General features: G+C 32.6%; 7 protein-coding genes, 1 long non-coding RNA gene and 1 other non-coding gene across 15 annotated transcripts in view; 5 read left to right on the forward strand and 4 right to left on the reverse strand.

Moving 5' to 3' along the window:
- The first annotated feature begins 1,946 nt into the window (after positions 1-1,946).
- On the forward strand, positions 1,947-6,143 carry LOC101268364 (sulfite exporter TauE/SafE family protein 3). Of its 7 annotated transcripts, none has more exons than XM_010315980.4 (14): positions 2,009-2,131; positions 2,370-2,440; positions 2,529-2,769; positions 2,890-3,049; positions 3,366-3,566; positions 3,640-3,704; positions 3,796-3,823; positions 3,917-3,996; positions 4,181-4,267; positions 4,383-4,433; positions 4,899-5,120; positions 5,261-5,354; positions 5,502-5,642; positions 5,778-6,143. In XM_010315980.4, exons 3-14 carry the CDS (start codon positions 2,578-2,580, stop codon positions 5,861-5,863), a joined length of 1,407 nt encoding a protein of 468 aa, XP_010314282.2. In that variant the 5' UTR covers positions 2,009-2,131; positions 2,370-2,440; positions 2,529-2,577; the 3' UTR covers positions 5,864-6,143. The 7 variants fall into 7 exon arrangements, with proteins under 7 accessions (XP_010314287.2, XP_010314285.2, XP_010314286.2 ...); XM_010315982.4 differs by having other exon boundaries at positions 2,010-2,131; positions 2,532-2,769; XM_069292298.1 differs by having other exon boundaries at positions 2,120-2,182.
- A 542-nt stretch (positions 6,144-6,685) lies between these two features.
- Positions 6,686-6,766, forward strand: TRNAL-AAG (transfer RNA leucine (anticodon AAG)). Its single transcript has one exon. It is a non-coding gene; the product is annotated as a tRNA-Leu (tRNA).
- A 7,108-nt stretch (positions 6,767-13,874) lies between these two features.
- LOC101244463 (uncharacterized) lies at positions 13,875-14,586 on the forward strand. The gene is made up of 2 exons (XM_004252298.5): positions 13,875-14,159; positions 14,276-14,586. The coding sequence occupies exons 1-2, from the start codon at positions 14,022-14,024 to the stop codon at positions 14,420-14,422; spliced, it is 285 nt and encodes a 94-aa protein (XP_004252346.1). The 5' UTR covers positions 13,875-14,021; the 3' UTR covers positions 14,423-14,586.
- A 746-nt stretch (positions 14,587-15,332) lies between these two features.
- LOC138340578 (hydroxyphenylpyruvate reductase-like) lies at positions 15,333-17,679 on the reverse strand. The gene is made up of 2 exons (XM_069292452.1): positions 17,175-17,679; positions 15,333-16,017 (listed from the first exon to the last, which is right to left on the reverse strand). The coding sequence occupies exons 1-2, from the start codon at positions 17,601-17,603 to the stop codon at positions 15,499-15,501; spliced, it is 948 nt and encodes a 315-aa protein (XP_069148553.1). The 5' UTR covers positions 17,604-17,679; the 3' UTR covers positions 15,333-15,498.
- Positions 17,680-33,395: 15,716 nt separating this feature from the next.
- Positions 33,396-34,923, reverse strand: LOC101244164 (hydroxyphenylpyruvate reductase). The gene is made up of 2 exons (XM_004252297.5): positions 34,390-34,923; positions 33,396-34,148 (listed from the first exon to the last, which is right to left on the reverse strand). Exons 1-2 carry the CDS (start codon positions 34,810-34,812, stop codon positions 33,630-33,632), a joined length of 942 nt encoding a protein of 313 aa, XP_004252345.4. The 5' UTR covers positions 34,813-34,923; the 3' UTR covers positions 33,396-33,629.
- A 3,668-nt stretch (positions 34,924-38,591) lies between these two features.
- On the forward strand, positions 38,592-41,617 carry LOC101268846 (pollen-specific kinase partner protein-like protein). The gene is made up of 7 exons (XM_004252295.5): positions 38,592-38,993; positions 39,130-39,246; positions 39,355-39,509; positions 39,593-39,667; positions 39,744-40,004; positions 40,120-40,440; positions 40,860-41,617. Exons 1-7 carry the CDS (start codon positions 38,756-38,758, stop codon positions 41,268-41,270), a joined length of 1,578 nt encoding a protein of 525 aa, XP_004252343.1. The 5' UTR covers positions 38,592-38,755; the 3' UTR covers positions 41,271-41,617.
- Positions 41,618-41,755: 138 nt separating this feature from the next.
- On the reverse strand, positions 41,756-43,622 carry LOC101244751 (photosystem I reaction center subunit VI, chloroplastic-like). The gene is made up of 3 exons (NM_001321212.1): positions 43,445-43,622; positions 42,395-42,521; positions 41,756-42,135 (listed from the first exon to the last, which is right to left on the reverse strand). The coding sequence occupies exons 1-3, from the start codon at positions 43,564-43,566 to the stop codon at positions 41,956-41,958; spliced, it is 429 nt and encodes a 142-aa protein (NP_001308141.1). The 5' UTR covers positions 43,567-43,622; the 3' UTR covers positions 41,756-41,955.
- A 17,711-nt stretch (positions 43,623-61,333) lies between these two features.
- Positions 61,334-62,612, reverse strand: LOC138340635 (uncharacterized). Its single transcript, XR_011213330.1, has 2 exons — positions 62,404-62,612; positions 61,334-61,699 (listed from the first exon to the last, which is right to left on the reverse strand). It is a non-coding gene; the product is annotated as an uncharacterized lncRNA (long non-coding RNA).
- A 2,812-nt stretch (positions 62,613-65,424) lies between these two features.
- The window catches only part of LOC101245036 (probable CoA ligase CCL8), a 6,816-nt gene continuing 1,030 nt past the window's right edge, over positions 65,425-71,210 (forward strand). Inside the window, exons 1-15 of the mRNA XM_010315987.4 lie at positions 65,425-65,836; positions 66,205-66,374; positions 66,641-66,814; positions 67,110-67,293; positions 67,407-67,495; positions 68,026-68,095; positions 68,228-68,280; positions 68,375-68,482; positions 69,078-69,176; positions 69,367-69,459; positions 69,548-69,625; positions 69,787-69,891; positions 70,189-70,279; positions 70,972-71,045; positions 71,184-71,210. The exon at positions 71,184-71,210 is cut by the window's right edge and continues 153 nt beyond it. Coding sequence (XP_010314289.1) covers positions 65,701-65,836; positions 66,205-66,374; positions 66,641-66,814; positions 67,110-67,293; positions 67,407-67,495; positions 68,026-68,095; positions 68,228-68,280; positions 68,375-68,482; positions 69,078-69,176; positions 69,367-69,459; positions 69,548-69,625; positions 69,787-69,891; positions 70,189-70,279; positions 70,972-71,045; positions 71,184-71,210 — 1,551 coding nt within the window. The 5' untranslated portion in view covers positions 65,425-65,700. The remainder of the gene's footprint in view (positions 65,837-66,204; positions 66,375-66,640; positions 66,815-67,109; positions 67,294-67,406; positions 67,496-68,025; positions 68,096-68,227; positions 68,281-68,374; positions 68,483-69,077; positions 69,177-69,366; positions 69,460-69,547; positions 69,626-69,786; positions 69,892-70,188; positions 70,280-70,971; positions 71,046-71,183) is intronic.

Genomic DNA, 71,210 nt, shown 5'->3' on the forward strand with positions numbered 1-71,210 from the left:
TTTTAATAAACAATTATTCAAATAGATTTGAGTGACCATCTCAAATTTTTATTTTTAATTTTTTTGGTTGAAATGAATATGAAAGGAAAAAAGCTAGCAACCTACCGCAGAGTTCGGATATTGTCTAGTCTTTATTTTATCTATATTTTATTATCACGTTTGGCGCATTTATTAGTAAAATAACTTTTTTATTTATTTTAAGTGATGATATTATATGTTTGAATTAATTTAGATTGGCATGTATAATGTTCTTACAAGGGAAAATTATCCTTGACGATATCTTTTCTATTTCGAATTTGAATTCAAAAAAGTTATGATTTATGCTATGCTTGGGCATGATTTGTGAAATTATTTGGATATATATTTTAGATTTTTTAAATTTATCTAAATCGTAAATATAAAAACTTTGCAAGTTTTGAAAATTATCAAAATTTCTCTTGTCTTACCAAATGAATCAATCATAGTTCATAAACAAGATACTGAAATATCATAAGTTGTTGTATTGATAAATCAATATCTCTATATTCCTTTCAGAAGTAAATGTTTAGAATTATAAATTTCTAAATATACGTAATTTTATAAAGATACACTAGTCAATAATAACATTAACTAACTATTCTTTCATATAATTTATTTATATTGGACGAACAATCTCTTTACATTAAATATGAATCTTTTTTCTATACTATTTAAAATGATAAATATCTTTTCTATAAAATATAAATTTATAAATCAAATTTTATATCTTAGAGAAATAACGACTCGGTGTTACGAATTCTACGCTTCAAAATCACATGTTCACAAGTGTTATTGTCGATACTCTGAGGAATTGTTTGATGTGAACACAATTTTAATTATTGCTAGTACTCTGAGGAATTGTTTGATGTGAACACAATTTTAATTATTGTCGGTACTCTGAGAAATTGTTTAATGTGAACACAATTTTAATTATTATCGGTACTCTGAAGAATTGTTTGATGTGAACACAATTTTTAAAATTGTTTGCTTATGAAAAGAACACATTACAAGTATAAAAAATGTGAAAATGATATTAAAAATTGTTTGCTTATGAAAAGAACACTTTACAAGTATAAAAAAAAATATGAAAATGATATAATAAAAAGGATTTGAGGCATATTTGTTTTTTTAAGTATTTTATTTTAAAATAAATTATTTCGCGATTGTTATCATAATTACATCCAAAAGATAGAATCAATTTATACACTTCTCATTGTTAATTCTAAAATTAGTTATCTTAAATTTTAATTAAATTACAATCGTTCATCAAATCAAATAAGCAAGACAGAGTTGAATAAAAATTTAAACAAACTCAATAACTTTTCATAAATTCTACATTATATTGAAGAAATTATATATATATATATATATATATATATATATATATATATATATGAATTGCTTAATAAAATTAATTGATGGATCAATTATAATATAACTTTATGATGACACCATTTAAGAAAAGGAAAAAAAAATTAAAGATGTCACTGGTTAGTCATTTAATTTAGCATTGAAAAATATAAATAGGAGATATTTAAAAACAAATTAAAGTGTATATATATATATATATGAATTGCTTAATAAAATTAATTGATGGATCAATTATAATATAACTTTATGATAACACCATTTAAGAAAAGGAAAAATAAAAATAAAGATGTCACTGATTAGTTATTTAATTAGCATTGAAAAATATAAATAGGAGATATTTAAAAACAAATTAAAAATAGGAGATAATTTTATTGTATCACTTCTTAAATATAATATTGTTTTGAAAATATAATAAATTTACTGTATCACTTGTTAAATATAATATTGTTTTGAAAAATATAATAAGAATATTAGGACAATTAATAATAAATAAATTAAAAACTAAGTATAAAGCAAATAAATATATAATTAAGAATCTCAAAATAATATAGTGTACGACAATTGTTAGAGGAGGAGTAAATAAATAAAACGTCAAAATAAAAAAATACACCATTAAAGAGCTTTGAAAAGGGTAGCTTTAAACATGTCTAATCAGCCTCAGTTTTTAAATATTGCTGTAAAGTTGCTTGCTTCCTTTTCATATTTACACCAAAAGTTGTTGCCTTTACACATTTTACTTGGGGTAGGTACAATAATCTTGATTTCTTGCCTCAAGTTTTAACTTCATTTACAGGTTTTTTGACTTTGTCAAATGTATTTGTATGATATGACAAAACATTGATTGTATAAGTTGCTTCTTCTAGTGTATAATATATAGTCCAATCAGTTGTTGCCATTTAAATATTTACAAGGATCTTGATTTTTTGCTTCAAGAAAACACTTTTAGAAGTTTCTTACTTAGTCAATGTACTCTATATCAGGTTGGAGGAGTTGATGCTTATATATAATATATATTGTTTAAAAAGATTGCAGCTTTATAATAGTTAGTTGGGTAAGTGTAATGATCTATCATTTCTTGTTTTCAACTTGCTTTTAGATGATACTGACTTGGTCAAAGTTTTAATTTTGATTGTCTTAAGAAGGGTATTGGTTATTTGGAGCAAAAATAGAGTGGGGATATACCAATTGATGGCTAAAATTGGGAAGACTTTGACAGGATATGTAGTTGGGGTTATTGTTTTAGCTTTTGCCCTTTTTGTTTGTGCTGAGGAAATTGTTGCAAATGGAGGAACAAATGATGACTTTGAATCAAGCTACTTTTTTAAGATATTCAAGATTTTGCTTCATAAGGCTAAATTGCATTACCAACATTTTTGGCCTGTAAGTACACTTCAACATCAATGTTTTTGTAAGGATTGTGCGGTTTGATTGACGACTTGAAAGCGTAGCCGTTTGTGCCTTGTGGTGGATGTGCTTAATCAAGTGTGTTATGTATTTCAGGAATTGGAATTTGGGTGGAGAGTGATCGTTGGTTCTGTGATTGGATTCTTTGCTGCTGCTTTTGGGAGTGTAGGAGGTGTTGGGGGAGGTGGTATCTTTGTTCCCATGCTGACTTTGATCATTGGGTTTGATCCAAAAACATCAACTGCAATATCAAAATGTAAGAAACAAATATTTATAATAATCCTGCTTATCTTGTTTGTATGCTTATTTGTGATTCAAGTGTGATTTTTCTAAAGTTGAGGGAGTTCTCTTATGATATAACTCCCAACTTCCAAGTTTATGCTAGATGGTTTCTTGTGCTAATACTTCTCGTCTCACTCAAGCTGGCACGAGGCTTAGTTGTGTCTCTGTAGAGAAGGGGTCTAAAATGGCGAAAAAATGGGAAAAATCTTTTGGAACTATGTGATACTGAAGAAAATTTACCATCATGTTTTGGTCCACACGCTTTTTGAGCATTCTATTTTCCTTGCCAGGTATGATAACTGGTGCAGCAGGGGCAACTGTCTATTACAACCTCAAGCTTAGGCATCCAATACTTGACCTGCCCATCATTGATTATGATCTAGCACTTCTTTTACAACCAATGCTGTTGCTAGGGATCAGTATTGGAGTTGTTCTTAATATTCTTTTTGCTGAGTGGATGGTTACAGTCTTATTGATCATTCTTTTCATAGGTAATGATGATTCAGCTGTGGTTCTAGTCATATAGTCGATAGTAGTTTTTCTGATTGGTTAAGGGACTTGCAGTTACATCAACTAGGTCATTCTTCAAGGGTGTTGAGACATGGAAAAAAGAAACCATAATAAAAAAGGTTAGTCTCTTGGACCTTCTTCATGATTGTAATGTGCATTAGAAATGTGTTTTTCTAATAAATTGTTCACTCATGCTTCTTTTACGTCCAGGAGGTCTCCAGACGCTTGACATCTAATAGTGAGTTGCTTAAATTCTCTACTCTTATCATGTAAGTATCAACAGAGATATCTGACCAGTTAGTAATAATGTGGCATTGTGAAACTGCAACAGATGCTGGTGCTGAAGTTGCTGCTTACAAACTCCTACCCGGAGGTCCAAGAGTTAGAAATGAAGGGTACAAGACACCAGAGGTGATTTATAACCCCGTGGCTCTATTCGCTCGACTACTTTCTATTTGTCACTATCAATTTACTGGACTACCTACATGGCCAATGTTCAATTTTCATTTACATGTATTACCTCATGTTATTTTGAGCATTGAAATACCTTTTGGTAAATGCTATACTCTAATGCTGACTTCTGGAGCTTCTCCAGGTCTCAATTGTTGACAACGTGTATTGGAAGGATTTCACCGTACTTATTGCTGTGTGGATCATTCTCCTTGTATTGCACATCTTCAAGGTTTATGCTTTAAATTTCTTGCCTGTTTGAAATGCCTTCACATTTTCAGTACCACCTTCTGCATATTCCTACAGTATTAACTTTCTAACCAGAAGCTAGCGTTTTTTGGGTACAGACTTATACATCAACTTGTTCAACGACATATTGGATTTTAAACGTCTTACAGGTACTTATTGCTTGAGATGTAAAAGAAACTGTCTCTGTTTTTTTTCTGCATAACCATCTAAACCTTATTATCAGCAAGGTTATTCTAATTTTTTCGCAAGTTTCCACTCTTATGATATTGATTTGTGTAGCTTAGCGCGTGTTATATCTGACATTATACTATTTCTGTAGCTAAACATACTGAATGAGATTTTATAGATGCATATCTCTCTTCCTTTTTCCTATTCAATAGATAGTCGACTGTGAAAGTCATGAGGAAAATTTGCAAAAACAGTATTTACTGCTTAGAGGTGCCAAATGTGTTATTGAGGACAGTATCTGATGAGAAAATGATTCAATGAGAAGATCATTATTATCACCTTCCCTTGTTATGGTTATTACTACACCGACTCGAGCTGCTGCTTTCTGTCATGTAGGAGGTATTAGCTACTTCTTATTTAAGAATATTTCTTTTTCTAATTTTCAGGTCCCTGTTGCTGTAGGAGCTTCTGCATATGAAGCAGTTTTCTTGTATAAGGGAACGAGGGTGGTCATGTCAAGTGGGGAAGCAGTAATAACCTGGAAAGTCCATCAATTGATTCTTTACTGTTGCTGTGGCATTTTGGCTGGTATTGTTGGTGGGCTTCTAGGTCTTGGTGGAGGATTCATTTTAGGTCCGTTGTTTCTAGAACTAGGGATTCCTCCTCAGGTTCGTCTTTCGTTTCTCCTGATAGCTCTTGTTTAAGTAACATAACTTTCTTATTTAGCATTTGAGTTTTGCTCGAAAACTTAATATGTCAGGGAGAACAAATATTACGACTGAAGCTATTGAGAAATTTGTAAATGCAGGTTTCTAGTGCAACTGCTACCTTTGTGATGATATTCTCGTCCTCCATGTCCGTAATACAATATTACCTGATAGGACGGTTTCCAGTACCATATGGTAAGGAAAACTTGAAAATCTTTATTGGTTTTTATTGTTGAGAGTTGAGCAATTATATATCGAGCTCCTCATTGGAAGACAAAACTTGAAGTCTTGGTGTTTTTTCTTTTCTTTTCTTAACCACTCTATTTTATCACTATCTTGCAGCCCTGTATTTTGTTGCTGTGGCTACTGTTGCTGCCTTGGTAGGACAACATGTCGTACGAAAAATAATTAGCATAGTTGGTAGAGCATCTGTGATCATCTTTATTTTGGCCTTCACAATCTTTGTTAGCGCACTCTCATTAGGCAAGTTCCTTCTCTTTTCATTTCCATTACATATATTGAGCTATTCGAAACTGTCTCTATCAATTACCTATGATTCATTCCCGCACTAGTTGTTGTCACTGTTTTGATCTTGTTTACTACACGTATTGGTTACAGGTGGTGTTGGCATAGCAGACACAATTAGAATGATCAAGGAAGGGCAATATATGGGGTTTGATAACATCTGTGCATATAATCCTTAAGTTCTGTATAACTAGTGTCTTTCTGAACTTGTTGCAACAGATTTTGACTTTAGGTGATTCGATTCACATATGTTTAGTTGGATGATAAACACTTTGGCGATTTTGAGGCTGCTAGTTAGAAGAGTTTTGTTTTCAAACTCACACATAATAGAGCTTCATTATTCCTTCTACTTTCATCACTAGTTCATGAAAATGTTGAACAATCCTCTAATATTCGTGTAAAAGTTTCTATACCGATGACAGGATGTATATAGCTCTGCATTCCTTCAACTTTCAGGAACTCGTGATCTTGTGCTTTCTAATTCTTGTTGATGAGTAGTGTCAACTCTTTTCGCACTAGTCTGGAATTTTTGGTGTGTGATGGATCCGTCTGTTATTAATCACTAAATCATACCCTTGGATGCAATGATACCGACTTTGAGGGTTCATATGCCAAGTAGTAGTGTGTGGGATAATCATCAATCTGAGCATAGACAGCTTTACTGTGTGTATTACTTTCCAATTGCTCTTTCTAGCAGTGCTGCTTATGGGCACATGCATTTGCATAAAATATGAGAAACTTTTTAGGCAGTTAATAATGACTGAAATCATTGTAAATGGGGAATGCTATATTCAGCCTGCATATCAAGATTTGACAATAAGTTGATGCAATTTATGTACTATGGTGTAATATATGAAACAACAACAGAGAAAAAATCAAATTTAGTGCAGTAATAAAGAAAATTATTGTATTAAGTTTATGTCAATAAAATATCACTCTAATGAATTTGTTCCAATTGAAAACTTAATATTTATAAAAATGTGGCAGAGAAGACCACAGATGTTGAGATGGCCGAGTTGGTCTAAGGCGCCAGATTAAGGTTCTGGTCCGAAAGGGCGTGGGTTCAAATCCCACTCTCAACATTGTTAAATTTTTTAGCATCTAAAACGGTATATAAAATTTTAATAAAATCAAAACGGCAGCGACTTATCTCACCTGAAAAAGCAAAATCGCTGCTGAGGCAGAGATTTTGCAAAAGTTATTTTTTTTAATAAAAAATGAAATCGCTGCTTAGGCAGCGATTTCAAAATTTTGTTTCTTAGAGATCGCTGTCTTGGCAGCGATTTCATTTTTTTTTAATTATATTTTTTTTTGAAAAAAATAATGTATATCGCTGCCCAGGCAGCGACTTTATGAAAAACAATTTGTTTTTTATAAAACGCTGCACAGGCAGCGACTTTATGAAAAACAACTTTTTTTTATTTTATGAAATGCTGCCCAGGCAGCGACTTTATGAAGGAATTTCTTTTTTCATAAAGTGGTTCATAAGTATGCTGCAGGAGACAATTTATTTTATAAAAGAAAAAAAAATCATTAAGTCGCTGCATGGGCAGCGTTTTATAAAAAAAAAAAATTATAAATCGCTGCCTTGGCATGAAATCGCTGCCAAGGCAGCGATTTGTAAGAAACAAAATTTTGAAATCGCTGCTTAGGCAGCGATTTCATTTTTTTATTAAAAAAAAAGCAGCGATTTTGCTTTTTTAGGTGATGTAAGTCGCTGCATCTGCAACGGTTTTACCGTTTTGATTTTATTAAAATTTTATATACCGTTTTAGAATTTTTGTTAATATTTTATACCCTTTAAGTTTCGAACTCAATGATTATTCCTATAGCTTGTATCAACGATACAAATGCACTCATATGCTCTTTATGAGTGCAATGTTAATTATATACATAATTTTTTTCGAAGTCGAGTTAAACATAAAATGTATTTTTGACTTTTCAATCAAATATTTAGTGATGCAATTTATTTGGCCCCAACATGTCAAATTCATGCCTTCCCTAATCTTGTCATCATTCAATCTTTGCTTGAGCTCTCAAATCAAACCCATTCATGCCTTGTATCATTTTCTTTGCTTGCAAGTTGCAAGTTGCAAGTTCAAGAAATAAATAAGATTATTAGGGTCTAAATGGACCACATGATCTCAAGTCAACATCAATTTTATTTCACTTTCTGGTTTCCAAATAAATGATATTTATACTTTTTCTTTGTTTTGTTCAATGGATCTTAAAATATGATTTATTTAATATCACGTATACTAAAATATTAGTCAATAACAATCATTTGAGATGAATAGAGATGGAAAAGAGGTAAGCTTATTGAATTTAGTTACTAAAAATATACAAGAGAAGGTCCTTGAATCTTGTTACCCTTTGAAAATATAAAGATGTTTCAATTTAATTTCAATTTACAATTGATATTTTAATTTTGAGAATGCACAATTACACTCTTTAATTCGTTCTTAACATGTCTTATGGATATTAAATTGACGTGATACATAAATATTGAAAGCTTTTAAAAGATCATTTTATAAATTATAACATTTAACTAACGAGATAATTCAAGTAATTTGTTACCAATTAAATTCAAACTAAGATATTTATCTATATCACATAATTATTGAGTTCGGAGCTTAAAGGGTATAAAATATTAATAAAAATTCTAAAACGATATATAAAATTTTATATTAATTAAAAGACAAAATCGCTGGAACAACAGCGATTTACTACACCGGAAAAAACAAAATCGCTGCACTGTAGCAATTTTGCAAAATGTGATTTTTTTTTTAAAAAAATTCAAATCGCTACCTAGGCAGCGATTTTCAATTTTTTATAAAAAAAAATTGGTTTTAGAAAATCGCTGCCCTAGGCATCGATTTTCAATTATTATTTTTTAAAATATGGAAATCGCTGCCTAGGCAGCGATTTAAAAAAAATAAATTAAAATATGGAAATTGATGCCTAGGCAGTGATTTTATAAAAAAAAATTAATCGTTACCTAGGCAGTAATTTTAAAAAATAATTTTTTTAAAAAAAATGAAAATCGCTTCCTAAGCAGCTATTTTCTTCAAAAAAAATTCATTTTTATAAGAAAATCGTAGGAAAAACAAATTTAATTGATTTTCAAATATTTTTTTGAAATTCAAATATATAGCTTATTTTAAAAAAATTAAGAATAAGTAAGGTAACAAAAATATTTTCTTTCTAAAAAAAATATTATATTGAATTTAAATTTAAATGATGTTTAAGTTCAAATATAATTCTAAATTCAAATAATAAAAAAAATTAAAAGAATTTTTTTTTAAAAAAAATGAAAATCGTTGCCTAGGTAGCGATTTGATTTATTTTTTTTTAAAAAAAATCACATTTTGTAAAATCGCTGCAGTAGCAACGATTGTACTTTTTCCGGTGGAGTAAATCGCTGTTGTTCCAGCGATTTTACCGTTTTGATTAATATAAAATTTTATGTACCGTTTTAAAATTTTTGTTAATATTTTATACCCTTTAAGCTCCGAACTCCATAATTATTCATACAATTAAGTACAAAATATTGCTAAAATATCCTATTAAAAATATTCTCCTATTCTAGTTCATTGATTCTCGACATATTGAGTGTGTTTGGTATGAAGGAAAACATTTTCTCGAAAATATTTTCCAATTTTCCCATGTTTGGTTGGGATAAAAGTTTTGGAAAATGTTTTTCAAATCAACTCATTTTCCTCAAAATTAAGGAAAAATGACTTCCCTTAAAAAATTAAGGAAAACATTTTCCATAACTCTCCTCCAATTTCAAATTATATTTTTTTTTTGGAAAAACATCAATTTAAATAAATATTTTCAATTTCAAAAATTTATTTTTTCACCTGATCCTTGACCCTCCCCCCACCGGCCAGCCCCCCCTAACCCCAACCCCTCCCTAAAAAAATAATTTTGCTTTTTAAAAATATTTTCAACTTCAAATTTTTATTTTTAAACTCCTACCCCTCCCCCCTCCACGCCAGCCCCCCTACCAGTCCCCAGCCACCCCAATTCCCCAAAAAATTAATTTTGTTTTTTAAAAATACTATCAACTTCAATTTTTTATTTTTTCACTCCTATCCCCTCCCCTCCCCCTCCCCCCTCCCCCACCCCCCACCACCCCACAAAAAGATAATAATTTTGATTTTGAAAAATATTTTCATGTCATAAATTATTTTTTACTCTAGTAAAATTAAAAGATGTCTCTCAAAAACATTTTTCATTCATAAATCAAACACTAAAAATCATTTCCAAAAAATATTTTCTACTCACCAACCAAACATGAGAAAATAAGTCAAAAATTCACTTGTTTTCCAGGAATACATTTTCTAGAAAAACATTTTCCATGGAAAACAATTTCCTCCATACCAAACACACCCATTATTTTCAATGCTTTGATTTCCTTCTTTCGAGGAAAGAAAAAGAATCAAGACATATTATGATTTATAGTAGGGTTAAATAAAAGGATAAACTACACATTTAAGTTATTTAAATTATGAGGAATGTTAGTTTTTCGCGTGAATTATATCTCGATAGTTGTCGACATACACCTTTATTAATTTTTGATAATGTGTGTACACTCTTTTGTCTAAAAATTTTGTTAAATGAAGCTTTATATTGAATTTTTTTTATTGTGAAATTCCAACTAAATTAGTATTAGATTAAAAGTTAAGGTTAAAGATTAAAATAATCACCATATAATTTAATTGAAAGCTATATAGGCAACAACGAACGTGCTTTGACCCCGGGCTTCCAGCTCATGCTGGAGGGAGCATTCCCACTTAGTGATCGGTCCGCTAGTTCACCCAAATCCAAAGAAATTATCATTATTCTAACAGTGACATCTACCATCTTCTTCTCCACTTTTTTAGTTGTAGTCTCGTCTATGCCGTGACATCGATATATTTGACTTGAAAGGGGAAAGTTTAGAAATTTTAAAAAGTCAATTAAAAATATATTTAAAACATAATATGTCAATAAATAAAAATGTTATATATATCGCGTGGATAAATATTTCATGAATATAAGAACTTCTAGACAAATATTAGGCCTTATATTTGGATATATTTCGTTAATTTTTGGATCATAATTTAAATAGAAAACTCGGACTCTTAATAATTCACATATGAAATTATTCAATCGAGTGAAATAATTTATGTGTATATTTGATCTTTTAATTCTTTAAAGTGTATATATATATATATATATATATATATATATATATATATATATATATATATATATAAGTTTATGATTAGTGTTTTTTTTAAAGTGTGAATAAGTTTATAACATCTTCACCAATAAATTAATAAAATTGATTTTTTATTTATAATTTCTTTTTAAAAATATTTAAAAAGAAAGTAAATGATAAATATAAGACGAAGAAGTATTATTTTATATTATATTATATATATATTTCTTTTTTCTCTTATATAGAAGATGCAGTTTTTCAACTTTCAACATGACTGTTTTTTGCCATATTAAGAAAAGGTTAAGGGCAATTTGGTCCAACTGTTAAAACTTTCTCAGTAACAAATATTGTACTATCAGTGCTATATAAATTGGGGCAGTAGAAGTTACACATATGATCTGAAAATTATGTTAAATATTTAAAAGACACATAAAAAATGATTAATTTTTGATATTTTTGATATGTCACGTAAATTGAAACAAAGAGAATAATATCTATTATTTTTAAAATTATATAAAAAGTGCTAAAAACTTAAAATCTTTTTTAATCATATAAAAATTTGGCTAACTTTTTCAAGTTTTATGACCTTCGTCCATATTAGTTGATCATCTTACTAAATCAACAATATTATTTAAAAAGTTCTATATTACAATTGCCGTTAATTCCTTTTGAAAGTGTCACATATGTTTGTAAAATTCTCACAGTTTTTTAAAGATTGAATTAGTAAAATTATTTTCTTATTTATATTCAGTATCGTGCAAAATAAAAATAATTAATTAATATAAGACAAACGAATATTTGACCCGTGCTAGCACGGAGTCGTATATCTAAGTATAATATATCTATATATATTGGAGTTAATACATGGATTTACATTTATGCACCATAAATGGGCGTAATAAATTGTATTTTTTTCTTTCTTTCTAAGTTATCGATGATATAATTAGTTGACCTTTTCGGTATGAATTCACTTGCCTTTTTTGATTATTTTTTTTAAAAAAGAAGATGCTAAATAATCATAGGGCGTAGTAATAAATTGTTTTTTTTTTCTTCCTAAGTTATCAACGATATAATTAGTTGACCTTTTCAGTATGGATTTGATTGTCTTTTTAATCACTTTTTTTTTTAAAAAAAATGCTAAATATTATAATATTAATATATTTTGTCGGTACTTATAAATATTATCAGTTTTTCCTATTGACACATATAATTATTAAATGATTATAACATTGTTACGCTAAAAAAAGGAAATAATTTCTCCTAATGTAGCCTGAACGATCGATATCATAAGAGAGCTATGAGCCATCGATATGTTTTTTTTCTCCTTACTCTGAGCATGAAGTTGTAAGCAACCTGTCGATACAAATATCACATATAACGATAGTAAATTTAAAATTGTTATTAAAAATGTCAATAATTATAATAAAAATATTAATAATTATTACGCTTGTAGGATAAATATTTTTAATAGAGTAATCAATAGCGAATTCAAGAAAATTATTCTTTGACGTAAGGTCTTCTTTCTCCTCTCTGAAAATAAAGTTGTAAACGTCTATTGGCACAAATATCATAATTAATGTGTGTGAATTACTTACTTATCAATATTATAAATAATACCAAGTCAAAGAAATAATAAATATAAAAGTAAAAACTCTTTTTTTCTTTTAGGAAAAAAAACTAGAAAATCAATAAATGGATAATTTGAGGCCTCAAAAAGTTTATCTAAACATCGTTATCGAATTGGATATGACGTATGATGAAAATAATAACAATAATAATGTTAAAAAAGATGTCCTTAAAGTGAGGAGGAACAGAACACTCAACTTGGACTCATGTGCCACCCACCACATGTCTCGTTTCACAATGTCTCCTTTATATTTGGAAATAAATTATTTATTTTTATCATAACGTTCTTTCGATCGATTTGTGTATATTTCGATTAATTTTACAATGTGTTTTTGTTGCAGTATATATATTCCACTGCCATAAGTATTAATAATTCATTAGAATTCAAATTTTTGAATTTAATAATAGTTATTTATTATTAATTTGATATATTTCTTATGAAATGATAAATAATAGGAGTGATGTTACTATATTATTTTTTGAAGTTATTAAATTTAGTACTTTAAAGATATATTAGATAATAAATAATATTTAATAGCAGAAATAATATAGACAATAAAAAAATAAATTATCTTTTAATTTTTTAAATTAAATAAATATTTTTATACAACTTTTTAATATAATACACAATTATAATTAAAGGGAGTGATTATCATAATTTACTATATATAAAACTAGTACCGGATATGGTAACACAGAAACTTAAATTTGCAGCCAAACTTTATCGTATTATCATTTGGTATCTATACTATTTTTGTACAATCTTATCTCATTAGTCCTATATCCAATATTTAAAATTTTTATTTTTCTCCTTTTTAAATTTAAAGCCTCGTGATTTTTTTATTAAATAATATATACATATGTCTTTTGATTTTGAATAACTTTTTATTTTCTCTCATATTTAAATTTAAAGTCTCATGATTTTTTAAAAATAATATATAAATGTGTTTTTTATGTCTTTCAATTTCGAATAAATATAAATATATATTTAAATCTATACATGATATAATATACCTTAAACATCACATAAGACTTAAACAAGTTTACGATATCCCAGAACGTGTGTTACATCTATTTATTCAATTTTAAATAAGTTTAAATACAAACTTATATACTTCTTTCTTTTAGAAAAAAATTTATTTGAAAAAGAATGACTTTTTTCTTTTTTTCGGCAAGACTTTAACTTTAATTCTCCATGTGACATATTTAAAATCGCAAAATTAAAAGTTATTTTAATACATTTGACATAACTTTAATTTAAAACGATAAAATTAAAAAAATTTATTTATTTTTCTTAAAATTTTGTATCAAGTCAAACTAAATCATTATTTTTTAACGACCGTGTCATTTGGATGCATTTAAAAACTTGCACTCAGAAAGAGATTGAGCAATTTCTATATAGTCACTCTTTGGGAAAGAGCCAAAAAGAAAAAAGTAAAGTGCAGAGAGCTTCTTTAATTTCCTTTCACACTAACATCTTCATCTTCTTCTCAATTCACAGTATGTTAGAAGGCAAAGCACTGATTGAAGACACAGACATGCCTGTAAAGATGCAGATCCAAGCTATGTCATACGCTTCTCAAGCTCTTGATCTGTATGATGTTTTAGACTGCAAATCTATTGCTGCTCACATCAAGAAGGTCTCACCCTTTCTCTACATTTTTTCATACCAAAGTTTGTTAACTTTTAAGCTTTTGGTACGATTGATGAAAGTTTAGATAGTCGATCAACTGAATTACTATTTTTTTTTTATTAGGAATTTGACAAGAAGTATGGAGGTGGATGGCAATGTGTGGTGGGATCAAACTTTGGGTGTTTCTTTACTCATACTAAAGGAACATTTATCTATTTCACTTTAGAGACTCTAAATTTTCTCATTTTCAAAGGAGCCTCTTCTCCTTGACAAGATATTATAGGCCCTTTCGAATAATAGCAGGAGATTTAGTGCATCGTGCTGTTAAGTCATTCCTCTTGTTTTTAAAAGCAAGATCTGGTCATTTGTATGTTTTCAAAAGAGAATGTTTTAACTTTTAGTTATGTATATATCCATGAGTAGATTAAATTTAATTATGTTCACTCACTTTACTTATCAAGAGGATTATGATGCCTTTGATCATGAGAATGACACTTTCTAGGTTTGCCTTAATTAAGTCTCAGATTTGGTGAAAAGGGAGTGTTGAATTTGCCATTTTAGAATCTCATTGCATATATTCCATAGTCAATCATAAGCTCTGTAGGCCATGTCTATACTAGAGGTGGTCACTATGTCTAGGACTTTACAGCTTGTTACCTATTGTATTATATTAATATTATAATAACATATTCAACAATTATTATTTAACAGAGTGAAATTTGAAAAGGGTAAAACACTTACTTCTATTTAGAGGTAGAGAAATTGTTTCAAGGGAAAAATAGTTCAAAGCAGTTCGAAGAAGCAATAGAAGTAAAAAAGAAATAGTAGATAGTAACAAAAATAATACCACTAATAATAGGACAGTGACTACGACAAATAATTGCATAACTTGACATTTAAGTAGTTACAAGAGCAACATTATAACTACTACCTATTAACCTTCTATCTAATTATCTCTTCTCAATACTTATTCGATTTACCTCTACATGAAACTTTTATAGGTTACAATGTATGTATTAATTTGAGTAGTATTTGTGACCTCTTTAGAGTGATTTCTCATCCTATATTCGCCTTTGAAAGACGAAAAATTATTTCCCCTTTCTATATCTCGTCTATAATATCTTAGTTTGTAGTGTTCCACTTACTATTAATTTACAACACTAAATAAGTTCTTGGAAGATAGCAGAATAAAACTCATTCTTCAAGGTTTTGGTTTTGAATAGTTAAATGCACAATTTGATTTCATCATCAAAGAAAAAAGATTACAATTCCAGAATATTGGAAATGTTCAATGAGTTCAAAGAATTGTTGCTGATTGCCCAGCAAGCACTGATGAATGAACATGTTCAGAGCACAGGAGTCAACAATGGTTTGTGAAGAAAATGAGCTTCCAAGTTTGCAATAACAAGGTCTGCCATGGCTGTGCAAGTTTCTACTGTATCACTTGCAACATGGGACAATAGAACAACATTCTCAAGTCCGAACAATTGTTCAGGAACCTCTGGTTCTCTCTGATAAACATCAAGACCAGCTCCACCAATACGACCTTCAATCAGTGCAGCTACAAGTTCAGATTCATCTACATGTGCACCTCGTCCTATGTTGATTATGATGCCCTTTGGACCTAATGCATCAAGCACTATGCGATTGACTATGTTTCGAGTTTCTTCAGTCAAAGCGCATGCAACAACAAGGATTTCAGAGTTTGCAGCCAAATCGACCACAGTAGAGTAGAATTTGTAGTTGATGTTTGGTTTCTTGGATCTGGAGTGGTAGCTAATGGGGCATCCAAAAGCTTCAGCTCTCTTTGCTATTGCTGAACCAATTCTGCCCAATCCAATTATGCCAACTGATTTACCGCTGAACTGAAACAAGGCGCAGTCATCATTTGTTAAAAATGAAAACAAAAGACCAAACAATAGAAGAATTCAGCATTTGAATTTTTGTTATGAAAAAAGAAAGATCCAGGTCTAACGTAAGTTCACTATGTTTACTGTTTTACATACTCACTATGTTTACTGTTTTACATACTTTGAGGCCTTGAGACGATATATCCATACTATTTCAAGACTCAACAGGCATTCTGCTAAGGAACGCCTATAAGTACCTACTACTCGTTTTCTAAATAAAGTTTCCCAGTATGCTCTGGGGTGTGTTACTGCAGAATGGGATAATGGAGGGGGGTTTGGCCTGACTCCCAAAAAGCTGTGTGATACAAAAACCAAAAATCCACACCGATGAGTATAATTACTACTTCGTTCAGAAAGAAAATTGTATTATCATGCTTGATCCTTATAATAGGCTTTTGCCACCTATCTACTTGGCAAGGCCCCTAGCATCCCTAGGTAGAGCTTGAAACCTAGTCATATATGTCGCATCTCAAAGAGTAGTTGCATATTTAGCTAAGCTATCTGCTACTTGATTAGCTTCTCTAAAACAGTGTTAAGACCTCCACTTCTGCTTGAGATAAAACCTTTATAATGTCGTCTATGATAGCTCTTAATTTGCAATTCTCAGAGCTCGTTTCTTTCAGCATGTTCGCCACTAGAAGAGAGTCTTATTCCAGAACAATATTAGGATCAAAGATTGAAATTATATTATGATAAAGTGTAAATATTAATAGTTTAGTACCACCTCTTCAAAAGATACTAATTAGCACGGAAAAGTATCTCTTAGTGCCTTGATGAATACATTAAGACGGTGAAGTGCTCAACACACTCTGAGTCTCCCTTTAGGGCTTTAGCAATCCATTTGATAATATTCCCAAAGGAGCTACAAAAAAATCACTATCCTAGAAGCATCATCAATGTTCGATTTTCGAGAGTCAAATACATTTACTAGACAAACAATTTGCCACAAATGCAAAAATGTGAATATGTTGAGTTGTATAGACGTACTTTTGGATTGAAATGTAAACATTTTCTGAGTTTTATTATTCCTAATCAGGATGATCAAAAATTGTGGATTTCTCTTCAAATATATTTAAAGGAAGTACGAAAAGCATAGAATAATAACAACGAACCTTCGATGTCAACTCGAAATCGCCATTTTTCCATAACCCGCTTCTAACAAACCCATCAGCAACACAAATTCTCCTCAAAGTTGCTAATATCAGTCCAATAGCTGCATCAGCTACATCATCAGTGAGCACATCAGGAGTATTAGTAACTCTAATCCCTCTCTCTTTACACTTAACCAAATCAATCTTATCCAAACCCACACAAAAAGATGATACAATTTCCAAGTTTGGTAATGCATCAATGAGCTCTGAGTCAGCACCAAAAGATGCGCTACCCACAACAGCTCGGATTGAGTCACTGTTCTGAGTCAAAAACTCAGACTTAGAAGGAGCTTCCCACAATCTGAACAGATTGAAACGCTTGTCGAGCTCTTCTTCTAGGTAAGATAGCATTGGGCATATCACCAATACTCCTATTTTCGCCATCGCCATTATAAACTCGAGCTTTTTGCAAGTAAAATGTTAAATTTAGGTTTCACTTTATTTTTCGAGTGAAATACTAGAAAGGTCGATGACAAAAATGTAATTGCATTTAGAAACATATTTTTATATTAATAAAATTATATTTAATATCATGGAATTTGAGATTATTAAAATTAAAACACTGTATTATATTACATATAAGATAATGTAGTAATAAACATTAAGAATATAAGGAAAAATGGAAAATTGCAATATCTTATCATTTATTATAAATAATATAAGTATAAATTAATGACGATAAAATAGTTATTATGATTTGTAACATATGCAATGGTGTCAGCGAGCCGTTCAACAGGAGAAAAGCGTACGAACTTTTAATTGTATAGAAGTAGAAGAAGAAGATGTTCATATTTTATTTTATTTTTTAAAATGAGAGACAATCCTTTTATTTATAAATAGAGGGTAGTGTCAACAAATGTTTATTGTGTCTTATCAAAAATGTTATAACTATTTGGAAAAGTTGCAATCCTTCGGAAAGTTCACAACTTTCACAAAGTCGCAACACTTCATTAAAGTCATAATTTTTCATAAAAGTTGTAATGTTTGATAAAATCGCAATTCTTCATTAAAATCGCATTTTTTCATAAAAGTCAAAATTTTTCATGGAAAGGGAGATTAGTTTTGAGAATAAGCAAATTAAAAGGGATTCTGGCTTGTATTGGCGCTACATAGGTGAGCCTTGAGTTCTCTTTTTTATATATATGTATGATGCATGATATGAAGGGAATAATGATCAAGGTTAAAAATATATGTTTACGCCAACAAAAATCTACTAGAATGATAATATGCAAGAAAATTTAAATAGTTCTAGAAACATCTTTAGTTATTGTTATTACTATTAATTTCTTTTTAACCAAAAAAATTATTACTATTAACTTATTTTGTTAGTACTTTACATTTTTTTTTGTGAGTCATTGTAATGTCTATTCATTACTCTATATTACTATTTACTTCAATTTAATTCTTAATATTTTTTATATTCATTATGCTTATCAAAAATATCTATTTTAATATGAAAAATACATTTATCAATTAATTATTTTCACCTTTATTTTGACTCTAATTAATATGCTTAAAAATCAATAAGTGTGATAAAATTAATAATATATATTTAACTAAAATAAAGAAAAAGATGTTAAAAAGTAATTCTACAAATAAAAATGAATAGGATGATGTACTTACATTTAAGACGAACAAGAATTAGATGTAATTTTATTCTAACAAAAATCTGCAAAGAAAAATAGCAAGAAAAATGAATAATTCTAGAATCATCTTTCTATATATGAAGTGAATGATGATCAAAGGTAAAAATATAGCTTCACGCAAACAAAAATCTATCAAGAATGATAACAAGAAAACTAAATAGTTCTAGAAATATTTTTAGTTATTATTATTACCATTAGGCTTAAGTCATCTACAGCCCCTTAAAATTGTCCTCATAATTCACTTAGACACTTCAACTAAGATTTTTATCTATTGAACACCTTTACCCTCCCAATTTGAACCATCTGAACATTTTTTGCTTACCTGGCACACTGTTTGTGTTTCACCCCAAAGAGGCGCGTGAGAGGCCTTTAGGCAGGCCTTTTTTAGGAAAAAACTGTTCTTCTTCTTCCTCCCTCTTTACCCATCACTTCCTCCACCACACTAGTCATTGCCGCCATTATACATCCATCTTTTTCCTCATTTTTTCTCCGGATACTTCACTTCTATCTCCATCATTGTTTTTTGTTTCTCCATTGCCTTCTACCTCCATCAATTTTTTTGTTTTTTGTTTTTCTATTACCATCGTACTAGGAGAGGATTGGTGGTACCTTCATTGCCGCCATGGCAGCCACCATCATTAGAGAGCTTGAAATTTGAAATTTTTTTCTTTGTTGTTAATGTAGTATTTTGGTGTTAAACTGATGGAGATTTGTGCGAATTTTGTTAAAGGACTTTTCTATTTATTTTTTATTTTGCTCACATTTTTGTAGGGTGTTCTTCAATCGAAAAATATAATCACCTCTGGAACTCAAAAAGAAATTCACTATTCATCGAAAACTGATTAATTTTCTGACGAAGTTCATCTTTTCGTCAAAAATGAAACGAGGAAGACAAGTTAAATTTTATTTTATTTTTTACCTATGGCCAACTCTTCCGTAACTCATCAAAAATAGCAATAAATCTTAATCCTTTTGCTTGAACTCTATGATGCAGATGAACTAAGAAGATTAAAAAATAATAGAATATTTACAGAGAGGGTTGTCGTGGGGGCTGGGGCACTGTAGAAGGAGAAGTGTTTTGGACTCCATGGAATAGAAGGGTAGGTAAGCTATAGGATTTATATGATTTTTTTTAAAATTTTTAACATAAAAATAATTTTTTTTTTTTTTACTTTATAATATATTTTATATTAAATTTTTTGGACTCTAAAATACCAAATGTCAGTATTTAATTCGTCAAATTGCCATGTCATCGCGAGTGTATTTCACACACATTATACTTTTAGCTTATTGTCAAAAAAATGTTTAAATGATTCAAATTTGGGAGGGTAAAGGTGTTCAATTGGTACAAGTCTTAGTTGAGGTGTCTAAATGAATTATGCGGACAACTTTGAGGGGCTATAGTTTTGAGAATAAGCAAATTAAAAGGGATTCTGGCTTGTATTGGCGCTACGTAGGTGAGCCTTGGGTTCTCTTTTTTATATATATGTATGATGCATGATATGAAGGGAATAATGATCAAGGTTAAAAATATATGTTTACGCCAACAAAAATCTACTAGAATGATAATATGCAAAAAAATTTAAATAGTTCTAGAAACATCATTAGTTATTGTTATTACTATTAATTTCTTTTTAACCAAAAAAAAATATTACTATTAACTTATTTTGTTAGTACTTTACATTTTTTTTTGTGAGTCATTATAATGTCTATTCATTACTCTATATTACTGTTTACTTCAATTTAATTCTTAATATTTTTTATATTCATTATGCTTATCAAAAATATCTATTTTAATATAAAAAATACATTTATCAATTAATTATTTTCACCTTTATTTTGATTCTAATTAATATGCTTAAAAATCAATAAGTGTGATAAAATTAATAATATATATTTAACTAAAATAAACAAAAAGATGTTAAAAAGTAATTCTACAAATAAAAATGAATAGGATGATGTACTTACATTTAAGACGAACAAGAATTAAATGTAATTTTATTCTAACAAAAATCTGCAAAGAAAAATAGCAAGAAAAATGAATAATTCTAGAATCATCTTTCCATATATGAAGTGAATGATGATCAAAGGTAAAAATATAGCTTCACGCAAACAAAAATCTATCAAGAATGATAACAAGAAAACTAAATAGTTCTAGAAATATTTTTAGTTATTATTATTACCATTAACTCATTTTTTTTATTACTTCACTTTTTTTTGATGAGTTATTGTGATATCACTCATTACTCTATTTTACTATTACTTTAATTTAATTCTTAATATTTTTTCTATTCATTATACTTACTAAAAATGTTTACTTTAATATAAAAATTTATTATTTAAAAAATATATAATTACTTTTACTTTTATATTGGTTCTAATTAATAAATTTGAAAATAAATAAGTGTGATAAACTAATAATGTCATGACTCAAAACGAGTTGTGAGTGGCACCCACACTTGCCCTCCTATGTGAGCGAACCAACCAATCTAAACCCCAACATTTCAACCATAATAAACAGAAAATAATGCGGAAGACTTAAAACTCATCAACAAAATCAATTAATAACTTCTAAAATTCAAAACTTATTATTATCCCCAAAATCTGGAAGTCATCATCACAAGAACATCTATCCTCAAATTACTAAATCTAAGAGTATCTAAGAAGCTAAAATAAGTAAAAGAGATGGTCCATGTCCAAACTTCAAGACATCAAGACGCGAAGGAAAGAATCCAGTCCGAGCTAGGAACAATAGCTCACCCTAAAGTCTGATTATGTTGAGATCTGGCTAGAGTTGCGGTTGAGTTGAAGTCGACGGTATGTTTGCTGCACTCCACAAATAACAAAGAAAGAAACATACAAGTAGGGGTCAGTACAAGACACAAGTACTGAGTAGCTATCATCGGCCAACTCAAAATAGAAAGCAATATATATCAGATAATAACATAAAATCGACTACCATACTCAACAGATAACAACAACAAGTACCATAACCATTGGCCACAACTCAAGCGCATCTATGAGGACTCACGCCTCCACACTATACTCGTTTGGGAAATAGGTTCTTTAATTTGAGCATATTAACATAATTCAAGATTCATTCTTTTTACTATCCTGGTGTCGGAACGTGACACTCCGATCCTCCACTACTATCCTGGTGTCGGAACATGACACCCGATCCACTACTACTATCCTGGTGTCGGAACGTGACACCCGATCCACTATACTATCCTGGTTTCGGAACGTGACACCCGATCCACTATACTATCCTGGTGTCGGAACGTGACACCCGATCCACTATACTATCCTGGTATCGGAACGTGACACCCGATCCACTATACTATCCTGGTGTCAGAACGTGACACCCGATCCATTACTACTATCCTGGTGTCGGAACGTGACACCCGATCCATTAACCTAATTCTTTTAGTTCATCAAGCCTTCTTTTATACCAAGGCATCATCATTAACAGAGAGGGTTTTAGGTTTAAGCTTCACAACCTCATCTTTCCAACCCATTACAATTACATAATCACATCATGCAAGCATACAATTAAGCATATAGAAGACTTTACAATATTACCAATACATATCATTCGCTATTAAGAGTTTACTATGAAATAGCATAAACCATAACCTACCTCCACCGAAGAATCGTGATCAAGAAATCTACTTCCCCAATGCCCTTGCTTTCTCTTCGTTCTTCCCTCTCTCGTTCGTTCGTTCTCCCCTCTTCTTTCTGTTCTTTCTATTTTTCCTTATTCAAACTCTTTTTTTCTTTTATCCTAATTACCATATAACTAAGTATAAAAGATGGTAAAAGTAACCCACTATTTATTCCAAGGTTGTCTTTTAACCCCCAAGTAATTGAATTATTAACATTAAACCACTAACTTTATAATTATAAGCAGGAATAGTCCAAAACGCCCCTTAAAACATTTAACAGAAATCCGACCCAGTCAGAGTTACGCAGCCTGTGACGGCCCGTCGTGCCTGCGACGGTGCGTCCTGCTGCTTCCGTCACAAAGTTCAGAGACTCAATTCATTGAAGAGCCTGTGGCGGTCCGTCCTGCTCTTCCGTTGCGAAGTTCAGAGAGTTGTTCTCAGTACCTAATTTTTTTCAGAGTCTAAGTGTTTTCGAACGAGACACCCTCGATGGTCCGTCGTGGGATCCGTCGACTTGGACAGTTATTACTAGAAATAAACTCTACTGCTCAAAACGACTAAACAAGTCATTACAATAGATACCAATTTACCCATCGTTCGTCCCCGAACGATCACAAGAAGAAAAACAAGGACGAAAAGGAGTACCTGAATCTGTAAACAGGTGTGGGTATCTTTCTTGCATATCGGCCTCTTTCTCCCAAGTGGACTCTTCAACTGGTCGATTCTTCCATTGAACTTTGATGGATGCAATCTCTCTTGATCTCAACTTGCGGACTTCTCTATCTAAAATGGCAACAGGCTCCTCCTCATAAGACAAATTCTCATCAAGAAGAACTGAATCCCAACGAATGAAGTAGTTTCTATCCCCATGGTATCTTTTCAACATAGACACATGAAATACGGGGTGCACTCCTAACAGTCCTGGGGGTAAGGCTAATTAATAAGCTACCTCCCCCACGCGCTTCAGAACATCAAATGGACCAATGTACCTCGGACTAAGCTTACCTCGCTTACTGAACCGCATCACCCCTTTCATGGGCGACACTTTCAGCAAGACTTGCTCACCCTCCATAAACTCCAAGTCTCTAACCTTTCGATCTGCATATTCTTTCTGTCTACTTTGAGCCGCTAAAAGCTTTTCTTGAATGCATTTCACTTTATCTAACGATTCCCTCAGAAGGTTAGTACCCCAAGGTCTAACCTCAAATGCATCAAACCACCCAATGGGAGACCTACATATTCTCCCATACAGTGCCTCAAATGGAGCCATATCAATACTTAAGTGATAGCTATTGTTGTATGAGAATTCTGCTAAGGGTAAAAAGTTATCCCAATGGCCACCAAACTCTATCACATATGCACGAAGCATATCCTCCAAAACCTGAATCGTTCGCTCAGACTGACCATTGGTCTGAGGGTGAAATGCAGTACTAAGATCCAACCTAGTACCTAACTCGGCATGCAATGTTCTCCAAAACTTAGAAGTAAACTGCGTACCTCTATCTGATATGATGGAAAGTGAAACTCCATGCAACCGAACGACTTCTGAGATATAGAGCCTGGCTAACTTCTCTGCATTGTAAGTCACCTTAACCGGAATGAAATGAGTAGACTTAGTTAATCTATCAACAATTAACCAAATTGAGTCATACTTACCCATTGTCTTTGGAAGACCAACCACGAAGTCCATTGCAATTCTCTCCCACTTCCATTCAGGAATGGGCATTCTCTGAAGTGTCCCTCCAGGCCTCTGGTGTTCATACTTTACCTGCTGACAATTCGGGCATTGATCAACAAAATCAACAATGTCACGCTTCATCCTACTCCACCAAAAATGTTGCTTTAGGTCACGGTACATCTTGGTTGCACTAGGATGTATAGAATACCTTGAACTATGAGCCTCTGTAAGAATAGTGTGAATCAAATCATCGACGCGGGGTACACATACCCTTCCCTTAATCCTCAACAACACCTTCCTCATCGATTTTTGCTTCTTTAGCCTCTCCTCGCAACACCTTATCTCAGATCCGGATCAGTTTCTCATCAGTAAACTGCTTTCTTTTAATGTTGTCAAGAAAGGAAGATCTTGCCTCCACATAGGCCAAAAATCCTCCCTTCTCATTTACTTCTAGCCTCATAAAGTCATTAGCCAGAGTCTGAACCTCTCTAGTCAATGGGCGTCTGGAAACCTGTAAGTGAGCTAGACTTCCCATGCTCCCTGCTTTTCTACATAAAGCATCTGCCACAATATTAGCTTTTCCCAGATGATACAAGATAGTGATATCATAGTCCTTCAGAAGTTCCATCCATCTCCTCTGTCTCAAATTCAAATCTTTCTGAGTAAAGACATACTACAAACTATGATGATCCGTATAGACTTCACACTTAACCCCATATAGATAGTGCCTCCATTTCTTTAATGCAAACACTACCACAACCAACTCCAAATCGTGGATCGGATAATTACGTTCATGCACCTTTAATTGCCTCGAAGCATTAGCAATTACATTCTTCTCTTGCATTAGCACTGTACCCAAACCAGAATAGGATGCATCACAATAAACAGTGAAATTCTTACCTTCCACTGGCAAGGTAAGAATTGGTGCAATAGTCAACAAAGTCTTGAGCTTCTGAAAGCTTTCTTTACACTCGTCCGACCATACAAATGGAACACTCTGCTTAGTCAAGTTTGTCAATTGGGATGCAACAGAAGAAAATCCCTTGACAAATCAACGGTAGTAGCTAGCTAAACCAACGAAGCTCCTTACCTTGTAACATTAGTAGGTCTTACTAAACTCCTTACTGCTTCGATCTTAGAAGGATCCACCATCACTCCATCCTTAGAAACCACATGCCCTAAGAAGGACACCGAATCTAGCCAAAACTCACACTTGGAGAATTTGGCATAAAGCTTTTTCTCCCTCAACATTTCCAATACAATTCTCAAGTGCTCCTCATGTTCTTTCCTGCTCTTCGAGTATACCAATATATCATCAATGAATACAATGACAAAGAGATCCAGATATGGCTTAAAAAATTCATTCATCAAGCCCATGAAAGCAGCAGGGGCATTCGTAAGCCCAAAAGACATTACTAAGAACTCATAATGCCCATATCTGGTCTGAAAAGCAGTCTTGGGCACATCCGTTGCCCGAATTTTCAATTGATGATAACCAGATCTCAAATCGATTTTTGAGAAGGTACACGCACCTTGTAACTGATCGAACAAATCATCAATGCAAGGAAGAGAATACCTGTTCTTAATAGTTACCTTATTCAGTTGTCTGTAGTCTATGCACATCCGAAAACTTCCATCATTCTTCTTCACAAACAAAACAGGAGCACCCCAAGGGGATGCACTTGGTCTAATAAAGCCTTTACTTAACAACTCTTGAAGTTGGGCCTTTAACTCTCTTAACTCAGCGGGAGCCATCCTATAAGGGGGTATGGAAATGGGGCGAGTACCCGGCTCCAGATCAATACAGAAATCAATATCTCTATCCGGTGGCATACCAGGAAGGTCTGCAGGAAACACATCCAGAAACTCACGGACTATCGAAACCGACTCAATTGAAGGTACTTGAGTAGTATCATCCCTGAGGTGTGCCAAGAAAGCTAAACAACCCTTACTAACCATTCTCTTAGCACGAAAAAAGGAGATAATACGAACTGGAGTGGAAGTGTAGTCGCCCTCCCACACTAACCGATCTGTCCCAGGCTTGGCCAACGTTACAGTTTTAGCATTACAATCTAAGATTGCAAAATTTGGAGAAAGCCAAGTCATTCCCAAAATTACATCGAAATCAACCATCTCTTAGATAACCAAGTCTACATGAGTATTGCTCCCCACAAAAGTCACAAGACAAGACCTATACACCTTTTCAACTATCACAGACTCACCCACCGGAGTAGAAACACAAATAGGAATGTCAAGCAAATCACAATGTAAATCAAAACCAGTAGCAAATGAGGAAGATACATAAGAAAATGTGGATCCAGGATCAAACAATACAGAAGCCATGCAATCACAAACCAAAAGATTACCTGTGATGACAACATCAGATGTCTCCGCTTCAGATCTCCCAGGGAAAGCATAACAATGGGCCCTATCACCTGTCTGTCCGTTGCCCCTACCAAGTTGTGCTGCAGAAGTTCCAGTTTGCCAGCCAACCCGGTTTATTTGGTGACCACCATTACCTCGGCCACCACGTTCTCCAGAATAGCGATCTCTTCCATGACCACCTCTACCTCTGACTATTGGGGGTCTGTAACTCTATTTTGGACAATATCTCTTAATATGTCCAATTTCCCCACATCCATAACACTCTGTGGGTTCAAGTATAGGTCTCTGTGAGAACGACGGAGTCTGGGGATAACCTCCAAACTCAGAGAAATGTTGTCCGGTCTGCGGTGGACCCCCAGCTATAGCCTGCAGTGAAGACTGAATAGGTCGGGCTGGGTAACCTCCTGCACCCTGTCCTCTGGAGTAAGAACCATTAAACTCACCTCCCTTACGAAACTTCTTAGAGGTCGATTCCATGGTGAAGTCGTCTGGCTTCACTCCCTCCACCTCTATCACAAAGTCTACCACTTCCTGAAAGGATTTTGCTGCATAGATACCTGTAAGGCTGGAATCTGAAAATCTGACCTCAATCCCTTCACAAAACGGCGAATCTGCTCTTGTGGACTGAAGCAAAGCTGGGTGGCATACCTAGATAATGCACTAAACTTAGCCTCATACGCAGTAACCGACATCCTGCCTTGCTCTAGGCTCAGGAACTCATCTCTCCTCCTATCCCTCAATGTCCGGGGTATATACTTCTCCATAAACAAGCTAGAGAATGATGCCCAAGTCATAGGTGGTGCTTCTGCTGGTTGACACTCAGCATACAATCGCCACCACATTTTGGCGTTCCCTTGAAATTGATAGGTCACAAACTCGACGCCAAATCGTTCTACTATACTCATCTTGTGTAGTAGCTCATGACAATCAACTAGAAAATCATAGGCATCCTCAGATTCAGCACCCTTGAAGACTGGAGGTTTCAATTTCAAGAACTTATTGAAAAGTTCATGCTGTTCACTTGTCATTATAGGCCCTGTAGTCAACCGAGGAAACGTGCCTATTTCCAATGAGGCATCCATGCGGGGAGCCACAGCAGCTGCATGTTGTACTCCCGGAACCTGAGGTGCTGGTGCAGAAAACACTGGAGGTGTATGGCCCTGATCAGATAACCCGCTGAGATAAGCAAGAACCTGATTAATCATCTCTGGGGTAGGTCGGAGTGGTAATTCCTGACTATGTACTTGTTCATTCTCCCCTTCCTCAACCTCTCTTAATACTTCCTCAGTCGGTGGAGGAGTCACCACCCTAGTACTAGATGGGCCAGGTGCTTGTCCTCTTCCTCTAGAGGACGTCCTCCCGCGACCTCTACCACGACCTCTTGCCACTGCTACTCTTCGAGCTACAGCCCCAGTGGCTGGCTCAGACGCATCTTGTCTTGCCGGTGTTGGTGTTGGCGCGGTTGTTGCTCTAGTTCTAACCATCTGCAAAATAGAATGAAAATGGTCAGATACCAATTTGTATCACCTAGATACCAATTGGATCCAAGTAATAGCACGAAAGAAAGAAAGAATGAAATTTTCCTAAAGTCTTATAGCCTCTCAAAGAAAAGTAAAAAGGCGTCCCCCTACCGTTCCTCAAGACTCTACTAGACTGGTTCTTGTGTGATGAGACCAACGAACCTAATGCTCTGATACCAACTTTGTCACGACCCAAAATGATTCGTGAGTGGCACCCACACTTACCCTCCTATGTGAGCGAACCAACCAATCTAAACCCTATATTTCAACCATAACAGAAAATAATGCGAAAAACTTAAAACTCATTAACGAAATCAATTAATAACTTCTAAAATTCAAAACTTATTATTATCCCCAAAATCTAGAAGTCATCATCACAAGAACATCTATCCTCAAATTACTAAATCTAAGAAGCTAAAATAAGTAAAAGAGATGGTCCATGTCCGAACTTCAAGACATCAAGACGCGAAGGAAAGAATCCAGTCCGAGCTAGGAACAATAGCTCACCCTGAAGTCTGATTATGCTGAGATCTGGCTAGAGTTGCGGTTGAGTTGAAGTCGACGGTACGTTTGCTGCACTCCACAAATAACAAAGAAAGAAACATACAAGTAGGGGTCAGTACAAGACACAAGTACTGAGTAGATATCATCGGCCAACTCAAAATAGAAAGCACTATATATGAGATAATAACATAAAATTGACTACCATACTCAACAGATAACAACAACAAGTACCATAACCATTGGCCACAACTCAAGCACATCTATGAGAACTCACGCCTCCACACTATACTCGTTTGGGAAATAGGTTCTTTAATTTGAGTATATTAACATAATTCAAGATTCATTCTTTTTACCATCCTGGTGTCGGAACGTGACACTCCGATCCTCTACTAATATCCTGGTGTCAGAACGTGACACCCGATCCACTACTACTATCCTGGTGTTGGAACGTGACACCCGATCCACTACTACTATCCTGGTGTCGGAACGTGACACCCGATCCAGTATACTATCCTGGTGTCGGAACGTGACACCCGATCCACTATACTATCCTGGTGTCGGAACGTGACACCCGATCCACTATACTATCCTGGTGTCGGAACGTGACACCCGATCCATTAACCTCATTCTTTTAGTTCATCAATCCTTCTTTTATATCAAGGCATCATCATTAACAGAGAGGGTTTTAGGTTTAAGCTTCACAACCTCATCTTTGTAACCCATTACAATTACATAATCACATCATGCAAGCATACGATTAAGCATATAGAAGACTTTACAATATTACCAATACATATCATTCGCTATTAAGAGTTTACTATGAAATAGCATAAACCATAACCTACCTCCACCGAAGAATCGTGATCAAGAAATCTACTTCCCCAATGCCCTTGCTTTCTCTTCGTTCTTCCCTCTCTCGTTCGTTCGTTCTCCCCTCTTCTTTCTGTTCTTTCTATTTTTCCTTATTCAAACTCTTTTTTTCTTTTATCCTAATTACCATATAACTAAGTATAAAAGATGGTAAAAGTAACCCACTATTTATTCCAAGGTTGTCTTTTAACCCCCAAGTAATTGAATTATTAACATTAAACCACTAACTTTATAATTAAAACAGGAATAGTCCAAAACGCCCCTTAAAACATTTAACAGAAATTCGACCCAGTCAGGGCTACGCAGCCTGTGACGGCCCGTCGTGCCTGCGATGGTCCGTCTTGCTGCTTCCGTCACAAAGTTCAGAGACTCAATTCATTGAAGAGTCTGTGACGGTCTGTCGTGCCTACGACGGTTCGTCCTGCTCTTCCGTCGCGAAGTTCAGAGAGTTGTTCTCAGTACCCAATTTTTTTCAGAGTCTAAGTGTTTTGGAACGAGACACCCTCGACGGTCCGTCGTGCCCATGAAGGTCCGTCGTGGGATCCGTCGACTCAGACAGTTATTACCAGAAATAAACTTTACTGCTCAAAACGACTAAACAGGTCGTTACAAATAATATATATTAGATTGAAATTAAAGAATAAATAAAACTAGTTGTAATATTAAAAAAAAATATTTTAAAAAATATCAAACAGTAACTTTATAAATAAAATGAATAGGACGTTATATTTACATTTAAAGTAAATTAAAAATATTTACTAGATTATAAAAGAGTATTTCTTCATCAAAATATATATAATCAAATTTTTACTTTTATTTTATTTCAAACGTATTAATCTGAATAGTGAACTGATGTAAGTTTGATTTAAATTTAAAGTTGACGGGTCAAAATTTGGTATTTTTATATTATATAGAAATATAAAGTTGAGGACGATCAAGGATAATATGATCATTTCATATATATATATATATATATATATATATATATATATATATATATATATATATATATATATATATTTCATTTTTAAATTCTATAAATTATATTTTTAATTTTTCAAAAAAAAATCAAGTGGCTAAATTTTCTGCATAAGTTATATGATTATTTTATAAACTATACATGATAAGATTTTTCTAGGACTAAGTCCATAACACAAACTCATTATTCATTTCATTCACTCCTTAATTCTCTCCCATCTCATGTCTTATATCGATTAATCTCTCGCCCTTTATTTCTATTCTAAATAATACACATTTTGGTATAGATCTCTTATTAGGAAGATCAATAATACAACTTTGTTTGACATAATACACATATTGAACCCTGAACTTGACTTCAGATTTTAACTTTGACCTCCAATTTTCATAATGCACAAGTAGGCACTTTAACTATCCAACTTTTAAATAAATAAACACATGAGTTCTACATGACAAAATACATGTAGGACACCACATAGGACAAGAAATGACATGTAGGACACCACATAGGACAAGAAATGACATGTAGGACATGTGTGTCTATTTGTTCAATTTTGTACAAGTATAAGTGTCTACTTGTGCACACCCAAAGTTGAAGGGCATAAATGTAATTCGAAGCCAAGTTAAAGAGTATATTTATATTATGCCAATTTTTTTAAACATTAAGAACTTCAAAATTGGTTAATTTCCTAAATGATGACTCTATTTTTGTAAAACAATTATAAGACAATAGTAAAATTCACTATTTCTTAGTAAACACATCATTTTTGAGACTTAATCATTTAACAAATTTTCAACAAAATTGAATTGATTCATATTTTTCAATCATTCTTATGAATATGATAATGTACTAGTTTAACGTGTTAAATCCAATATCTTTACAATTGCAATTCTCAAAGGCCTAATCCATAAGGAACGCATTCGGTGGGCAAGTTATCAAGAACAAAATTTCAAAAAATTGGGAGCATGTTATTTCCTTTCCTTTGGTTCTCTTTAGACTTTTCAATTTCTTGGCGTTGCTTTTTTTATTTGAAATATCTAAATTACTTGATTTCTCTTTTGATTTATAATCCCAAACTTCACGTAACATATATTTTATTATCTAATATATTGAGAAACATATATTTATTTATTTATTATTATCATTATCATCAGTTAAAATCATTTTAAGCAAGTTATACAAATTATTATTTTTACTATTCCATATTAAATTACTGCAATATACATTATATTAACTTTTATTAATATTTTTAAATTCTCATTATTTGAGATAAAACATTTATCCATCAAATATATAAATTACTTTAGAAAAAAGTTCTTTCCTTACTCTGCTAAATTGTTCTCCTAATTTTTATGAATATAAAGACAAAATATAATGTCATGACTTTTTCTTTTTCCTTTTATCATTTGTAAAGAATGAGATGATTTATTTTAATTTTTATCAAGTAGGTCATTGTTGTTGTTTGTTAAACACCTATAAAATAAATTTATAGAGTAAGTGTACTCAAAATTAATCTATAGATGTATCAGTACGATAAGTGTTAATATATTGAGACTCATAATTTTAATCTATTTTCTTGAATGATTTTCAAATAAAAAAGAAAAAGAATATCATTAAATTAATTATTTAATTCGAATATATATGTTTGACATGATGTTGAAATAATCAGTGGAGTATCTGATATTTTATTATTATTTCTAATCATATTTATTTGAAAATGTCAAAAATTATTTTCCTATTCAAAAACTAATTCAATTACTATTATAAATATATATAATATTGTAATATTGAACCCGTAAATGAACCTTTTATTATAGAAAAAATTGTATACAGTTACAAATTATTAATTTAAATTAAATGTTACAAATATAGTTTGATTTAATTGTACCCTATAGCAAACTATTGTTATTTTAGCCTCTCCCTGGTGAAATCTCACTTGCTACTCTCATTTTGGTGGCAATCTTGCTCGCCTGTCTCGTTTTTATACAAACACAAATGTATAAACGTGTTTGTGTTTGTATAAAGCGAGAGGAATATATACATATATTTTAGTTTCCCTCTCTTACCTCTCCCAGATCTCGCTCTCCTTCCTCTCCTCTCTCGCTCATACAAACAAAAAATTGAACTTCTGTTTGTATAAAGCGAGAGAAAATTGTATATACACATGCAAATACATATATCTTCTTCCTATACAATTATAACTATACAATACAAATATTTTTCTACCCAGATTTTTCTTTGGCCTTTCTCTCTTTCTCGTTTTATTCATACACAGATTATACAATCGATCTTTTGTACACAACTGCTTTCTTTTGTGTGTGTGTGTGTCTATATATATATATAACAAATTAAATAACTACTTTCGTTGTATATATATAGCGAATTATACAACTACTTTTTTGTATATGTATAGCGAAATATGCATATTTATGTTTGCTATGAAACACAATTATACAAACTATAAATATAGCATGCAAATATGATCTTCATGTTTGCTATATGTGCATGTTACTCTTCATTATATTGGGCTCCTATCATGGGCCTTAAATTATATATTTACTAATAAGAGGTGATTTGGTTTGTGAACAAATTTGCATGTTTACTTGTCTATTATAATTTTGGGATATTTGATCATATTTCTTCCGATTATAAAAACTAATAAATAATTTATCATTTTGTATCTATTTTAGCCTTGTTATTAAATACTATTATTTTTTAAAATTTAGATGATTTATGTTTAATAAGAGTGATTTAGTAAAATTATCCATATAATTTATTGCTTCTTAATTTCTATGTCAAATTAATAATGGACAACTATTGTTAAGCAGAGCGAGTAGTATGCTGAGGAGCAAGTTAGGTATATATATTTCTAGTGTGATTGGACTCTACGAGTTATTTCTTATCAAAGTGAAACAACATAGACAATGCACAAAGCTTAAAACTAAGGAAACAATGTACTCTCAATAAAGGGAACCAAAATTTACAAAACATGTAGCCTCCAGCTAAGTTGTATGAACTTTTCACTTTCGATATTGTATCTATGTCAGATTCTTCAATAATATACTTCAATAATATACTACATGCACCTGTTGACAGTTTTTGAAGAGTCAGAATAACATAGACCTCCAGACAACCACAAATCATGACAAGCAAAATCTTAGTTACTTCACTAAACCACCGGAGTCAACAGTGGTTTGTTCTGAAAGTGAGCTTCTAAGTTGCCGATGACAATGTCAGCCATCGACTCGCGTGTTTCCTCTGTTCCACTAGCTACATGAGGCAGCAAGACCACATTCTCAAGGCCGAACAGATTATCAGGGACTTCAGGTTCATTCTCAAACACATCAAGGCCAGCGCCCCCTAATCGACCATCAAGAAGAGAAGATACCATCTCTTTTTCATCAACATGAGGTCCCCTTCCAATGTTGATAAGAATCCCTTTTGCACCTAATGCATCAATCACTTCGCGGTTGACAACGTAACGAGTCTCAGGAGTTAGTGCACACGCCACAACCAGGATCTCACAATTGGTAGCGAGTTCTACTACAGTTGGATAGTATTTGTAATTCGTATTTGTCTTTTCTGATCGCGCGTAGTAACTGATTGGACAATCAAAAGCCTCTGCTCTCTTTGCAATTGCTAAGCCAATCCTCCCTAATCCTATGATACCAACTCTTTTGCCACTAAACTGCAAAAGAAAAAACGATGAATCAGGTAAATGTTGGTGTAAGTGTAGCCGGTATCTGGTTCATTTGAGCCCAATACTTTTGACTCGGAGCATAATTATATGTTTAAAACCCATAATTGTCATTTGTCAATGTAACCTATCATCTATTGCTTAAACATCTTCTTCCACCAATCAAACTAATATCTCAAGCTCGATCTGTCATAAATATCGTCATATAAAATGAAACAAAAAGAACACTAACCTTAGAAGTCAACGCGAAATCACCAGCCTTCCACAATCCCTTCTTCACATATCGATCAGACTCGCAAATCCTCCTTAGCACAGCCAATATTAATCCAATAGCAAGATCAGCAACATCCTCAGTTAACACATCTGGTGTATTAGTCACTCTAATACCCTTCTCTTTACACTTGTTCAAATCAATCTTATCTAAACCAACACTGAAACTAGCCACAATTTCTAGCTGAGGCAACGCCTCGATAAGCTCTGCATCAGCACCAGCAGCAGCGTTTCCCACAACAGCACGTATTGAATGAGCGTAGTCGTTGATGAATTGTTTCTTATCGGAGAAGTTCCAGTAACGTATGAGGTTGAATCGATTATCGAGTTGTTGTTCTAAGTATGATGACATTGGACACGCCATTAGTACTCCTATAGATTCCATTTTTCTTCTATATGGGATTAGTTATAAGTGTCTGCAAGATTGGGAAGAATTGAAACTATGCTGATTCTTTATAACTAACTTATCTTTTGATAGTACAATCTGGTGGTTCTCAGTGATGGGCCCTAAAACATGTACAATCATATGAATTAAAAGCATAATACATAAATGTGTCCGTTAACTTGGTTTCAGCCGACATCTATATTCTTCAACTTTTGATATACACAAGTAAACACTTAAACTTTCCAAAAGTTGAACAAATAAACACACACATCGTATGTGGTGGTTTTGTGTCCCATATGATATCCTACACGTATAATGTCACATAGGATGCGTGTATTTACTGGTTTAACTTTTGAATAGTTTAAGTGTCTACTTGTACATATCCAAAGTTAAAAGTAGACGCTAGCTAACGCCAAGTTAAAGGGAACATGACTTATTTATCATGCTCTACATAAATATGTTCTTCAACTTGGCCTCAGCTTGCATCTATGTCCACTAATTTTCAGTGTGTACAAGTAGACACTAGAACTTGTATATAAAATTGAACTGGGTGGATTTGTCTTGCGTGACATCCTACATGAAAATTGTGTATCGTGTGGCATCCTGCATGCATTATATCACGTAGGATGTGATATTTACTTGTTCAATTTTATACAAGTTTAAATGTGTACTGATGCACACCCAAAGTTGGAGGGTCTACCTGACATTTAAATCCAAATAAAATATTAGTTATATATTATGTCAATTATAAATAAGAAGTGTTAAAAACGCCTCGAACTTGACACAAATTATTACTTTTCATTTCTAAACTATAAATAATTAATACTAAAAATACCCCCTATGCTTGACTAAATGAGTTAAAAATGCTCCAAATTGTGAGTCAGTTTGGGTAGTGATATTGAAAAATAGTTTTGAGAAAACTTTTCTTACTTTACGCAGAAAAGTTATTTTCCGTAAATTTTAAAAACTAATTTCATTAAAAATGATTTCCTTAGATATTTAAGCTAATTAAACATGAGAAATTTTACACCTTTAAGCAAGTAAGTTTTATTAAGAATACAAATGGGAGGGGGCTTTAAAAAAATATTATTTTTTTATTTTAAAAATCATACCTAGAAATTTAAATTGTTTTATTTTGATTTAATTCGATTATCGATTTTTCATAAACACAACTATTCTATGCTTTTCAATTCAAATTACTCATAAAAATTCAAAACATAATCCTAAATTATATTTATATCCAAACACAACTTTAATTTCTTTTATATTAAAAATTAAATTAATATATTATTGGAAAAATGACAAAAATTTCTCACTTAACTTCACTTATTATCCTTATCCCCCGTTAGTTTTAGAAATACCTAAAATCTCTCATTTTTAAGTCAAATGAGGAGGATACAAAAATCTGACAAAAAATGAGATGGATATAAAAATGTGATAAAAATAAGGCGGATACAAAAATGTGACAAAAAATGAGGCGAATACAAAAATGCGACAAAAAATATATAATGTATCCGCCACCTTTTTATTTAACAGCCCTATTATGTATCCGTGTTTTTATATATTTTTAAGGAATTTTGGTCATTAAAAACTTATAAAGGACAAATGGTCATTTAGCCCTAAAATTATGTTATTTATGTCATTTGTCCATTATTATTTTATTCTTATTCTATATTTTAGGCAGAATTTTAATGACCTCACAAGTTACTCTACTTTTTACCTTCTTCCTTTGAAAACAATTATCCAGAAATAAATAAATTTAGGGGAAAAAATGGTGGAAAAACATATCTTGTCCCATTTTAACCTCATGCTTTCTTGTGGATGTGGATGAGACTGTTTATAGTAGTGATTTTATATTGAGATAATATATAAATACATCCTCATATTTGTCCCCCTTTCAAACTTAAAACTCAAATTTTGTGGAAATCCTATCATAAGCCCCTATATTTTTTAAAGGCAAAACACATAAATATACTTTTTTATTTGACTTCAACTTATATGTTCATAATTTTTAGGTGTATTCAGTTAGATATTTAGACTTGTATAAGATTGAATAAATATATCCATATATTTTAAATGACAATTTATGTTTTGTGTGTATAATATCACGTATGATTCATATATTTATTTTTTCAATTTTATATAAATTTAAATATTTATTTATACACATCCAAAATTGAAAAGTATAAATATAAAATAAAATTACGTTAAAAGACGACATATGTATGAAGATAGTTTGCATATTAATCAAGTCATTATACAACATAATATGAATATCAAAAGAAAAAGATATTCTTAGTAAATTCAATATACTTGTTTATAATTTTTTTAATTGAATTCAAATCGAAGTAGTTAATAAGTGCATTCTCAAAAGTTACTGCCGATTTTCATATATTTGCTTACTGATCAAAATATAGTAAAAGATTGAGCTGACATATTCAATTAGGCCAATCAATGAGCTCAAATTTGGTATATACGGATTATTATTATTATTTTGGTTTAATAGTTCATTAGTATCTATAGATTTGCTTCATTAAGAAATATTTTCTGAAAAATAATATCTGATTGACAAAAACATTTTCAATAAAAATAAAAAGTTGACCATGACAGAGGTGTACCGGCCATGTTTTTCAACCCCACGTTGAGTTTTATCTCACTTTTTCATTTGAGTTTTGGCTTCATTGTATATGATCTTAATCGTCTATTATAAATCACATATACACTTATATTTTCTATAAATATTTTTTCTAGAGAATTTTTTTGAGGACTTTATCGTACGTCTTTTCTAAATTGATGAACACAATGTGTAAGTCTTTCTTCGTGTCCCAATATTGCTTCAACTATCTCATTACAAACGGGATGACTTATGTATTTAATCGTCTCGGCATAAATTCAAATTGGTTTTTGGTTGTAGACACACCCTTAGTCATCATCTTTTCAACTATCCTTTCTAACTTTCATAGAATGACTTTGTAGCTTGATACCCTTATAATTGTTCTTATAATTATAGCAGTTTTGAATATTACCCTTGTTCTTATAGTTAGGATTATATTTTAGGCATAATATATAACTATGTCTTTTTAACTTGGTCTCATTTCACATTTATGCCCTTCAACTTAAAGTATATATGCACAAGTAGACACTTAAATTTTAATAAACTTGAACAAGTAGATACATGAGTCATACATGATATGATACACGTAGGACAAAAAATGACATGGAGGATGTCATGTAGGATATGTGTGTTTATTTATTCAACTTTATACAAATTAAAGTGTCTATTAGTGCACACCTTAAATTAAAAGACATAAATATAATTTGAAGCAAAGTTAAAAAAGATATTTTATATATTATGCCTATATTTTATGTATCTTTCTATGGAAATTATGTCACTTAAAAACACATAGGACATCCAATTTGGAAAGAAATACCAATAATAAGACCTACTTCACACCTTTGCTCCATTTTAGGAGGGAGGGGGTGGGGGGATGTCTGACTTTCATTTATAGCAAACAACATTCATCCAAAATAAACACACGTAACTAATGTTATCCGATCTTTTTTGGTCAAAAAGTTACTCTGTATATATAATTAAAATTATCCGAATATAAATATCAATAGCAATAAAAGGAAAAAATTTCTATTATAGTCATCAAATTAGGAAAAAAAAAAAGTGACTTGTTTTCTATAAAACATGCACCGCACGTTGTCTCAACCATCCAAAAAAAATCTCTTCCATTCTCCATCAAAAGAGCAAAACTTTCTCTAATTAAATTCCTTTTCTTTGCTAATTGAATCCATTTTCTTCTCTAAAACGCTAAAACTTTGCATTAATTTTCCTTCTTTTCACCTCCTCTTTATATCCGTTTCCTCAAGAACAATTATATCTATTGCATTGTCACTAGTGTAACATACCTATTTCAATTCAGCTTGAATCAAAAAGATGGTTCGAGCAGCGCTTGAGGAAGCGAAAGAAATGTGCAAGGCAAAGTTGTTGCATTTCAAAGGAAAATCTGAAGATGTTATTATTGAGACTAGTAATACTAGTGACTCTGGGGATGAATTGGCCACATCGAAAAGTGAAGATCAGCCTGTGTTTAGTCGCAGTGAGTCTGTTATGATGCGACCAAACGAGACCCCTGTTGTCTCTAGCCCACCCGCGAAACAGGGCCCACCTTCAGGCAAGATATTTGTTGCAATTAAATAACTACCTGCATTGTACATTATAACAACAATTACGCCTCACTAGTTAACAAAGGGAGTTTAGATCTCTGTTTCCCCTCTCTCTGCATTCCATGTGATACTTTTTCTATATAGATATGGAGCTGATGAGGGAAAAATTTGCAAAGTTGTTGCTTGGCGAGGATATGTCTGGTGGAGGAAAGGGTGTGTCTTCTGCGTTGGCATTGTCAAACGCGATAACAAACCTAGCAGGTAATTGCAATTACACCAGACCAGAAGCGGTGTATATATACTATACCGGTCCTTTTTTATATGACAATTCATTCTATTTGCGTATTTTATTTTTTTTTGAAAATGCAGCATCTGTGTTTGGGGAACAGAAGAGATTAGAGCCAATGCCAGCAGATAGAAAAGCCAAATGGAGAAGAGAAATCGATTGGTTGTTATCTGTAACAGATCATGTTGTTGAATTCGTTCCTTCTAAACAAATATCAAAAGACGGAACAAGCATGGAGGTAACTCTCCCAGAAACTCCACTTCACGTATATCATATATCTAGCTAAAACTAACAAGGCAATATGAATTTTTTGTTTGTCAGGTTATGGTGACAAAGCAGAGAAATGATCTTCAAATGAACGTTCCAGCTTTACGCAAGCTAGATGCTATGCTTCTTGTAAGAGAAAAAAGTAGAATTTAAATTAATACAATGTATAAGTATTGATTCTTAAAGTTGGATTGATGATCTGCAGGATTGCTTAGATAGCTTTAAAGACCAAAATGAGTTCTCGTATGTATCAAAGGATGACGAATCACAGGAAGGGAGGAACGATGACAAATGGTGGATACCGACTCCTAAGGTTCCAAAGAATGGCTTGTCTGATGTTACAAGGAAATGGCTGCAATTTCAAAAGGATTCAGTAAACCAAGTTCTTAAAGCAGCCATGGCCATAAATGCTCAAATCTTGTTAGAAATGGAAATCCCCGAAAGTTATATAGATTCCCTACCTAAGGTACAAGAACAACGGAAATCTTATATAAGTATTTTCATTTTGAAGTTGTTTTTCTTTCGAAGAGGTGGAATAGAATAACACGTCATGATCTAATATTTTCTCTTCTTATGTGTAGAATGGGAGAGCAAGTCTTGGAGATACGATCTATAGGAGTATCACTGACGAATACTTTGATCCCGACTACTTCCTCACAACTATGGACTTGTCTTCGGAGCATAAAATTTTAGACCTCAAGAACAAACTTGAGGCTTCTGTTATTATTTGGAGACGAAAGATGACGTCTAAAGATGGGAAGTCAGCATGGGGCTCTGCCGTTAGTGTAGAGAAGAGAGAAATCTTTGAAGACAGAGCCGAGACTATCTTGCTCATTCTTAAGCAGCGATTCCCTGGAATTCCTCAGTCATCTCTAGACATTAGCAAAATCCAATACAATGAGGTAAGAAGTAACCTCTATTTATTTACCATATAAGTTTTATGCATTTATGCTCTTCAAATTTGGATGTGCACAAGTAGGCACCTAACTTGTATAGAGTTGAACAAGTAAACACACACGTCATACGTGGCACCCTACCTGGTACTTTGCATCCTACAGTCCAGGCCTAGTTAAAGGGCATATTTATGTATTAGGCCAAGTTATAATGATATTCGAGAGAATCTGAGGCTTGTTCCTCGTTTCTGTATGATAAACAATTGGATGTTTTTGGTTGTAACCAGAATATCCATCTCGTATTTGTTGTTCCCTGAAGTAGTTTCCTGATGTCCTAATGGCTTCAAACATAATGCTGCAACGCTAAAACCGATCTAGTTCTTGACCTTCTAAGTACATCAGAAGTATAATTTTCTCGGTTTTTACAGGACGTGGGGCAAGCTATTTTAGAAAGCTATTCAAGAATAATAGAGAGCAGGGCGCACACAGTGATGTCACGGATTGAAGATGTTCTCCAAGTAGATGCTACGGCCCAAAATCCTTCCTGTGCTGATCTGAAGAGGTCTCCTTTAAGAGATTCACTACGGGTATCACCATCAGGCAGCTTCCCAAATGCTAGGGAAGAAGTAGAAAAGCTTAACGCTGCAGAGAATCCAACGTCAATGACATTGTTGGATTTCATGGGTTGGACAGTAGAACAAGGAGATAATGACACAAAGAAAGATGTGAAGGAGGATATAGACGTCGATGCAAAGAAACCACCTAGTATAGTTACAAACAAGAAACTTTCTTACTTAGATAACATAGTTGGTGCTAGAAGTCCAACTGCACGCCACTAAATGACGTCACTGCAGAACACCGATCAACTCATCAGAGGCAAGACAGAGAAATTCATCAAAGTGACAATCAGCGTCAAATGTACATACTAAGACGAATCACACATACCTAGGATTTCACCAAGTCATTCCTATTGTAAATAGGGAATATATAGTTAGTATAGGACTGCTGGTGTCACGCTTTTTGAAATGATTTACTCTGAAGAAGATATCATGACAAATAACCATGGAAATAATGGACTTTATTATTGTCCATTCTTACCTTGTATTGCCTCTTCTAAGAGAGTTTTGTAATCTGCAACTTGAAGTTTACACGTCGGTATGGTATAATCATTTCGATTTAAAGGCAATTCCCTTGCAATTTATAAGTAATTTTTCCTTTCAATTAAACAGTGAGCAAATATGAAGTCAGTAACTTCCTAAACAAAGATTAGTTAAAAACATTTAACAGGCATTGACACCTACGTGAACCGACAGAAGTAGAATTTCAGCAAGATAAATTGAATGTCATAAGATCGACACCATGTTAGAAAACAAGCTCAAACTTTGCAACAGGATAAACCGAATGCCATAAGATTTAACTTCTTGTAACAAAGGTCTCATGTTGTAGGCTTCAAGAATACTTACAAGCTGACGACAGATACATCAATTACAAAATGAAGGTTGAGAAAGCTTGATTGAAAAGAAATTAGATCTTTCCGCGTGGACCAAGCTTGGGTGGAAGTTGCGGCCCTTTCTTAATTGGTAGTATATCCCCTGATGCTGTTGAACTGAAGTATGCAAGAGTTGAGCCACCTCCCAGTATCAAGAATTTAAGCAACAGTCCTCTCTTGGTGAAAGGAGCAGCAAAGGTCTCGAAGAACTTGCTCTACAAAACACAACACAATACAAGACAAAGTTACCACAATAACTCAACCAACTTCCGAGCTTACACAGACTCAATCATTCCTTCCAAGCATAACAAGCAAACTCTTAATGATCACTTAGCTTAAGCAGTGGTGGATGCAAAGTAGTTGGTGCATTCGACTCTAACTGTGTGTTCATTGAAAATTTTATAACACATATATCTAGAATAAGTGTGCTTCCACAAAAGAATGTGTTTAAAGGGTAAAAGATCAAATATATACCTGAAGGGAGTTGTATGGTGAGGGTGCATCTGAGCCATACAAGTCCCACTGACCAGTGGTGTTGCCCAAGTCCTCTAAATCAAAATATACACTCTTGTCACCATACTTTGCAACCACAGAAGCAGACCTAGCAAATATGTATAATCAATCAGATTACAACGATCAAATAAAAAGACACGCTTACTTCTACAGAGTGCCTTTCTTTTATTGAATACAACTGATTGCTACTATACTGTTGCACGAACTATGCTTCCGTACCAGAATGTTAAGATCGAGTTTAAATTCTATATATTAACAGTATAAATTCTTTTTTTACACTAATCAGATCAAGATAATTATAAGTGAATCTTCATCATAAGTGATATTATCAAATGTAAGAAATAAGGCAAGTGACTTTCCACAATAAGTTAAATACACTCCTATATAAATCACATAATACATGAACAATTACCCTTAACTTGGTTTTAACAAACAACTACGCCCTCCAACTTTGAGTGTGCACAAGTAGGAACTTAAACTTGTATAAAATTGAACAAGTAGACACACATATCCTACATGACATAATACACTATAGGACGCCATGTAGAATACAAATTTTCCATGTAGGGTGACATGCACGAGTCACGACGAATGTGTCTATTTGTTCAATATATAAATTTAAATATTTACTTATGCACATTCAAAGTTAAATGTCATAATTGTCGGTTGACGCCAAGTTAAGAGTAAATTCTCCTATATATCATCAGTTTAACATAAATATTTACACCATCTGAGCATCTAAAAGATAAATAACAGCGAGTATCAATATATCAATGAGAATAGCCACCGAATATTTTTTGGTGAGAGAATAGTGATACAATAAGTGAGATTAGCAACCTGATACATCCTTAGTATATGAGTTTAATTAACTTCTATACATTATGAGCAGTAGCTAAGTTAGTAATTTAACATTTAATATATATATATATGTATAAAAGGTAATATTTAACTTGTATACACAACATACATTTTTGAAAAAGGATGTTCAACTGACTAGCCTTCGACATATACCTGGATTTAGTAGACTTGACATTAAGGCGAGATGATTTAACATGTAGCTTAGTTCCAGCAATGGAGCTTCCAGCTAGGCCACTTGTGGGCTGCACAGCAGCAAGAGTTGCCAAAGATGCCATCCTTGAATTTACCTCACACAAACTAAATTAGTTTTTAGGTAGTTATTGGGTTGGCAATGGATTATACAAAACGATACATTTTTGGGGGTTTTGATCATTTTTTTCATGTGTCCCAAAAGACACGTGGCACAATGGGTATCTTTCTAAAGATATTGAGTTTTCTTTTATGTGGTGCACACATATGTTGAGGTTGGATAAGCCTATCCCTCTAAAGATTGTGAATTTGGTGTAATTTGTCACTTCTTTTGTGAGGCCTAGGCCAAAGCTGGTCAAGTAACCAGAAAAAGATTGGTGTTTCGTTTTTAATTTAATATTATTAGTGAATACTTGCTTTCGTTTTAATTTGTTTGTTTAATGATTTCTTTTGATATAATATATAAATATGTCATTTAATTTGGTTTCAGTTGGTGCACACAAATGATCATTTAAATTTGTGTAAAATTGAACGAGTAGACATATGTGTCTTACGTGACAAAATATAGGTACGACTCCATGTAGGACACAAATTGTCATGCAGAATGTATCAGACAATTGTCTATTCAATTTAATCTTATAGAAGTTAAAGTGCCTACTTGTGCACACCAAAGTTGAATGACATAGATGTCAATAAAAATCAACCTAAAGACATATTTATGTATTATGTCTTTTTTAGGGAAAATTATATAAAATAGCAAACTATTAATTCAAATTAAATGTTATAACCATAGTTTGTTTTAATTGTAATTCGCAACAAACATCCCCTTTTTTGGTCATTTGATTTTATATACAAATACAATTAGCCATTTTCGATATACAATGAGTAATTTTATACATTTTGATATAAAATTTATAAAATGCGTTTGTGTTTGTGTAAAGCGGGAGAAAAACGTATATATAAATACAAATACATATATTTTCATCCTACACACTTATAATTATACAATACAGATTTTATTATACAAATTAGGGAAAAGGTAAGATTATCCCCTAGACTATGACCGAAATTTTAGAGACACACATGAACTAAACTAAGGTCCTATTACCCCCTGAAACTATTTTATTTCATAATTTTATGCACCTTTTTAGCTTACGTGGAATCCAAATATCTCCATACACGTTTCAATTGTGTGGAGTCACGAAATGTGTCAGTAAGACAAAATGTGTACAAATAGTTAAAGTGTGTTTCCGAGATTTCGGTCGTAGTCTAGGGGGTACTTGTGCATTATCTCTACAAATTAAAATGTATGAATGAATTTATAAAAACTGTTTTGAACAATTTGTATAAAATTGAATGTTTTTAGCGAATTATACAAACCAAAAGATCTAGAGCAAACACAAAATTTATTATGAAATGCTGTTATGCAAACTATAGTTATAACATACAAATATGATTTTTATGTTTGCTATACGTGAAAGTTATTTTTTTTAATTATATAAATTTTCTAAGAGAAGCCCCCCTCATATAAATATGTGTAACGACCTGTTTAGTCGTTTTGAGCAGCAGATTTTATTTCTGGAAAAACAGGCTGAGACGACGGAACCCACGACGGACCGTCGAGGGGTCTCGTTTTAAAACACTTAGAAATTCTGAAAATTGGGTACTGAAAATCGACTCTCTGAACTCTGTGACGAACCTGCAGGACGGACCGTCACAGGCACGACGAACCGTCGTGATTCGCCGTTTCAAAACACTTCAACTCTTGAGAATTTGGTACAGGGAACGATTCTTTGAACGTCGTGACGGAAGTGCAAGACGGACCGTCGTAGGTACGACGGTCCGTCACAGACTCCTTAAGGAAATCGAGTCTCTGACGAACCTGCATGACGGACCGTCGCAGGCGCGATGGGCCGTCACAGGTTGCGTAATCCCAGTCGGAGTCGGAATTCTGGTTAAGTTTTAAAGGGGAGTTTGGACTATTCCTACTATAATTATATATTTCGTGGGTTTAGATTAATAACTCAATTTCTTGGGGGATAAAAGAGGTAACCTTGAGTTAAATTGTGGGTTATTATTGTCATCTTTTACACTTAATTACATGTTAATTAGGGTAAAAGAAAGAGGGTTTGAATAAGAAAAATAGAAAGAACAAAAAGAAAAGAGAGGGGATCGAACGAGAGAAAAAGGGAAACGAAGAGGATAGCAAAGATCTTGAGGAATTGCTTGCTTGATCACGAAATCTTCGGTGGAGGTAGGTTATGATTTCTCTTACGATATTCGTAGTAAAATCTTAATAGCGAATGATATGTATTGATAATATTATAAACCCTGCTATGTGCTTAATTGTATGCTTGCATGAATGTAATTATATAATTATGATTATATAAGCATGATAAAGTTATTGAATCCCAAATCTTGCAAAATCCTAATCTCTTTGTTAATAATGAGGCCTTGGTATAAAAGAAGGCGTGATGAACTAAAATAATGGGATTGATGATGCCTTGGTAAGAAAGAAGGCTTGATGAATTGATAGAAGGAGATTAGGGGATCGGGTGTCACGAACCGACACGTAGATTTAGGGGATCGGGTGTTACGAACCGACACGTAGATTTAGGGAATCGGGTGTCACGAACCGACATGTAGATTTAAGGGATCGGGTGTCACGAACCGACACGTAGATTTAGGGGATCGGGTGTCACGAATCGACACGTAAATTTAGGGGATCGGGTGTCACGAACCAATACGTAGATTTAGGGGATCGGAGTGTCACGTACCGACACAAGAGGATTAATGAATATGAGGGAGCGGAGTGTCACGTACCGACACAAGAGAAATAAAGATAATGAATCTTGAAAGATGTTAATATACTCAATCTAATGAACTTAATTCCCAAATGACTATGGTATTAAGCCTTGAGTCCTCATGTGTGAACTTAACGGTAATTGTTAATGATATAGTGCTTGATGTTGCTACATGTTGAGTGTCATAGTTGATTTTATGATATTACTTGGTATATATCGATTTCTATTTTGAGATGGCCGATGATATCTACTCAGTACCCGTGTTTTGTACTGACCCCTACTTTTATGTTTTCTTCTTGTTTATTTGTGGAGTGCCGCAAACGTGCCGTCATCTTTGACTCAACAGTAACTCTAGCCAGTCTTCATTACTCCGGATATCAGGGTGAGCTAATGCTTCTAGCTTGGACTGGATCTTCCTCTTCATGCCTTGATGCCTTGAAGTTCCGGCATGGACTAGATTTTACTTGTTTTAGCTTTTTAGAATACTCTTAGCTTAGTACTTTGATCATAGATGTTCTTGTGGTGATGACTTCCAGATTTTGGGGAATAATAGATGTTGAATTTTAGAAGTTAATGAATTGGTTTTATTTAATGAGTTTGAGTCTTCCGCATTATTTACTGTTGATATTATATTGAAATGTTAGAGTTTAGATTGGTTGGTTCGCTCACATAGGAGGGTAAGTGTGGGTGCCAGTCACGGCCTCGATTTGGGTCGTGACAAACTTGGTATCAGAGCCATTAGGTTCGTTGGTCTCATCACAGAAGAACGAGTCTAGTAGAGTGTTAAGGAACGGTAGGGAGACGCCTTTACCTTTCTTTGAGGGGCTATAAGACTTTAGGAAAATTCCATTCTTTCTTTCGTGCTATTACTTGGGTCCAATTGGTATCTAGGTGATACAAATTGGTATCTGACCATCTTCACTCTATTTCGCAGATGGTTAGAACTAGAGCAACGACTGCGCCAACATCAACATCGGCAAGACAAGAAGTGTCTGAGCCAGCCTTTGGGGCTGTAGCTCGAGGAAGAGCAACGGCAAGAGGCCGTGGTAGAGGTCGTGGGAGGACGTCCTCTAGAGGAAGAGGACGAGCACCTAGCCCATCTGATACTAGGGCAGTGACTCCTCCACCGACTGAAGAAGTAGTAAGAGAGGGTGAGGAAGGGGAAACTGAACAAGTGCAAAATGAGGAATCGCCACCCCAACCTACCCTAGAGATGATCAATCAGGTTCTCGCTTATCTTAGGGGGTTGTCTGATCAAGGTCAGACACCTCCAGTGTTTTCTGCACCAACACCTTCGGTTTCAGAGGTACAACATGCAGCCACTATGGCTCCTCATATGGATGTCTCATTGGACATAGGCACGTTTCCACGTCTGACTACTGGGCCTATAATGACAAATGATCAGCATGAACTTTTCAGTAATTTCTTGAAATTGAAACCTCCAGTCTTCAAGGGTGTTGAATCTGAGGATGCTTACGATTTTCTGGTTGACTGTCATGAGTTACTACATAAGATGGGTATAGTAGAACGGTTTGGTGTTGAGTTCGTGAGTTATCAGTTTCAAGGGAACGCCAAAATGTGGTGGCAGTCACATGTTGAGTGTCAACCAACAGAGGCACCACCTATGACTTGGGCCTCATTCTCTAGTTTGTTTATGGAGAAGTATATCCCCCGGACTTTGAGGGATAGGAAAAGGGATGAGTTCTTGAGCCTAGAGCAAGGTAGGATGTCGGTCAATGCATATGAGGCTAAGTTTCGTGCACTATCAAGGTATGCCACCCAACTTTGTTTCAGTCCACAAGAGCGGATTCGTCGTTTTGTGAAGGGGTTGAGGTCAGAGTTGCGGATTTCAGCCTTACAGGTAGAGGCTACGGCAAAATCCTTCCAAGAAGTGGTAGATTTCGTGGTAGAGGTGGAAGGAGTGAAGCCAGATGAATTCACCATGACATCGACATCAAAGAGGTTTCGAAAGGGAGGAGATTTTAATGGTTCTTACTCTAGAGGACAGGGTTCCGGAGGTTACTCAGTTCGACCTATTCAGTCTTCACTACAGACTGTAGTTGGGGGTCTACCTCAGACCGGTCAACACTTCTCTGAGAGACCCATGCTTGACTCTAGAGAGTGTTATGGATGTGGGGAGACTGGACATATTAGGAGGAATTGTCCCAAACAGAGTTATAGACCCCCAATAGCTAGAGGTAGAGGTGGTCATGGTAGAGACCGTTATTCTGGAGGACGTGGTGGTCGAGGTAATGGTGGTCATCAAAGCGGACGGGGTGATGGGCAAACTGGATCCACTACATTACAACATGGTAGGGGCAACGGACAAACAAACAAAAGGGCCCATTGTTATGCTTTCCCTGGGCGGTCGGAAGCGGAGACATCAGATGTTGTCATCACAGGTAATCTTCTGGTTTGTAATTGCATGGCTTCTGTATTGTTTGATCCTGGATCCACATTTTCTTATGTATCTTCCTCATTTGCTAATGGTCTAAATTTACATTGTGAATTACTTGATATGCCTATTCGTGTTTCTACTCCGGTGGGTGAGTCTGTGGTAGTTGAAAAAGTATATAGGTCTTGTTTGGTGAATTTTGTGGGGAGCAACACTTATGTAGATTTGGTTATCTTGGAAATGGATGATTTTGATGTAATTTTGGGTATGACTTGGCTTTCTCCGCAATTTGCGATCTTGGATTGTAATGCTAAAACGGTGACGTTAGCCAAGCCTGGGACAAATCCGTTAGTGTGGGAGGGTGACTACACTTCCAATCCGGTGCGTATCATCTCCTTTCTTCGTGCTAAGAAAATGGTTAGTAAAGGGTGTTTAGCTTTCTTGGCACATCTCAAGGATGACACTACCCAAGTACCTTCGATTGAGTCGGTTTCAGTGGTCCGTGAGTTTCTGGATGTGTTCCCTGCAGATCTTCCTGGTATGCCACCGGATAGGGATATTGACTTCCGTATTGATCTTGAACCGGGTACTCGCCCCATTTCTATACCCCCTTATAGAATGGCTCCCGCAGAGCTAAGAGAGTTAAAGGCACAACTTCAAGAATTATTGAACAAAGGCTTCATTAGACCAAGTGCATCCCCTTGGGGTGCTCCGGTGTTGTTTGTGAAGAAGAAGGATGGGAGTTTTCGGATGTGCATAGACTACCGGCAGTTGAACAAGGTAACCATAAAGAACAAGTATCCTCTTCCTCGTATTGATGACTTGTTCGATCAGTTACAAGGTGCTTGTGTCTTCTCTAAGATTGACTTGAGATCTGGTTATCATCAATTGAAAATATGGGCAACGGATGTGCCAAAGACTACTTTTAGAACCAGGTATGGGCATTACGAATTTGTAGTGATGTCTTTTGGTCTTACGAATGCCCCTGCTGCTTTCATGAGCTTGATGAACGGGATTTTTAAGCCATATCTGGATCTATTTGTGATCGTATTTATTGATGATATACTGATATACTCTAAAAGTAAGGAGTAACATGAAGAGCATTTGAGAAGGGTATTGGAAATGTTGAGGGAGAAAAAGCTTTATGCCAAATTCTCCAAGTGTGAGTTTTGGCTAGATACAGTGTCCTTCTTGGGGCATATGGTTTCCAAGGATGGGGTGATGGTTGATCCTTCTAAGATTGAGATAGTGAAGAATTGGGTAAGACCTACTAATGTGTCAGAAATAAGGAGCTTTGTTGGGTTAGCTAGCTACTACCGCCGATTTGTCAAGGGATTCTCTTCTATTGCTTCCCAATTGACGAACTTGACTAAGCAAAATGTCCCATTCGTATGGTCGGATGAGTGTGAGGAAAGCTTTCAAAAGCTCAAGACTCTGTTGACTACTGCGCCAATTCTCACCTTGCCAGTGGAAGGTAAGAATTTCATTGTCTATTGTGATGCATCCTATTCGGGTTTAGGTGCAGTGCTAATGCAAGAGAAGAATGTTATTGCTTATGCTTCAAGACAATTAAAAGTGCATGAACGTAACTATCCAACTCATGATTTGGAATTGGCCGCGGTAGTGTTTGCATTAAAGCAATGGAGACACTATTTATATGGGGTTAAGTGTGAGGTCTATACGGATCATCATAGCCTACAGTATGTTTTTACTCAAAAAGATTTGAATTTGAGACAGAGGAGATGGATGGAACTACTGAAGGACTACGATATCACTATTTTGTATCATCCGGGGAAGGCGAATGTTGTAGCGGATGCTTTAAGTAGAAAGGCGGGGAGCATGGGAAGTCTAGCTCACTTGCAAGCCTCTAGACGCCCATTGGCTAGAGAGGTTCAGACTCTAGATAACGACTTGATGAGATTAGAAGTAAATGAGAAGGGAAGATTGTTGGCTTGTGTGGAGGCAAGATCTTCCTTTCTTGACAAGATTAAGGGAAGACAGTTTGATGATGAGAAACTGCGCAGAATCCAAGATAAGGTATTGCGAGGAGAGGCTAAGGAAGCACAAATCGATGAGGAAGGTGTTTTGAGGATCAAGGTAAAGGTATGCGTACCCCGCGTCGATGATTTGATCAACACTATTCTGACAGAGGCCCATAGTTCAAGGTATTCTATACATCCTGGTGCAAACAAGATGTATCGTGACCTAAAGCAACACTTTTGGTGGAGTAGAATGAAGCGTGATATAGTGGATTTTATTGCCAAATGTTCAAACTGTCAACAAGTAAAGTATGAACACCAAAGGCCCGGAGGAACACTTCAGAGAATGCCCATTCCGGAATGGAAATGGGAGAGAATCGCAATGGACTTCGTGGTTGGTCTTCCAAAGACGATGGGTAAGTATGACTCTATTTGGGTGATTGTTGATAGGTTAACTAAGTCTGCTCATTTCATTCCGGTCAAGGTGACTTACAATGCAGAGAAGTTAGCCAAAATCTATGTCTCAGAAATTGTTCGATTGCATGGGGTTCCACTATCCATCATATCAGATAGAGGTACGCAGTTTACTTCTAAGTTTTGGAAAACATTGCATGCGGAATTGGGTACTAGGTTGGACCTTAGTACCGCGTTCCATCCTCAGACCGATGGTCAGTCTGAGCGAACGATTCAAGTGTTGGAGGATATGCTTCGTGCGTGTGTGATAGAATTTGGTGGCCATTGGGATAACTTCTTACCCTTAGCGGAGTTTTCATACAATAATAGCTATCACTCAAGCATCGATATGACTCCATTTGAAGCATTGTATGGTAGGAGATGTAGGTCCCCCATTGGTTGGTTTGATGCATTCGAGGTTAGACCTTGGGGTACTGATCTTTTGAGGGAGCGGAGTGTCACGTACCGACACAAGAGAAATAAAGATAATGAATCTTGAAAGATGTTTATATACTCAATCTAATGAACTTAATTCCCAAATGAGTATGGTATTGAGGTTTGAGTCCTCATGTGTGAACTTAACGGTAATTGTTAATGATATAGTGCTTGTTGTTGCTATATGTTGAGTGTCATAGTTGATTTTATGATATTACTTGGTATATATCGATTTCTATTTTGAGTTGGCCGATGATATCTACTCAGTACCCGTGTTTTGTACTGACCCCTACTTTTATGTTTTCTTCTTGTTTATTTATGGAGTGCAGCAAACGTGCCGTCATCTTCGACTCAACAGTAACTCTAGTCAGTCTTCATTACTCCGGATATCAGGGTGAGCTAATGCTTCTAGCTTGGACTAGATCTTCCTCTTCATGTCTTGATGCCTTGAAGTTCCGGCATGGACTAGCTTTTACTTGTTTTAGCTTTTTAGAATACTCTTAGCTTAGTACTTTGATCATAGATGTTCTTGTGGTGATGACTTCCAGATTTTGGGGAATAATAGATGTTGAATTTTAGAAGTTAATGAATTGGTTTTATTTAATGAGTTTGAGTCTTCCGCATTATTTACTGTTGATATTATATTGAAATGTTAGAGTTTAGATTGGTTGGTTCGCTCACATAGGAGGGTAAGTGTGGATGCCAGTCACGGCCCGGATTTGGGTCGTGACAATATGAGATCTAATTTTTAATTCATTTTGTTGATCATTAAACTATATTTAGGGTGCATGATTTTCCAAAATATATGATCTAGAGTTGATAAATGGTAAGCTAACTCTAGATGTATACTTCACAAAATGCATGTCTTCTCTTGTATTCATGTTTCCCATAATACCTATTTCTTTGTAATTAAGACTTTTAGCATAGCCTGTGATTCATACAAAGTCCAATTAACAATGGAAATGAATTTTTTTTATTTTTTTTTGGATATATCTTAAAGAAGGTAAGCTAAAAACAATCAAACATAAGGAGCGATGTATGTAAAGATGCTTAATTTCTTATACTTTAGTTTTCATGATTGTTTTAAATTCTTAAAGAGATATTTTTTATAGTTTATTATGTTTTATAAATTTTCGTATTGTCCATTTTTAAATTGGTGTTTCTATCTAAATGTTAGAGCAGGTGCTGGCACGATTCAATTGATTGAATCGTGACAAAACATAAACTTCCTTATCAATATCTATTTCAAAGTTAACTGCTTCATTGGAGTCAAAGTACGACTCATCTTCAACTATCTTATCCTCTAAAGTATTTGTTTCTTGAATAAATTTTCATCATATTTAAAAGGCATAATACATAAATATGTTTTTAACTTGACTTCAAATCATATTTATGGCCTTTAACTTTGGATGTGCACAAATAGATACTTATACTTGTATAAAGTTGAACAAATAAACACAAATGTCCTATATGTCATCCTACATATCATTTTGTCCTACGTGGTTTGTGTCATGTAGGACTCATGTGTTTATTTATTTAAAAATTGGATAGTTAAAGTGTTTGTTTGTGCATTATGAAAGTTGGAGGTCAAAGTTAAAATTTGAACCCAAGTTTAGAATCTCTATATGTATTATGTCTATTCAAAATCAACTCCTTCAGATCGAGAGCCCTTTTCTTCTCTTTATTATTTTGATTGCACTACCATTATAGGGCCCAATCATACTCAAAAGAAGAGTTTGATCCTAGCTCAGACGGAACACTAGCTATCTTTTTAACATTTTGACAATTTTTTTCTTTCCTAAATATTCTAACCTCATGAAAATCACATCATATTCATCTTCATCTTCATCTTCATCAAGCAAATCTGAATAGTCTAAATCTTCACTAGCTTTTGTTTCACTACTGAAACATCAAATGCCGCAACAACAGAATTTCCATTAGTCCTCCCTAATATAAGCATAAGTTTCACTTGCAGTACGTTCTTGAGGTTGTGCAGCTTATTTAAATCCTAAACCCTCACCAGGGTCGTCTTTATCCTAGGGCATTAAAGTCATGGCTTGAGGCTTCATATATTTGGGGTCCTATTTTTTAAAAAATAATTACTTATATATGTTATTTTTAATAATAAAATAAAATTATATGTACTATGGGGTTGTTTGGTTACTGGTTAGAGTTATGTAGGTATTAGCTATGCAGGATTTCATTATGCAGGACTTAGTTATGCATGTAGTATGTTATGTAGGGTTTAGTTATGCATGTAGTAAGTTATGTAGGGTTTAATTATGCATGTATTAGCTATGCAAGGTTTAGTTACGAAGGTATTAATTATGCAAGGTTTAGAGATTAATGAATTATTAACTATTGAATATTAAACTTATTGTAAATTATTAATATATATTATTTACAAAATAATAATACATGATAATAAAATGTGAAATATATTGAATAATATATAATGCTAATATTTGATTAGCATATGTATCGTTAAAAAATATACACTCAATTTCTAATATTAAAAAAATATTTGTATTTGCATAAATCAAAACGGTAAATACATAAAAAATGAAAATAATATATATATATATATATATATATATATATATATATATATATATATATAAAATTAGAAATAAAAACAACACATGTTGATAGAAAAAAATAAAGTTTCCAACTAAAAAAATTAAAAGAAATAAAAATGGTTCAAATATAAAAAAGAAATAAAACTTATATATAGGAAAATAATAAAGTCTCCAATTAAAAACAATAAAATAAATTAATAGGGTAAATATGTAAGTTATCACTTTAATACATGTATAACTAATACCCACATAACTTATTCCACATACTACCCTGCATAACTTTATACATAGATTCACTCATAAGTTATATTGATATTAATTATGTAGGACTACAAAATGTAACGAAACATGGTATAAATTGTGTTGACTTTTCTACCTAAACAAAAATTTCTACCAAATATAGTATAACTTAATACATTGTTTTATACATGAATAAAATGTAAGTTATACCGTAACCAAACGGCACCTATGAGTGTCTTGATTGCATATGAGATGAAAATAAACATGTGTTTCTTAGGAAACAATTTGATGAAAATATGGATAATGAAATCATAGAGTCCCTTGAAGAATCTTTTGGAGTTGATTGTTTTATATATACTAGTTCTCGAAATGTGCTTTGCACGTTTGACCTCTGTTACTGTTATAATTTATATAGGTCCAAGATATAAAATCGTTCAACATTGACTGATGTACTCTTATATGTGTTTTTGTGCATAAAAAATGAACTTTTTTTAGTGTTTACTTTCTGCCTAGAACATAAATACCAACAATTTTTTTGGGGAATGATGAGCAACTTGTAAGGCTAGAACTAAGCCCCAAGGCTGAAGTTTCTTAGGACATAAATACTCCAACAATCATTAAAATAAAAAAAATGAATGAAGGGCACAAACCAATAAGAAAAATAGTGACCAATAAAAAAATATCACAAGAGCTATTAGATTATGTATTTCTCCAACAACCATGAAAATAAAAAATGAACAAAAGCACAAATCAATAAAAAAATAGTGACCAATAAAAAATTACTCCTCACATAAGAACTATTAGATGATGAAACACAAAGTGTGGTGGATTAATATGTTTTATCCAATTTATAAAGGGAGAAATTAAGTATATGAAAGGTTTGTGCATGAATGTGTTTAATGGTAGAAGCTAAAATGTTTTAACAATCAAATTCATTAAGAAATGGAAAATGATAAGTTGTAACATCTAATCATGTATTTGGTCTAGTTTAATTGTCATTATTGATTTAATTTTAAAAATTAGTAATAGATTTTTTAATTTAAAAAATTGGTGAAGGGCATTTTCGTAATCTAACTTTGAACTTAAACCTTCCCACTTATAATAATATATGATATATGATGTAGAGTAGATAAACCTATTTTTTCACTTCAAAATAGATTTGAACCAATTGAAGCATATGAAAATATTTTTGATTCTAAATTATTTAGTGGTGAAATATTGAGCTCATTAGATGATGAGAATTTTTTTAAAAATATTGTCTTAACCTTGAACGTTCTTTAACAAGTAATAGTTATTCTAATATTGATGAATTAGATTTATTTTATAAATTAAAAGTGTTAAGAGAAAAAGTATAAGTAAAAGATAATGATTTAATGAAAATATTCAATCAAATAAAAAGACTTGATTCTTTTCAAATACATATATTACTTATAGATAATATTAGTCGTTCATGTAACCATTCTTAGTTTTGTTTGAAATTAAAATTGATTAAACATTCTTTAAGATCAATAATGTCTCACCAACATGAGTTGTGGTGTACTGGTGGGAGTGATTCACCCGTAATCTGAGATTTGGGCATGGAGAAAATCCTGTCGGGAGCGCCACCCCGAATTGGCCCTCCATATAAAACAGTACATAATGACTTCGCATACAAAATAACTGGAAAAATAGATTTTTTAAAAAAGTATGTACGATGAAAAAAAGAATATATTAGGGTCCCTCTCTTAAGTTTTGCTTTAGGCTCCAATATTGTTGAGTTGGCCCTGACCCTCACTGTCCTAGGACGAGACTTTTCTTTAAATTTTTTCTAATCAAAAGTAGCATTAGGTTATTTACCCACATTATTTACATATACAAAGAGGGGGACCAACAAGGGTTGTGGTAAAGTGGTAAATATCCGTTCATCCTTAATTAAGAGATATCTGGTTTGAACCTCCATGGTACAGAGTTGTCGTTGTTAACGAGCACTTTACCCCCTAATGTGGGACTTTCAGGCCCAAATTTGAATTTAGTTGGGCTCCAATATGAATATCGAGCACCGTTTAAGAAAATAAAAAAAGGGTGGAGACCACAACTTGTTAAGTTTAATAACATGACTTTTCAGCGCGAATATAAATTTAGTTGGATTTCCATGTGAACATCGAACACCGTTTGAGAAATTAAAAAAAAAAAGGTTGAGGACCATAACATGTAAAGTTTAATAACATCATTTTTTAATTGAAGCTGATACTCATAATATTCCTATCAAATTTTTAGTAGATGATAGACTTTAGGCGTTCTGACATAAACTATACAAAAAGACAAACCATATCTAATTTATTTCTCATAAACAACAGGCTCCAAGTAAAATAATTTATCAACATCTATATCTAAATGATTAGAGACCAAATGTACCGTGTACTTAATACAATTTTTTTGTGTAATTTTTCATTATGATAAAATCTTAAGGTGATGTACACAAAATTTATCGTCAAACTGAAAAGATTTTAAAAACCAATATGGTGAAATCAATCGATTGTTTCAGAGACTAGAATTAGTTAGTTTGGAAATTTAAAACGACGATCTAATTTAAAATTTAGGGATATTTATTTAGAAATAAATCAGATTTTTATTTGTGGAGGGTTGAGTTATATTATTCAATATTAAATAATTTATAATTGTAACAATCCGATAAAAATATTTTTGTCAGATAACCTTTTGAATAGGGATTAAAATTTTTTAAGCTAAACTAGCCTCAAAAGAAATTTGGATTAGGTGAGGTCTATAGTACAGTAAGTACTGCTATAGTGGGATGCAACGATATTTTACACAAAACAACCCTAAAACTCCTATTTTCTGCACTCTTTAGGAGGGGAGATTTTGGCACATTGCACTTTTAAATTATCCATTAACTAGTTAACATGTTTGCGCTTTGCGTGATCCTAACAACTATTTTTTAAAAATAATTTTTTTTTATAAATTAGCACGTACTATAAAAATATGCTCAATACTTAGTAAAAGCTATAAAATGTTTATAATAATTGTTTCAATTTATAAGATATTATTTTTGTATTATTTTGGTAGGGTGAAAAGAACATGTTTTATATATTGAAAAAAAATGCTAACTTAATTTTCTATTTGTCGTGGATCATCAAATGAAACGTAAATAATTTGTCCTCCTCGTTTTTTGAAAGTATGAATGATTAATTTTATATAAGGAATTACTGAACATAGACCTTTTTAAATATAGTTCTTCAATATGATTTGTTTAGCAAAAATACATACTTGTTAGGTATATAATCTTTTATAAAATTCTTTATTTTTTAAAAAATTGTGCAAGTTAAAATATGAAAATTAAATAAAAGCATGTCAATAGTAATACAAAGAAAGAACGACTACTATTTTAATCAAATAAAATATAAATATAAAAAATCATAATAATAAAATTGAAAAAGCAATCAATATCAATATTTCAACAAACAACTCAACACAAAATTATAGTCATTTTTTATTTGTTTTAATTATCAAAGAATAATTATACAAATAATAAATAGTGAATATTTTAACTTTTGTGGAGTTACATAACTCACTAAAGGTATAATTATTTAGAAAAAATCACAATTTAAATAATGAAAAAAAATAAAGAATGGGAGAAAAAGAATAAGTACGGCTTTTAGTATATTTTAGTTTCTGTTATTGTTTGTTTTTATATCATATTGAAATTATTTATAATTTTTTTTGTCTTCAAACAAATTAAAAAAGTTTATCTTTATTTACTCAATAGATTTCACTAAAAAAATACTTCAATTCATTTTAGTGTGTATTTTGTATGTTTTGTTGTGGTCATTTTATTTAATTACTAAAAAATTAGAAGATAAAAAAATATATTTCATTATTTTAATACAAAACTTTAAAAATCTCGAGTTTTAATAAATAATACATACTCCCTCTATTTTAAAATAAGTGAAATTGTTGAGTCATTTTTCATAGTTCAAAATAAGTGAATTGTTCCCAAATTTAAGAGAGATGTTGAAAAACTCTTCCATTTTTGCCCTAATTTATAATGTTAAATAATTATAAAAAAATAAATTTTTAAACACAGAATATATACATAACGTCATCAGGAAAATAAATCATTGTTTCATAATGTATTGTATTGTATTGTACTGTATTATACTGTATTGTATGGTAGATACGATATTTGGCTAGACTGTATTATTTGTTGTTGTTTAGTAACATTTAATTGTTTGGTTTGACCGTATCGTACTGTATTGTAATTTATAAATTTACTAAAATATCCTAATTATTCTAGGGTAGGAGGTTTGACTAGATTCAAATAATTAAGATAAAGGATAAAATAGTATTTTGAAATATTATGTAATATATAATTGAAAAAACAAATTAAGTAACAACGGGAACACACCAAATTGGTTGTTCCATAAAATAGGAGTTCTCATTGTTACGTAACAACGAAATTTAACAATACAATACAATACATTTTAAGTAATAATCAAAACAAACATTGTAGGTATAGTAACAATACAATACAATACAATGGATAACAATGATCCAAACATAGTGTTAGAACGCTCATTTATGAAATAGATAAATAACTTAATTTTGAGTAAATTTAATATATGATGTAAATGAAAGAAAAATAGAAAGAAGTCTTAAAAAGCGAGATAAAGAATTAAGTAAAAAGGAATTTAGGAGATATGTTTATGTAGCAAAAAATATAATAGATAAAAAGAAGTGTAAGTCGTGAAATGGATCAACCCGCTAATAAATAAACAAAGCAACATATTAGTATTTCCTTATTAATTTTAAACAAAATTAGAGTATGTCTTGTTACTAAAGTTTTGAGACCACAAATAAAGAAAAAACATATGCTTCCATGAAAATGTTCTACGTGCAAATCTTGAACAGTTGATGTGCAAATGATAGACTAAAATCTAAAATCCATTATATTTTGGTAAAACTAAATGTAGAGGTAATAAATAGAATCGTAAAAGGAGTTGAGGAGATATGTCATTTAAGTAGAAAAAGTGAATAAACAAAGGCTTTTATAATTTATGAGGTGTAATTAGCTGTAATAAACATTGTAATTTTTTTTTAGTTATCAAACAAATTAATTAATGAAGAGAGTAAATTCATTTTTCGATTTCTTAATCAATTTAAATGAATATCAATTTTAGTCTATATATATGATTGAGTCCCACAATCATATATAGAAACTAATTTTACACATATGTTAACAAATACTAAACAAAAATTTAAGGCGTAAGTCATCTGCGGCCCCTTAAATTTGTCCACATAATTCACTTAAACACCTGAACTAGGACTTATACCTATTGAACACCTAAATTATTCAAGAAATGTGCCTATTAAACAGAAAATGCTGATGTGGCAATATAAGTGTATCCCACTGTTGCTAAGCGTGTAAATGGTTTTTTTAATAATTTTTAAAAAAAATATTTATACCTACTTTGTTGACACTTGGCATGCATTGATTAAATATATGAAAAAAATAATTTAATTAAATACAAATCTTTTAAATCATAAAAAAAACCACACTCATCTTCCTTCAACCCACCATTTTAAAAACTTCAAATTTCTCTGCCTTTTGTTATAATTCATTTTTTTTCCATTTTCTGTAAACAAAGTACCTGTTGAATTTTCAAGAAGAAGAAAAAATGGATCATTTGGAGTTAAAAAATTGACCAATATCTATATATTTTTATTTTCAATAACTCCAATTGAGCAACTATCACCATTCATAAATTTATTAAAAATACTATAAAATATTTGCGATAATTTTAATTTCTCTTTGTTGTCGATTTCAAAATAATTTATCAAGATCGATTATATTTACAAAATCGAAATAGTCGTCGAAGGAATAGCATATAACGAAGAAAATGAAAGAGAAAAATATTTGGTGGATGAATTCGGAATGAGATGGGATTAGGCATTTTCTTTTTTGTTATCGCCGAGGAATGACGATTGTGGAACAACAGAGAAGAAGATGAAGAAGACAGGGGCAATAAGTTAGATGGGGGTGGGGGGAAAGATCTTTTTTATCAATTTAATTTTTTTATATATTATTAAAGGCAAGAAAATATTTTTTATTTTTCAAAATTAAAATTATGGGCCCATATGCCACATGTCGTAGTACTATTCGTAATTTTGTCAAGATAATGAGTGTGCATTACAGGCACAATATTTGTAAAGGTAGTTGTTATTTTACGTTCAATAGATAAATATTTATTAATATTTTAAAGTGTCTAATAGGTAAGAGTCTCAGTTGAGGTGTCTAAATGAATTATGCGGACAACTTTAAGGCATTTTCTTTTTTGTTATCGCCGAGGAATGACGATTGTGGAACAATAGAGAAGAAGATGAAGAAGATAGAGGCAATAAGTTAGATGGGGGTGGGGGGAAAAATCTTTTTTATCAATTTAATTTTTTATATATTATTAAAGGCAAGAAAATATTTTTTATTTTTCAAAATTAAAATTATGGGCTCATATGCCACTTGTCGTAGTACTGTTCGTAATTTTGTCAAGATAATGAGTGTGCATTACACGCATAATATTTGTAAAGGTAGTTGTTATTTTACGTTCAATAGATAAATATTTATTAATATTTAAGTGTTTAATAGGTAAGAGTCTCAGTTGAGGTGTCTAAATGAATTATGCGGACAACTTTAAGGGGCTATCGATGACTTAAGCCAAAATTTAATGGAAGGGATCTCATCTCCTTTTTGGTCAATTCAAAATCCACAAAAGAAAGTAATGTATTATATCATCTAAATTAGAATTAAAAAAAGCGGATAAAGTAAAACAAAAGATGACGGAAAATTCATATTAACATGTAATATAAATAATATATATCGACGTATAATATGGATCGTATATCCAAAAGACAAAAGTTTATATAATGAAAATATCAAAAAAAAAATTAAGCAACAAAATAATCCGCGGAAGATCATGTTTTCCTTGATAAAAAAAAGTGTGGTTTGTAATATAATTTTGTTCTTGAAGGGTACATATCTAGATGGATAAATAATTAATTGAAAAATTATATATATAAGCAACAATAAGTGCATCTATATATTTGTAAATTATTGAAACTTCTACTTTTTCATATTTTACTCTAACCAACTCTTGATGAATTTCCCACCGCCGTTAAACTTTCTTCTTTATTTTGATGACTTGTAGCAAATCAATTTTTGATCATCTCTTTTGACGAATCTTACACCACCTTTAAACTTTTTTCTTCATCTTGATAAACTTTCGCTTGACTATGTAACACAAGAAGAAATTCTAAAAAATATATCTATTATAATCTTCATAAAGCTGAAAAACAAACAAAAAAACTATTAACAATATGAAGTTGGAGAAAATAAAAATGAACATACAGCAACACCATAGATGATTGTTATTTCTAGATGATAATTAAGTAGAAGGAAGTTGAGAAGACATCTTATTTAATTAGAGAATTCAAATAGATAGAGATTTTTTTTTTGTAACTTTCATGTGATGTAATAATATGTGATGAATATGATTGTATTTATTATTTTTTAAAATAAATTGATTAATGAAAAACATAAATAAAAAAACTCAAAAAGGGAGAAAAAGATAAATAGTTTTCTAGGTCATCGAGAGGTGTCATATCACTTTATTTATATCTAGCTTTATTATATATATAATATTTTTATATTTATAAGTAATATATATTTTATATAAATTAAATTAAATAATAAAGATAAAATACTTAAAATATTTTCTTTCGTAATTATAATTAAAAGAAGGACAATTTTTTTAAAATTTTTTTTTGCTAATATTTGAAATTAGAGAGGTATGAATTATGAATAATTACTCTTTGTAAGTAAGCATGTCAAGAGTCTTTCTGTAAATATTTTTCATTAATATAATACTTATTGTAATAATTAAATAATAATTTTTGCAACAAAATAATTAATTTAAATAATAAAAAAAAGTCAAGAAAATGAGAAAAATAAATAAATACATGTTTAGATCATAAAGAGGTGCCACATCACCTTGTCTATGATTCTCCTTCATACTATAAATAAGATTGTCATTGAAAAATTTGTTAATGCTTGAATTAAGCTATTATTGGTGACCCAAACTTTTAGATCTTGGATTGGCTTGTGGAGATAAAGATGAGCAAGAAAAAAAGTAAGAAACATAACGATGTTATGTAATTATTTGCTTTAATAAAAGAAATTATGTAATTATTTTGAAATCCAAAAAGATAATTTGTGAGCTTGGACTAAAAGAATAATGGACAAATAGCCAAAGGTTAAAATAAGGGAAATAATTCATGAAATTGTCTAATTGAGAAATTTCCCTTGTTAACCTTTGGCTACCGTCTATTTAACTAGAAAAATTATATATATTAAAAAAAAAAATTAGATCCACTTACGTGGGATCACTACAAATCAGGATTTTCTCTTAATTTATTTATTATTAAAATTAGCCTTTTATGAAAAATTGCGACTTTTATAAAAAGTTGAGACTTTTATAAAAAGTTGAGACTTTTATGAAGAGTTGTGATTTTCATGAAAAGTTGTGACTTTTATAAAGAGTTGCGACTTTTATGAAGAATTGTAATTTTTATGAAAAGTTGTGACCTTTTTAAAGGGTTGTAACTTTTTCATTGTGACATTTCTCATAATTAAGGCGCAATAAGATTTTGTTCACGCTACTCTTTGTCGTCTATAAATAGAGAGATTTTTTCTCATTTTAAAATAACGAAACTTTTGAACTTCTTTTTCTGCACAATTAAATATTCGTGTACTTTAATCCTATTGAGTGACTTACTGACATCATTATTTTTGTATCAATACATTGGTGAATAAATTTGTGTCCATCATGAGAGGATGTATTCCTTTAAACCTCAAATAGTAGAGGAGAATATTTTTCTTAATTAAGGGGACACTATACATTCAATAACCTCGATTTTTTCTTTGTATCTCATTGTACTATTACATATTGTGGTATATTTTTTTATAATCAATAATTTATACTTATGTTATTAATTGTTATTTCTATTTCTATAAAATTATTGTTATAAGTATTTGTCAGTATAAATTAAATAACACACGCTAATTGAGTATTCACACAAGTTTTTTAAACTGAAATTGTTGAAGGTACCAAAAAAAACTTCTTAAAGATCTATATTATCGTCTCTTGAAGATAAAATTCAAATTTGATATGTAATTTAAGGACATAAATACCTTAAAAACCTTATCGTACCTTTAGGTACGAAGTGATCCAGAAAAAAAGATAAAAATTACTCCCTCCGTCCCATTTTATGTAGCAACATTTGATCGGGCACGAAATTTAAGAAATAATGAAGATTTTGAAATGTTTACCATATTGCCTTAAAAAAAGTAACTCATTTTTCTCTCTACACATAAATGTATTAGGTATTATCTTTAAAATTAAGTGGGATCAATAAGGGTAAAAAAAGTTGTATCTTTAAATATTTATCATATAAGAAAATATGACATTTTTTTAGACTGACCATAGAGGAAATGATGCCTCATAAAATGGAACGGAGGAAGTAATAAACTTTTGACATGACCTCAAGGATGTGGTGCGGAATGACCTATAGAGGATATGACTATACTTTAGCGTCTTTTAAATCCCAAACACATTGATAACTACACGATAAAATAATTGTTCATATTTAATATGACGTATGAATAGATTCTCAAATTTTATTGCGAGTTGTAAATACTTTTCTTGAAGAAACATATGTGTTTCTCGAAACTGTCATGGGAATAGAAGTGCATTTCTAAATGGAACTTTATTACTCTGGTTATGCTGAATAATGAAAATCACTCAGACAAACTAGATAGTTTGCGTACTACTTTTTCCTTTCAAGTATATATAATATACATAATACATAAATATGTCATTTAACTTGATTTTATTTTATATTAATGTCCTTCTAGTTTGAGTGTGCATAAGTAAAATACTTAAACTTGTATAAAATCAAACAAATACACACGTCTCACGTGACATCCTACATTACAATTTGTGTCCCACATGGTGTCCTATGTATATTATGTCACATATGACTCATGTGTTTACTTGTTCAACTTTATACAAATTTAATGTCTATTTGTGCACATTCAAAGTTGAAGGATATAAATATAAAATGAGGTCAAGTTGAATGACACATTTATGTATTATAGTTGAATTTGTTGTCAAATATGATACGTTTTCCCTTTATTTTTCAATTGTAATAACTTCTTGTGATACATTCAAATGGAAGCAATGACATGATATATCTGTAAAATAAAATGTTGGGCCGGATTTTCTACATGTTAAAATTAGAATATACATTTACTTTATCAGTCTTTTAAAATTTATTTATCTCTAGATCAATGAATATTTATTTATTAGAAAATTTAATAAGTCAGGTAATTTTAAAATCAAATTAAAAATGATTGGTTGAAGGATAAATTATTAGATGTTATAATTATCATTTTCATTACATTACTAATGTTTATTACCACATAAACTTTTATATAAAATAATATAATATTTTAATTTTAATAATTGATGATTTTTATCAATCTAGATTCAATATCAAAAGAGAAAGGAGTCTCGACTTTAGAATTATTTTATAAAAATTCTTCCTTGCTAATTTTACTAGTAAATAAATATAGTAAGGAAACAAATAGTAAATAGTTAGGCATAATATGTAAATATGTCTTTAACTTAATTTTAAATTATATTTATGTTCTTCAATTTTGAATGTGCACAAGTAAACACTTAAATATGTATAAAGTTGAACAAATAGAGACACATGTCCTATATGTCATCTTACTTGTTATTTTTTGTTTGGCGTGATGTCCGACTCTTGTGTTTATTTATTCAAAAGTTGGATAGTTAAAATGTCTACATTATTTTTTTGGCGTGATGTCCGACTCTTGTGTTTATTTATTCAAAAGTTGGATAGTTAAAATGTCTACATTATGAAAGTTAAAAATTTAAAAGCAAGTTTAGAGTTGAATATATGTATTATGTCAAAATAGTTATTTCACATATCCTAATTACATAATCTTCTTCAGAATTAAAACGCCGTCAACCTGTGGCTAACCCAATCGGAAACCGACGCCGCCGATCCCGCCGGCGAGACCAACCCCCCAACCATAGACGTATTTGAACTATTTGGTTATTAATGAAGAAACCAAAAATTTCAACGAAGCCACATTTACTATGTCACGTAACATACAGTTGTGGCAACCAAAGCTGTTGGGTCGCCATAAATTGACATTTCTTGTTTTTTCTTTATAAAGAAATACTCCTCACCTAATAGTATGAGCACATTGAAAATTTTCAACTACTTTCTCAGTTCTAAGGCCACACCTCTGCACTCTTTATATATTCAGTATCATTTTTCGTGTCAAAGATATCATAGCTTTATCTCCTCGCAACTTCGCCTCTTATCCTCCGGTAAGTTGAGGAATTTCGATTATCTCGATATAAGTTATTGTAAATTGGTATGTGTTCATCCAATATAGAAATGGGGTTCACTTGATTTTGAGATTTGGGGTGGTGTTTGTTTGGGAAAATGTTAAAGAAATGGAAGCGTATCAATTGTTTGAAGAAATGTTTGTTTGAGTCAGCTTCACTCGATTATGGATTTTTGACAGCTAGTGCTCGATGAATTAGAAATATGAGAAGATAAAATGATCTTAAAATTTGAAAAAGGGGCAATTTTGATCTTTGGGGATTTCCGACTTTGTTTTCCTTGATCATATTAGGTTTAGGATCAGTAGAAATAAATTATAAGTCTTATGAATTTCATTGGCTATTTTCAGCTACAAGTAGTATAAGCTATATGGAGCTGGTCAAGGAAGTTGCCAGCAAGGGACCTGAATCGCAGAAGAATATTGCGATAAGAGCTGATGAAAAGAGCTACAGTTACCTGCAGTTGATTTCATCTGCAAGGAGAATTTCAAGTTTGTTAAGCAAGCTAGATCTTAAAACCGTGAGTTGGAAATGACGAATTATCTATGAATAACTAAAGCTGCATGAATTTGTGTTTCTATTGAATAGTGTAAATTAAATGAAAGTTTTCTTTTCCCAGTTGTAATGTTTAGTCGACAATTATATTGTTTACGAAATTCATTCAATGTGAGTCCTTCACCCCACATTATCTTTTTCATCTGGATATATTGCTCTTCCAATTCCAAGGTCAGTCTACAGAATTTACTTCCGTTATTGCTTTCTGCTCAGTTGCTTCTACTTTTTCAGGACAAAGGCATCAAAGAAAATGAACATCACAAAGGAGCAAGAGTAGGGATTGTGTCCAAACCTTCTGCTGAGTTCGTTGCTGGAATACTAGGAACCTGGCTTAGTGGAGGTTGTGCAGTTCCTCTTGCTCTGAGCTATCCTGAGAGTGAACTGCTACATGTGATGAATGACTCGGTCTGTCTCTGAATCTTTGTTCTTCTCCCTCACTGTTTCATGTCAGTAAAGTGTTTTATTGATAGATAATGAAGACACAAAAAAATGAATGTCTTTTGCCTTTTGAAATGCTCAATATTAATGACATAGATTGCATTATTTGTCATGCCTTGCTATCTGTCTGTAGATGATTAGCTCATGTTCAATTAGGCTGAATATTACCTGTCTGCATGATGTAGAAACACTGCAATGTCCTCTTCACTGTTTTTTTCCTCTTTTATGCTTATTTAATTCATTGTGAAACATTGATTTCTAGGACATCTCCATAATTTTGAGTACTGAAGACCACCAAGAACTTATGAATGCAATTGCAGCAAAAACTGGTGCTCAGTTGTCTCTCATTCCTTCAATTCCTGATGTGCATTCATCAACAAAACATGACCAATCAAAAGACATGGTTTCTGACGGTCAACAAGATCTGCTAGAGATCAATTCTTATGGTGAGATAATGGGTAATTTGTCTGTTTCTCTATATGGTTATATATTTTCCCATTTGAGATGTTTGGAGCTCATCAATAGCATTTTCCTTTGTTCTGTACATGTTATCTTTAAGGCGAGAACCCTGCTTTTATCTTGTACACCAGCGGCACAACAGGGAAACCAAAAGGAGTTGTGCACACACACAATGGAGTCTTAGCACAGGTTGATGTCTGTTCTAGACTTGATATCAGCATTCCCCTGCTTTGTTGGATCTTGATATGATTGATTCTTAGCCTTTATGTCTTCTTTTCAAATTCATTGATTTACTAGAAACATTCCACTTCTACTTCGTGATGTTACACTATAAATTAAGGCTCAGAAGATATCATTCATATCACAGACCTTGGTGTGTCCAATTGAGCAAGTTTGCTTCCCCTTTTTTCTTCCTCAATTAGGCTGTGAATGCATATGTATTCCATAATTCTGAAGGTAGGATAACATGCGATAGTATTTGTATTGCTGAGAGATGATAAGTAACCCAAGTCAGCACCTTGGACTAACTTCTGTTGTAATGAAGAAGAGTCGATATCATTTACTAAAGTGACCTTGCTTAGATCTTGTTTCAGTTGTCAGTAATATTGAGAGGGGTGAGGATTGTCTTTATTGAAGTTTCGATATGAAATACTCTTTTCAGTTTACTGGAAGTTTTGTTGATGTCTGTGCTAACCCTCCTTCCATGTTTGCTGTTTCAGGTCCAAATGTTAGCTAATGCATGGGAATACACGCCCAAGGATCAATTTCTGCATTGTCTACCACTCCATCATATCCACATTCCTTTATTTTTGTTCCCAATCATGTTGTTTACATAATTCCTGCTTTTGCAATGTGTTTTTGTGTGGGATAAACAATCTCATTTGGACTACAAAACTGGCTGATCCTTAACCTGTACTGTACATGTGCATGGACTTTTCAATGCTTTGCTTGCCCCTCTTTATGCAGGTTCCACGGTATAATTTCACATCGTCAAACTTTTTTCACTACAGCATACATGCTGTCGGATTGGAAATTCATGTTACTATATCCGCTTTTCTCTTTTTGAAGGTCGACTTCGTGCCAAAATTCAGTGTGAGGGGAATTTGGCAGAGATGGCGTGAATCATATCCTACAGATGGGACTATAACAGATAATGCCATTACGGTGTTTACTGGAGTAAGTCAGTTTTAAATAGATTAGTGAAACATTTTTGCAATGGTATGTGATGTTAGTTGATCTGTGAATTTATTATGTTGAGCTTTGCATTCTTAAACTTACCATGGAAAAATGATTTCTCGCTTCAGTTACATAATATGTGCATGAAGCTTTGAGTAAGAATACATGTTTCGTGTTTCTGCATCCCTGAAATGGACTCACAGTGGAAGCCTCTAATAATGTCATCACTTTCTTAATTTATCATGAAACTCCATTGCATCCTGTTTGCATCAAAGCTAAGAATAAGAATACATGGTTTCTCGATTCTTTTGCATAATGCTTTCTTTATGGCTGAGACTAATAATACCATGTCATGATCTGTGATTTCTGTATCCTTGGATAGGAGATACTTACAGCAGAAGCTTCTACTTAATGTCAGATATCTAAGATGTCACTACTCTGATTGTATTTGGGGTATCGATACGGATAACTTTAGCTATTGTGTGTACCTAGCTTGGATTTTCCAACGCTATGTGTCAACTAATAAGTTTGGTAGCGGATCCACCGACTCCTACCCTCCACTCTTTTCTGATTGATTTTTTTTCTAATCCAATAGGTTCCAACTATGTATGCACGATTGATACAAGGTTATGAAGCAATGGATCCAGAACTAAAAACAGCTTCTGCTTCAGCAGCAAGGCACTTGCGCCTTATGGTAATAGACTTGGTTTCTATTTTGCTGGTGTTTTTGATAAACAACATAAAACATAGTTAGGATCTTAACTGTACAGAGCCTGCTTCCTCATTTTGTTTTGTTTTGATTGAGTATAGAGTGTACTGTTGTCAAAACCTAATGTGTTTTTTAATCATCCCAAATGAGAAAAAACAATGATTTCTGCTTCCAGATGAGTGGCTCCTCTGCACTTCCTCTGCCCGTCATGCAGCAGTGGGAAACCATTACTGGACACCGGTTATTGGAACGTTATGGCATGACTGAGGTAAATGTGCTCATAGCCACTTTTAGTATGTAGGATTTTGACTGTTCATTTAATATCTATACTTATGTAAATGGTTAATTTCGTCTAGTTTGTGATGGCAATCTCTAATCCCATAAACGGCAAGCGCAAAGGAGGTACTGTTGGCAAGCCATTTCCAGGTGTGCAGGTTAGTGAGTTCCTTATGTTATGTTCTCAACATCTAATATGCTGCTGCAACAAAGTCCATAAATGCAGCCCAAAATTTTTGTTAGATATATCCCGTATTTATGATAAGGTCTATCTATTTTTCCTGAATAGTCTATCACTTCTTTATTTTGTTTCTGATAGGCCAAGATTCTTTTGGACGATGCGAGTAGCAATGACCAAACTGGAGTTGGGGAGCTCTGCATTAAGAGCCCATCACTGTTCAAAGAATACTGGAAATTACCTGAGGTAATCACTACATAGTAGGGAATTCTACTACTTAAACATCTCCTGCTTTGAATTTTTTTCATGCATTTATGTTAATAGCCATTTGTTTATTTGCTTTCATGAAATAAAGTTATCTTGTACTCTCTCACACACACACCCTTCCCCCCCTCCCTTTGCGCTCTTGAACCATGTCAAGCACTTAGTTTGAATCTATTACTATTTGCAATTGAGGCTAAGTGGCTCTCCAAATTGAAATAGATGACTTCTTATGCCATTTCTCGGTATTGAGCATCTCTTGTACCTGCGAGGATTTTCTAGGTAACCAAGCAGTCATTTACTGATGATGGATATTTCAAGACTGGAGATACTGTTACTGTTGACGAAGAGGGGTATTACATCATTCTAGGACGTAAGCATACTGTCTTCCAAATTTTTTTCTAGTTGTGCTATACCAATTTCATATGGTTTTCTTTGAATTGTTAGTTGCTACTTGTGCTATACCAATTTTATGTATGTTATGTCCCTAGTAAACTTGTATGACCTGCATGAGATTTGAATGGCAACTTCTCTGAAAGCAATTAAGCATAATCTTGTCTCCTTTCCCCTTTTGAATTTGTTCGTACATTAAAAATGACAATGTTGTCTACGTGACTGCTTTCTCAAATGATGAGGTCGAATCACTGAAAATGACTATCTGGCTACTTCGGCTTTTCTGATATAGTAATATCTACCAATCATTGAGCAAGTGCAAGTATGATTGCCATGCACCTAAAATTTCTCAATTTGTAGTTCAAACCCTCAAATGATAGTGTGTGTGTAACTTTGTCTTGTGTGTTCAAGAACCCAAATGGTAGATATAGGTCTGTGAAAGATGTTCATCTAACTAGATTATAGTTGATGTTAGTTTTATCAATAAATATATTTTGAAGACAAAATTCTAATTTATAGAAGTGTTACTTATTAAGTTTATTCGACCTTGGTTCTTTGGCCTGTTGTTTTCCATTCATAAAACAATGCGGTGATGAACGTTCTTTTTCCATCAAGCTGTATCGGTTAGAGAAAAAATTGATTTCTTTTAGAATTGATATTTTTTCTTTTCAGGTACAAATGCTGATATTATGAAGTTTGGTGGATACAAATTATCAGCGTTGGAAATTGAAGCAGTTCTGTTGGAGGTTGCTGCTTGTCTATCTATCTATATAAACACCCTTGGTTTCTATCAAATTTTGAATGTCCCACTCTGATATAGCTCTCAAATATATGATTTCAACAGTTGACATTAATCCCGTTTTAATCAAATTTCCTGTTCACAGCATCAAGCTATATTAGAGTGCTGTGTT

Source organism: Solanum lycopersicum, chromosome 12 (genome assembly GCF_036512215.1).
Source record: "Solanum lycopersicum chromosome 12, SLM_r2.1".
Lineage (NCBI taxonomy): Eukaryota > Viridiplantae > Streptophyta > Magnoliopsida > Solanales > Solanaceae > Solanum > Solanum lycopersicum.

What these genes read in the sequence shown, in the direction of transcription:
- LOC101268364 (XM_010315983.4), top strand. Translation starts at nt 2,578, where the DNA reads ATGGCTAAAATTGGGAAGACTTTGACAGGATATGTAGTTGGGGTTATT. An exon ending in ATTACCAACATTTTTGGCCT is followed by an intron (nt 2,770 to 2,889) that starts GTAAGTACACTT and finishes TATGTATTTCAG; the next exon opens with GAATTGGAATTTGGGTGGAG. An exon ending in GGATTTTAAACGTCTTACAG is followed by an intron (nt 4,434 to 4,898) that starts GTACTTATTGCT and finishes TCTAATTTTCAG; the next exon opens with GTCCCTGTTGCTGTAGGAGC.
- LOC101244463 (XM_004252298.5), top strand. Translation starts at nt 14,022, where the DNA reads ATGTTAGAAGGCAAAGCACTGATTGAAGACACAGACATGCCTGTAAAG. An exon ending in TTGCTGCTCACATCAAGAAG is followed by an intron (nt 14,160 to 14,275) that starts GTCTCACCCTTT and finishes TTTTTTTATTAG; the next exon opens with GAATTTGACAAGAAGTATGG.
- LOC138340578 (XM_069292452.1), bottom strand. Translation starts at nt 17,603, where the DNA reads ATGGCGATGGCGAAAATAGGAGTATTGGTGATATGCCCAATGCTATCT. An exon ending in ATTTCGAGTTGACATCGAAG is followed by an intron (nt 16,018 to 17,174) that starts GTTCGTTGTTAT and finishes GCCTTGTTTCAG; the next exon opens with TTCAGCGGTAAATCAGTTGG.
- LOC101244164 (XM_004252297.5), bottom strand. Translation starts at nt 34,812, where the DNA reads ATGGAATCTATAGGAGTACTAATGGCGTGTCCAATGTCATCATACTTA. An exon ending in ATTTCGCGTTGACTTCTAAG is followed by an intron (nt 34,149 to 34,389) that starts GTTAGTGTTCTT and finishes TTTCTTTTGCAG; the next exon opens with TTTAGTGGCAAAAGAGTTGG.
- LOC101268846 (XM_004252295.5), top strand. Translation starts at nt 38,756, where the DNA reads ATGGTTCGAGCAGCGCTTGAGGAAGCGAAAGAAATGTGCAAGGCAAAG. An exon ending in AAGACGGAACAAGCATGGAG is followed by an intron (nt 39,510 to 39,592) that starts GTAACTCTCCCA and finishes TTTGTTTGTCAG; the next exon opens with GTTATGGTGACAAAGCAGAG. An exon ending in GCAAAATCCAATACAATGAG is followed by an intron (nt 40,441 to 40,859) that starts GTAAGAAGTAAC and finishes CGGTTTTTACAG; the next exon opens with GACGTGGGGCAAGCTATTTT.
- LOC101244751 (NM_001321212.1), bottom strand. Translation starts at nt 43,566, where the DNA reads ATGGCATCTTTGGCAACTCTTGCTGCTGTGCAGCCCACAAGTGGCCTA. An exon ending in GTCAAGTCTACTAAATCCAG is followed by an intron (nt 42,522 to 43,444) that starts GTATATGTCGAA and finishes CATATTTGCTAG; the next exon opens with GTCTGCTTCTGTGGTTGCAA. An exon ending in CACCATACAACTCCCTTCAG is followed by an intron (nt 42,136 to 42,394) that starts GTATATATTTGA and finishes TGTGTTTTGTAG; the next exon opens with AGCAAGTTCTTCGAGACCTT.